The sequence below is a fragment of the Mchenga conophoros genome, linkage group LG1 (assembly GCF_057382185.1).
Source record: "Mchenga conophoros isolate Kocher_MC1m ecotype Shallow Benthic linkage group LG1, M_conophoros_male_GT1.1, whole genome shotgun sequence".
In the NCBI taxonomy this organism is placed as follows: domain Eukaryota; kingdom Metazoa; phylum Chordata; class Actinopteri; order Cichliformes; family Cichlidae; genus Mchenga; species Mchenga conophoros.
This window is the reverse complement of record NC_140526.1, coordinates 11913358-11985446: the sequence shown is the minus strand read 5'-3', so window position 1 is coordinate 11985446 and position 72089 is coordinate 11913358. Positions and strand designations below refer to the sequence as shown.

Here is a 72089-nt window from a genome sequence, read left to right as displayed (position 1 = left end):
TAGCATCTAGTATAAAGACAGCATAAACAGTATACTGTCAGTGTAGTGGAAATTAGCCAGGACAACTCATGAAACATCTGCTTACGTCGTGTTGAATTCAGTTGAGAAAATCCAGAAAGAGCGGTAAACCTCAGAGCACCTCAGTGCCCTAATATTATTTTATTAATATATTAATTTAGCAAAGGGTTCAGTTAGCTTTGCACAAAACACACATATCTATACTTCTACTAACTACAGATGCAGTGGTCCAACTAGTCAAATCTGTTTATTGGCATAAAAAAATCTGAAAACTCGAGCTTGATTGAGAAAAAAAAATATCATCTTGTAAGATTAGACAGTCAGAATGGCAGCATTAAGAACAGGTGAGTCTGAAAAATATTTTTGACGCACATAATATTTGCACATCCAGTCTGTAACTCTTAGATAAGACAAAGACTGAACTATTTCCAAATAGTTCACAATGACAAGAGGTAGGTTTGGAGGAGTAAAAGTAAGGTTTTGGAATCTTAATCAGACCTCATTTCATTCTGTCCCTTAATGCAAAGGATAAAAGATCAACACTGTTCAACACCTTTTTCCTACTTTTTATCAACAAAGATAAACCACGTTTGCCACAGCAGCAGTGCAATTCTATTACACAGGTAATGTCTGAATACCTGGAGGGCAGAGATGATTCAGTATGTTGGACAACAAATCAAACAGATCAAACAGATACGACACAAGAAAAATGACAGCAGTTCTCTCTCCTTCTGTTGAAGCTTTTCCCCCATAATATCCTACTTCAGAGCACTCTGTTTAATTAAGCTTGCATGAACAGGTGACAAACACCTAGTGAGGATAGTGAGGATTATTTTCTCTTTGAGTGAGGTAGATTTACACAAGAATAATATTTGTCTTCTCAAGTCTTTTGCAGCAGTGAGACAAAACATACTTGTCAAATACGCAAACAGGTGTGCAAAAAGAAAAGTAAGACGAGGAAAAGGGAGAGAAGGAGGGGCAACAAGGAAAATGTGGAGACAGCAGAGATGACCCACATTGGTGCGAGTTGTTATGAATTCACAATGATGCTGCTGGGCTTGTTAGCACACGGCTGGGGAGCCAGGGGTGATGGGAGATGCACAGTCGGCTACCTCGGCTAACCCCTCTGCAATTCTATTACACTTGTTTATAGCTCTTGGCAAACCGAACACAAAAGATACTTTAGCTTCTCAGAGAAGGGCAGGGTTAAAGGGGGATGACTACTTAGCATTTCACAAGGAGACACAGAGGGCATCCTGAGCAAAGTGAACACGCGGGGGAAGTGAAGAAAGACTAGAAAGGAAGATACAGATAGAACTGGGCTGACTTTTATACTGATGCATGATAATAGGACAAAACAGTGAAACAAAAATTATGGGATTAAATGTTACTTTGGCTTATGTTTTCTTCTAAGCTTTCTGTAAATTTGGGCCTTTATTACGTATGCTGTGAATGTTTTGGTAAACATGTCATTGGTTTCCATGAACACAATGTTTTTGAATGACAAATGGTCATCCAGTTTCTGTGGACGTATGAGAGATACCAGCTGTCACAACTAATGTAAGTGTTTCTGGGCAGCAAACTGGGGATGAGAGTAGCACCTGCAAATTAGCAACTCTTTTCATACACATATGAACACACACAAAAAAGTGGTTTTTGTCTGTTTTTGTCAACAGTTTTTCCCTATTAGTTAAACTGTGGAGGTTTCTTTACATTGCAAATGAAAGAAAATGACAAAACATACTTTGCTAGATTAAACAGCAATTTCAATGAATGAATGTAAATTGCATAACTTTATATTCAAGGTATTTTGTATGACCTGTAGTTTTGCATTCCTCTCCTTTAGATATCCCATTCATCTTTTGGATCACAGACAAAAGACAGACAATGGTTTGACAAGACATAAACACATGTGACAATGTAAAGTTTTAACACCATCAGAAGTGCAAGATGAAGAAATTTGCTACTGTTTTGCTAAATTGCTCAATTGTACATTTCTTAGAAGCTCATTCAAAACTCACTTTACAATTAGTAAAAGTAAGTAAAATAAATCAAAGACAATCTGCCAACACAAGAAAAGATGAACCAAGAAACCTACCGGTTATCTGCCTTAACCCTTTAATACACTATTACTAATGGTTTCAACTGTGTATGGGAAGAATTTAGTTGACTAAACTGTAACTTTTCCATGATTAAAAAACATCAAAACACCTAAACAAACAGGACCAGTCTGCACATCTCACATATAGATAGATGCAACATGGATTTTCAGTACAGCAGTAAATACATTCACAAGAGATACCTCAACCCATAGCTGGACTGGCCATCGGGCATACCGGGCATTTGCCCGGTGGGCCGATGGTGATTTTTCGTTTTTATGGGCCGATGTTTTGTTTTGTTTTTTGTTTTTTTTCTTCCCCGTAACGATATAAACACTGAAAGGTGGTGGATTGGCCAGATGCTGGGAGGTGTGTAAAAATAACTCAATTGTTTGGTGGTGGCTATTGCAGAGCTTCCACAGATTCAGTAACATTAGCAAGTGGTGGAGGCCAGCAGATGCAACACGCTGGCAGGTGGATGATGGAAAGGCAGGAGGAGCAGAGACCCGAGGCGGTGAACTGAACTTCAGGTAAGAAGTTATGACCTGCAGTCTATCTGGGTCAGATATAAACCAAGTTTAGGTGTAGTTTATTTTCGTTATGCTGACTTATTACAGTCAGTTACAATAACTCGTACTGCGTACTAGCTAGCATGACGGAGTTTCTATACTGCTGGGCGGGTGCTATGATGTTATTGATGTTGAACTTGTTTTATCTTATTTTATTCGTAAGGTTAGTTATTAGAGTTTCCGTTTTAAAAAACGGAATCGTCTCGTATTCAGAGAAAATATTGCGCGTTTCGTGTTGAGGTGAAAAGGAACGCAGTTTGTCCCGGACTTCAGCTACAATGAAAAAGACACAAAGCTGGAGCTGCACAGCTGCCTCTTCTTCTCTCATTCTCTCCCTCTCCTGTTTCTACTTCAATCATGAAACTGATCAATGATCAGCTGATCGGCTTTTCTCTCGTTTGTTTATCGCTCACTTTGCGCCAGAAAGAAGAAACCAGTGGATGTCGCGCTAAACAACAGCAGCACGTTTAAGCTTGATCAGCTGTTGTTAGAATTTATTTAATATTAATTTCTAGTATCAGCTGATGTTTGCTGGAGCCACAGCTGTAAAGCTGCTGGTCATGATGTCGGTTTGGATATGTGGTGAGAGGGAAACATGAAGATGAAACCAGGAGATGTCCTTACTGAATCATCAGAGCTGTGATGGAGAAACAGGTTTACCTTTTAGGTGACATGAATGAGTTGAAGGGAAGTTATGAACTGTTTCTGAGAGACAAATAACACCAGGATCCTTTTCTAAGTAGCCAACAGCTGGTAACTGTGCAGGTGCGGGTCTAGCAAAGTTTTGCCAGGGGCCCAGGTAGGGCATTAACAGGGAAAAGGGGGGCACAAAGAAATACTTTTCTTTCTTATTCTCATTTAAAATGTCTTACTTTTAACAAATAATTATCTGAATCTTACAACAAACATTTTCATCTGATGTAAAATGTATAGAAATCCATTACTGCACATACTAATTTTTTTAGGGTCCCATCAAATTTTCTTCAGAAGTAACTAAGTACCGTATATGATGCCAGTATATTCCCACATTTTCTAGATAATGTACCAGTACTGTGTGTAAAATGCCATCAAAAAGTCAATTAAGTTTTATTCTTTCTCACCTGTCTTTCTATCTCCTTTCACTTTTTAAAGGTTGCCATGTTAGAAAAAATATTTTGCCCTACCATGCTGTTTATTGATGTGGCAAATGAATGGTTTATGAAAATATATCTAAATCTGTCATCAGTAATGATCATGTCTCACCTCTAGCCTTCTCTGTCTTAATTTCAGGTTTTCACCATGTGTTGTAGATAGTTCAGGAGGTTAACTCGACCAAGCAGTCTACTTTTCGGTACTGTTTAGAATACCAGAATAGGGAGGATGTTGTAGGTTTAAGTTTATTAGATTGATACATATATACCAACAAGACAGCGTACATCACTGTGACAACAGCGTTTGTTTTCATTCAAAGGCTTTATGGTTTTTCCTATAATACCTGGTGGGCCGGTCTCTAGTCAAAATGCCTGGGCCGATTTTTTGTCCCAGTCCAGCCCTGCCTCAACCAATGACAGTTACTGAAGGAAGAATACTGCAATCATGTTTTTCAGCGCATATGGCTTTCTATCCCTAAGGCAGTGAAAGCATATATAATGGAAGCCACATTATGTCTCAACGTGCTGGGCTCATTTCTATTTCCACTGCATCCTCACAGGAGGAGATAACCACAGTGACCCATAATAAGCAGGGAAGAACCATGACAGTCCCCATCCTCAATCGTGCTGTGTTCAAGTCACAGTTAACTGATGGGCTCGTCATGTGTGCTCATGCTCTTGTGGTGGAGTTAATGGGAGCTGAGCACTTTTTGTTGCCATTTCACATTAAAAGCTTCAAGTACAGTTTGAGGTACTTTTGGAATTCATTTGATTTAAAGCTCACAGGCAGATGTGGTACATTTCACTCAGCTACAGTTGCAGTCATTTACCACGTACATTTCTGTTCAAAATGTCACATAAAAACTTAAGATAAGCTTATGAAATCTAATACACTACTAAAGCCCACATCACAAAAAAAAAGCAATATGTAGCTGAGTTGTCATAATAGTTTATCTATAATATATATCAATACTTAATTTTCCACTTTATTTTCTGAAATTAACAGTAGCAACATTGTCATATATTTCAAGAAATAAGGAACACACATTAATTTCAAGAAACCCCATCCCGCCACACCACGCCCCCGCCCGCCCCATGGCAATGTTTACCACTTTGTAACACCCTTTCTTCTTTTAGCAACAGTCAGTAAATGTCTGAAAGCCAAGACCAGTTGTTGTTGTTTGGGAGGGAAATCCTGTCCCATTCTAGCCTGATGTACAATTATAGCTGCTTTACAGCCCCCAGGGCTCTTCTTTCTCCTAGTTTTGTTTCATGATGTGCCAAATTCTTTCAGTTGGTGAAAGTTCTGGACTGCAGGCAGGCCATTTCAGCACCTGGAGGCTTCTACTCCGAAGCCATGGCGTTTTACTAGATGCAGTATGCGGTTTAGTACTGTGTTGCTGAAATAAGGAAGGCCTTCTCTGGCAAATGTTGCTGGATCACAATTCAGTTCAATTCAATTCAATTTATACAGTGGCAAATCAAAACAACATCAGAAGAAGGCTTTTTTGCAGTGTGGTGAACCTCTGTTATAAGATAAGATAAGATAACCTTTATTAGTCCCACACGTGGGAAATTTGTTTTGTCACAGCAGGAAGTGGACAGTGCAAAAGTTATGAGGCAAAAATTAGAATACAATAAGAATAAATACAGTACACAACTGTACAGAATAGAATAAAATAAAATACTATATACAGTAGAATAAAATAAAATAAATATACAATAAGATAAAAATAGAATACAAATACAAATACTATATACAACTGAGTAAAAATACAACGATGACAGAAAGGATTATTGCACTTAGTATTATTGCATATGTATGGATGTGTGTGCTTGATCAGTTAAAGTCTTTATTATGGAGTCTGACAGCAGTGGGGAGGAAAGACCTGCGAAATCTCTCCGTCCCACACCGTGGGTGCCGCAGTCTCCCACTGAAGGAGCTGCTCAGTGCTGTCACAGTCTGCTGCATGGGGTGGGAGATGTTGTCCATCAGGGATGACAGCTTAGCCGCCGTTCTCCTGTCACTCACCACCTCCACTGGGTCCAGAGGGCATCCTAGAACAGAGCTGGCCCTTCGGATCACCCTGTTCAGTCTCTTCCTGTCCCCAGCAGAGATGCTGCCGCCCCAGCAGACCACGCCATAAAAGATAGCAGAAGCCACAACAGAGTCATAGAATTTCTTCAGGAGTGGGCCCTCCACTCCAAACGACCTGAGTCTCCGCAGCAGGTACAGCCTGCTCTGCCCTTTCCTGTAGAGGGCGTCTGAGTTATGAGTCCAGTCCAGTCTATTGTTCAGATGAACACCAAGGTACCTGTAGCTGTCCACAGCCTCAATGTCCATACCTTGGATGTTCAGTGGTTGCAGTGGAGAATGCTTGTGCCTGCGGAAGTCTACCACCAGTTCCTTGGTTTTACTGGCGTTGATCTGGAGGTAGTTCAGCTGGCACCAGTCCACAAAGTCTTGGGTCAGACCTCTGTACTCCTTGTCGTCCCCATCAGTGATGAGGCCGACTATTGCAGAGTCATCAGAGAACTTCTGCAGGAAGCACTGGGTGGAATTGTGGGAGAAGTCTGCAGTGTAGATGGTGAAGAGGAACGGAGCCAGAACCGTTCCCTGTGGGGCCCCCGTACTGCAGACGACCCTGTCCGACACACAGCCCTGAGTCCTCACATACTGTGGTCGGTCGGTGAGGTAGTCCAGGATCCAGGTAGTGAGGTGATGGTCCACTCCAGAGTTCACCAGCTTGTCCTTTAGAACCGAGGGAAGAATGGTGTTGAAGGCACTGGAGAAATCAAAGAACATGATTCTCACAGTGCTTCCAGCGGTCTCCAGGTGAGCGAGAGAACGATGTAGGAGGTGAATGACGGCATCATCCGCTCCAATGCCAGGCTGGTAGGCAAACTGAAGTGGGTCCAGTGATGAGCTTATTAGGCGCCGAAGCTGAGCCAGGACCAACCGCTCCAGGGTCTTCATCAGGTGGGATGTCAGAGCCACCGGCCTGTAGCTGTTGAGGTCCTTGGGGCGTGAAGTCTTTGGCACTGGTACAACACAGGAGGTTTTCCAGAGCTGTGGGACTCTTCCCAACCTCAGGCTCAGGTTGAAGAGGTGCTCCATCACCCCACACAGTTGGTCCGCGCAGGACCTGACGACCCTCGAGCTGATGCCATCTGGACCCGCTGCCTTCTTGCCATTAATCCTCCTCAGTTCCCTCCTAACCTGGGTGGTTGAGAGAGACAGGCTGGAGCCTTGTGTTGAGTGTGTATTGGATGCTGTTGTTGGGGGTGGGGGGGAGTGAGCAGGGTGAATAGAGGAGGTGTGAAGTGTCTGAGGTGGAACAGCAGCAGTGGGGGTGGGTGAGTCTGCAGCCGATGTTGCAGACTGCCTCATGGCTGAGTCAAATCTGTTGAAGAAATGATTCAGTTCATTTGCCCACCTCACATCCCTCCCAGGCAGAGAGTTCTGCTGTTTGTGGCCCGAGATGGTTCTGAGGCCTCTCCAGACTTCACCAACGTTGTTTTGTTGAAGCTGGTTCTCCATCTTCTGCCTGTAGCTCTCCTTCCCATTCCTTATCAGTCCCCTCAGCTCTCTCTGCACCCTTTTCAACTCCTCTTTGTCTCTGGATTTGAAGGCCCTCCTCTTCTGCTTGAGGACAGTTTTAATTTCTGGGGTAATCCAAGGTTTGTTGTTGGAGAAACACCGTACAGTCCTGGTAGGTACAGTGTTATCCACACAGAAGTTTATATAGTCAGTAATGCATGTAGTATCTTACTTATCTTTACTTTTTAGATATTCCACCATTTAAAAAAAAAACAAAAAAAACCCCAGTAATGTTACTGACCTGTTGCCAATTAACGTGCTTAGTTGAAAATGTTCCTCCAGGTGTTTGTTTTTAGTACTACTTACATTTTAATCTTTTTGTAGCTCCAATCCCAATTTGAGACATGTTGTTGCCATCAAAATCAAAATGATCCAATTTTTTTCACTAAATAGTAAAATGTTTCACTTTAAACTTTTGATTTGTTTTCTGTTTTATTGTGAATAAAATATGGGTCTGTAATTTGCAAGCCATTGTATTCTGTTTTTATTTCCAACACAACACAACCATAGCATGCAAAAAAAAAATTTTCATTTGCTTTTAGCATGAAATTTATCATTGCTGTTAATGGCCCCACCCCAGCCAAGCCACACTGTAAATAGTGCATGGCTATAATTAAATACAATTAACAGACATAGCACAATTGAAAATTTCAACTCCAAACGTGGCTTGAATATGAAACAGGGCTATGGTTTATAATGAGACAACAGGTTTTCTCTTGCCAGGGCCCCTAGTGTAGCTGCATGCAACATCCACACTTTAAATAAGAAAAATCAATCAAACACTTAAGCTTCATTTCACTGTTTGAGAGCATTGCTCCATCACAGGGTTCTTTTGTCTACATGCACAGTTCTGTAGATGGGGGAAGAAAAACAACAAAAAAAGACACACACACACAGACACACAACACATACACCCAGAGATAGAACACACACAGGATGCCAGATGAAATATCAAAAGGTCAGTAGACAGGCAAGAGGATATGGTGGTGCCACTGTAAGACAGGCTGGGTCCTAGCTCTCTGTCCCCGAGTGTTTGTCTGTTTGAAATCAAGGACAACACTGGAAATTGTAAACAAGCCTTAATGTCTATGTTTATCCATGCATATTTTAAATGCCAGATGCGCCTTCCAATTCCTTAGATTCTCAAATCCGTCTCAGTCACCATAAAGCTAAAAATCCAAATACGGAACTATGATTTGCAGAGATTACATAGAAAAATACTTAAACCTCTTAGAGAGTGTGCAAATTATCAGTTGAAATGCTATAACTATACATACATTTAACAAAATTATGACACAAACTAAGTGCCAGGTGGCGCTTAATCCATGAGTATATGGTGAATGTGCACTGAAACGTCCATTAATCCCCAGAGTTCGTGCATCGTGGTTTCATCTGATTTATTAACACAGTGGATGTACCCTGTAACAATAATCACTTCAGGTCATCAGTCAAAAAACAAGAAACGTTCAACTTTTTTAATGTCTGTCGACCATTTTAGTCTTTAATCAAGGCAAATAAAATGCAACATGCCACAACTGCACAACAGCGCCACACAATGGTCAGGAGAGGGAAAAGCATAATGGATAAGGATTAATTAAAAGAACAATACCTTAGATTGTAGCTTATCACTTGGCAGATGAGGGAGGAGGCAGTGTTTTCTCATATGTCTCCAAGTGATTAAAAATCTCAAAAATATTACAACAAATCTATCAGAGTAGAGTAAAACACCAGCTCGGGATTTATTTGATGAATGATCAGAATGGGGGATCTCTACCAAAAGAAATTGATTGTTACTGCGGAGGTCCAACACACAAAGTAACAAACATAGTTGCTAAAAAGAGAATCGAATTCTGCTAGTTTATTTAAGCATCAAACCAGAAGGACCACTTTATTATGAATGGGCAGCTGCATAATTACATACTGTATTCTGAAATTCAATGGAATAGGAGAGGGACAATGTCAGCCACTGCTACTGTAAAAAAATGAAAGCATTAAGAGTTGTGGTCCACTAAAAAGCAAGTTTTGTTTACGCACATAAGACTTATGTCTTTGCAGAAGGCATGGCTCCGTATCAGCAGTAAATAGCTGATAATTAAGGAAAAGAAAATTATTGCTAGGGAATGGAGGGTGTGCAATCAGAAGCATAGAGGGAGAACAAATACCATACAGATCAACAAGGTGATAAACAAAGTTACTTTTAAGATTTTTTCAGTATATGTATCTTTATTAAACTTAATAATATGTAAGTATATTTTCAAGTTTTTGATGGCTTGATAGTTTTTTTGGCCACAACTGTTTGCACATCTGTTACCTTTTGGGGCAGTTTTCTCTGCAGATGTTTTTCATTATGCAATGCAAATCTTTTTTTCCCAGAGAGTGCTAGTGTTTTATCCAAGATGGGGTAGCCTATATGTACTTGCAGTATTATTGTGTAGAACTGTAAATATGAGACCAATTACAAGCCAGGACAAAGTTTCAAACAAATATGGAAAACTGAGGAAACAGCTAGCCTACCTCTATCCAAATGACAGTAAGTTCTTGAAGTCTCTGCCAATTTCCTGGCAACCTCAAGGTGATGACAAGACTGCCAAGACTGAACCTGGCCAACAAAAAGAAACAATGCATTTGTTTTTTGTGGAAATCAAAGAAAGGAAAGACAACATATAATTTCTGTGGCACTGGTAGGTTGAATTCATTATTTTAGAATATAGCCAACCTCTCTGTTTCCTCCGGTTATATATTTTACTCCAAGATACTATAGTATTCCTCCTACCTAGACATCCAACTGTAATGAAGATATCAAATCCCCTCCACAGCCTGAAAAAAGCATCTTGAGTCTTTTAAATGAGAAATATTTTGACTTTACTGGTTTGGAACTTGTTTGGAAATACACAATGCAATGCAAATAAAATTTCTCCTGGCTTCATTCTTATGGTTGGAAACTATTACTATAGTTTCTCACAGATACTACCCACTCTGCTGTTTATATATGTATTTGGTGTGTACGTTTGTGGGTCTTTGCCTGCACGTATTCGTGTGTATCTCTGTGTATATGCATCTTTGTGTTTGTCAGCCTGTGCCCAACTAGAAAAAAATTACGTTCCATAAAACGTCTCTATAAACGGCATGGCACAATAAATCCAAGGCAGAAATATTAAGTGGAACCAATATTTTGCTGGACTCACTCCAGATTTCTAGTAAAACTCACAACTTGTGATGATCTTAGCATTAAAAATATATATTTTACAGGGGGGAATAATCCAACTCCATTCCAGCCAAGGCATCATTGTCATGGAGCTATCTGCGTTGTGCACCTGTGCCTTTCTACTGAGAGGTCATTAGTTTACATTCTCTCTTTTAGGCACAGCTCTATTAAATACACCATGCATACCCAAGCAAAAAAGGATTTTTGCAATGTCACGAAGAAAGAAAATGACTGGGGGGAAAAAGTGCTGCAAACTGTTGCTGTGTTCTAAGAAGGAAGCCTCCCATATGTGCAGAGAAACGAAGCAGTGAAGCTACAAAGGAAACATGCTCAAGGACACCTGTTCGTTGCAGGGAGCAGTTTGTGAGAAGCATCTTGTCTGTGCAACACTGCACCAGTCATGTGTGAATGAAAAAAGAAAAGGAACAGGATCCACTCCCTTATCGCCTCATGGAACCACAATGTACTTTTGAACGTGATGACATATTAAAAATTTGATGAAGTCCTAGGATGACACAGCGTGACTGTGTACTTAGGAAAGTATAATGCAGACTTTGAAGCATTTCTTTATGACATTATTTTTAAGCCAAACTACATCACTTATTGATCAAAGAAAACAACAAAAGATAATTAATACTGTAATTAGGATTACAGCATCAGCATAATGTCTGTGATGCTGGTACTAGAAACCACAGAAGACTTCAAAACAAATTCCTCTGCATGAAAGACCCAAGTACCCTGAATCAACTCGGCATTTCCCATGACAGTTATACCAAAGAATGTGAAGCCATACGAGTATACTGAACATAGCAGCCTATATATACCAGTATAGACTGAAGAAGTCACTTGGATGAGCGACAAAATGTTTCTCCCACTGAAAACGCTGCGTCCAGATGAACAGAATCAACTTTTGGGGCATACTACTGTAGGTGGAAGTGATAGGGTTGAGTTGCTTGTTTACTGTAAGGCAGGTGTGTGAAAACAGTATCGACACTATGATTATGATGACTAAACTAACGTTATATGTTAGAGGTTACATTAGCTAGCTATAAAAACAAAATAAAAAGATTGAGGGCAACATCATTGCATACAGCTAATGTGGCTTAAAAATGCTCTGTAGACACTGCAGCTATTATCACTTTTTTAAATCAGCGTCACACAGTCACAGCTGATGATTTTAATTATTTTTTTAAATATAGTTGCTCTGGTTGTATTTCCGTTCAGACCTTATGTCTGAACTCTAAAAACAATTACCAGACCTCTGTGACCACAGAGCTATATATCAGCATCTGCACAGAGCCTCTGTCTGTTCGCCACAGCTATCTGCCAAAAACTGCATTTTCAGGAAGCTGACATTTTCAATTGGCTTTTAAAATATTAGTTTCATTTTAGGTTGATTCTGGTTGTGTTATGTGTGGCTATGCATTGTGTAGAAATATAAATTTTGATAAAGAGGACAAGGGAGGGGGAAAAAAGTCAGCTTGGTCCTCCCTTCCTATTTTTGTCTCTCAGCGAGATGAGGTCATCAAACACCAACCTGCTTTGTATATTAATGATGCAACAGCCAGGGTTCTTTGGACACCCTGTCCCTGGAGACTGCTTGTCTGGCAGCAGAGGAAGACTTCATCTTGATTTAAGAGAGATAACACCCTCGACAGAACTGTGACAAAGGCTAGATAGGCAGTGTGAGAGGAGATAGTGAGGGAGTGTCGACACCAGTAGAGAGGAGAAGACAGGACAGGAGGGAGGCAGAGGAGGGACTGTGTGATACACTGTGCCTTTAAAGCACCAAGCCCCTCCTCCACAGAGCCAAGCAGAAGAGCCGAGTGGTGCTGGCAGGAGCCTGAGCCCAACGATAAACTCTGGCATCAGCTTCCCTTCATCCGGCAGTGAGCGAGGACACAGTGAGGGCGTAGGGGCAGAGGGACAGGGATGGAGAAAGAGTGACAGAAAGAGAGGGAAGTGTGAGAGAGAGGCAGAGAGAGACAAACCAGGCCGATAGACAAAGAGGGAGAGGCTGTCATAAGAATCACACAGCTCCTTTTTCACAGTAGCAGCTCAGTTGATCTGTCTGCTGCCTCCCGATGCAGGCGAATGCTGAAGGGGATGACGGGTGGTGTGTTACGGCAGCATAGCTATCTGAGTGATGGTAGCGGCCGCAGCAGCATCACAATCCGAAGCAGGGGCTCTTCTTGCCACTCTGGCTCTTAGTCATCTTCGGCGTCCGCTCTCCCTTCTCAGAGTGCTATCAGGGCCATTCATCGTTCCCATCTCATGCCTCCTGCCTCCTCCTCCTCCACAGCTTCATCCTCCACTTCTACTCCTCCTCTGATGAGCCACAGCCTCAGAGTGAAATAACCCTGCTAATAGAAGCTTCTCCCTCTGTCAAGACAGTAAGTACGGGAGGAGGGGGGAGAACTCTGTGTGTGTGTGTGTAAGGGAGAGAGGGAGTGTGTCTGCGTGTGTAAGACAGAGAGGAAAAAGAGGGAGTGAGAACGGCAAGAAGGAGAGAAGATGTTGGTGTGTGCGACACAGGGACTTCTAAAGAACCAGCAGGTTGTGTGTAGCTTCAGTGATTCTGCTGTGCCTGGACAGTAAGCTCTGGGCATAGCAACAGCAAAGTGATGCACAGAAAAGGTGAGTAGGTGTGCGTCCCAGTGGATGTGTGTGAGCGTGTGTGAGCGTGTGTGAGCATGTGGAGGTGAGGCAAGTGCTGCTGAAGTACGAGATGCATTCTAACAGAAGCAAGAAATAATCAACGCAGTTAATCCCTGACCATATCTGAGTCTTATTCACCCGACTGATGCTGCTTTTCATGCTGCTATGATTTAGAGCAAGCTTTAAAAAAGAAAAGAAGACGAGACATGAACGAATAAGTGATTGCTTTCCTTCCTGTATGACCAGGTGCCATGTGTGATTGGCCAGCATACCCTGTGGCAGTGGCATCGCCCTGGATTTGGCGAGAAGCTCTCCCCCCTGCTTGTTCTCTGGGGCTCCTTTGGGAAGCTTTCATGGGATTTATCTTGTCCTGCTGGATGGCACGGAGCTCTCTGCCTCTCTGAAAAGAGTCCACAGAGAAAACATACATTACACGGATAAGAAGTAAAATAATTATCCAATCACAGCACAAGCAGGCAGACCGGGTTCCCTTAGCAACAACTGAAGGAGACGAGAGAATCCTTTTCTCTTTCTGCTCCTTTGGTTTTTGGGCACACCCCTGTGGACAGCTGTGGGTCAGTCTTTTGAGAAAGGACTTCAAAAACATTTTTACATAAGACAAGCTATCACCGAAATTCCAGAGGAAGGTGCTCATTTGCCTTCAAGTCAGCTTGTTACTGTGTCTCATTGGCACAATGAGTTTTTTGTTATGCCTCCACAAATTCGCATCGCAAGTCACACTGCACTGGCTTAGAAATCACTTCATTTTGATCCCACGCCACCTGGAATGAGCCCTGCATTTTGGGGGAGATTTGACACTGTGTGAAAAGACCCACTTTTACATTTCTCCCTGTCATGGACAAGAAATGAAGGACAACATGATTAGGTCATCAACTGCAAAGAAAATGGATGAGAAGCAGAGTTTATTTTGATGTGAGTTTCTACTGAGAGTCTTTTTTTTCCTCAGAGGAGGTTACACCACACTTGACAGAGGAATAATCTCTTTTTTAAACAGGAGCTGTCCTTTCTGTCTTTTAAACAGTAGCCCTCACTAATGGACTATTTTTAGAAGGCAAATCTTGGCCCGCTACCAATAAAATAGAACACGATCATTTTGAGAATCGAGCCACTGCTGGGAGTTTTCTTTTTCTATTTCAAAAAGGTTATCGTGAACCCTTTTCCTGTTTTCACTTTTGTATGTTAGCCTGCCATTATGCCACTGTGTTTTACATGTAAAAAAGAGTGTTCAGGACAAATGGAAGAAAGAAAAAGTCTTTTCACTGTATAGACAGGCATTTTAAATAGCATCTCCTTGAGAACAATTTCAAATATATACACTGACACATGAGATGAGTTGGCTCAACATGATTATGTAAGAGTTTCATACCAGCTTTAGCCCATGAATTTTCCCTCTTCTTTTTCGATGGATTTACAGCATTTGACTTTTCCCATGCTCCTTTTCTCTTCATTTTTGGAAGTGTCTTCAAGAAGGCATGGATGCCAGAGTGTGACCCTGTGCCGAGAGTGCTGGCGAGGCAAGGTGTTTTGGCTGCCGAGGTGCTTTTAAGATGTTGAGGTCTCCCTGCGTGGCCGGGGCCCCTGTTCGGATCAGTAGCACTGAGGCTCCTTGTAGCCAAAGACATGGACCCCGACTCGGCTCCCCCACGCCCTCAGCCTGTTGGCCACTGGCTCCACGTCACCCTGTAAAGGATGTCCCTCAGCAGAGCTCCGGCCCGGGACACCTCTGAGACCCCCAGCCCGAGAGAACGCATCCGCAGCCACATGAAGATGGTGATTGATCAGCTGGAAGGAATTCTCAAAGAGCTCAAGGATGTGGCCAAGGAACTCCGGGAGGTGAGCATCAAAATAAGTTTATAAATATCACGCTTTTTCATTTAGAGAGGACTATAGTAAGGAAGACAAGCAGGCAGGGAGATAATGGGTGCCAGGTGGGCGTGCTTCTCTTGTAAGCTGCATTAAATTAAGTGTAAAATTCTTTTTCTAGCATAGAGATATTGATTAAGATTTGACAGTGATGAGATCTAACTTTTCTGTGTGTTTGTAACAAAAGAATGTTGTTTATTACAACCACACCAAGGCTTTTCTGCTCTTACAATAAGCCCACAAGAACACAGTTGCTTATGGGCAATTACAAATGTCCTTCATGTGTTCACTGGCGTCTTGTGGGAGGTACAGTAGATGTGAAAAGCTGCTGAAAAGCAGCAAAGCCAGGCTGAAAGGAAATACAGACACAGGCTTAGATAAGATACATGACTTAGCGCTGCAATAGTTACATAACCATTTTGTTAAGAATCAGCTGGATTCTTACTGTATTTTTGAAACTGCCATGGTAACACTGTAATATGTGCATTTTAGTGTGTGTGCGTGTGTATACGCCACAAGGTCTGAACAAGGATCTTCAAAGAGACACTGTGAGTGTTGTTATATGCACGTACAACCACGTAGACTTAAAAAAAATCTGCGTGATGTTTGATAATCAGTAGTACATCTGTTTATGTGGGAAATCTCTGTAGGATCCTGCAGTGTCCTCAAAGATGTGAGCTCTTCTTGGAAAGCTCTTCTGCAGAAAGAGATGAAGGCAGATATAGACAGAGACAAATGAAACCTCAGTAAACAGTTTTGTCCGACCCATTCCATATCCTCCAAGCTCATGACATGATTAGCCTCCCACCTGCTTCTGGGATCGACACGTGTGTCTAAATGTGTTAAAAAGGCAAAATGGTGGATGTTGGTGCATATAATCACCCGAAGAAGGAGGGGGTGTGGGTGGCTATCATAACTGAGTTCATCACCCCACAGGAACCTTTCCCCCCCACATTCTCCCTGACTCCCAGCTCTGTCCTACTCACTACGCTCTACTTTATGTACTTGCACAGTTGGAGGTGCAAGGGCACCGCTTGCAGTGCACCTTCTCTCTGGTGAACAACAGAAGTCGGCCCATGAGCAGAAGTGATTGATGGTTATGGGACAACTGCAAGTGGAATAATGCTGGCTGGAGCTATTTATAAACAAAAACACAGGCTGTGCCTCTGCCAGCTCCAGTGCATATTACCATTCTTATCCCAGACCCCATTAGAGAAGGCTCTGCAAAGTGGCTCAAATGTCATTTTTTATTGGAAGAGCACATTCCCACATATTAAAATGGTTAAGGAATCATATTAACTGAAGTAGCAACTGTGATACTGGTATAAATATCCTACAATTAACTGACCTTTGGGGTGGGAGTCTGTATCAAAGGGAAATGGAGAAATAGAATCAGTGTTGTGCTATCAGATGCATGGAAGCCTAATGTTCCACAAAATCTCTCATTCTTGGCCACATGAAAGGAACACTATAATAGACAACAACTGTCATATAAATAAATGATGAATTGCAGTGTGAATGTAGTGAAATAAATAACTCAGTGGAGGAGCGGTAATGACTGATTATCACCCACAAGGTCTTTGGGGAGCTGAAGAAAGAGCTCTGAGGAGTTAAAGCTGACATTCTAAAGGAAAAAGCTGCCCAGATATTGGGAACCTACGAGTGTGTTACTAAACTTACTTCACGGTACCGCTTTCAAAGCTCAAGATCACATATGTACCATGTCACTGTGCCAGCTGGTCAAAAGCTGAAACCAAGAAGCGATTAAAACATCTAATTTTAACACATTATTAGTCACGTTGCCAAAAAGAAAAAAGAAAAAAAAGAAAAAAAAGAAATCTACCTACATTTAATTTTCTTTTCCTCCATATTGCCTGCAGTGTTCATTTAGATCATTTAGTCAATGACGTTAAATGTCACATGAATTAAAACACTTACTTTTGGGAGGTTTTCTAATTATACTGTCTGGATTTTAGAGCATTATGTACCTACAGTTAAATAATGTATCCTCTGCGTTTTTAGTCGATTACGGTAAAGTAAAAAAGGAGAACACTTTCAATACTCTATATAAAATAAGATTTAAAAAGCACCGAGGAAAATCCAAGAAAAATTCTAAGGGGAATCTCTTCGAGAACAATATAGGTTTTCTTTTAAAAATAAGTATCACTGCAGAATTGTAGCCTTCCACCAAGAGACGTCATCACCATCTAGGTTCTCAACTCAATATAACACTAGATAATTGGCACGAATAAACATCCATTAAATTGCTGTTTAAACACTAAACCCAGTCAATGTGCTGTTATACACGAGGAAAATAAGGCACAGTTTAAAAATGACTCAGTGCTTTTCTCCACCTTCACTCAGTCTTCCCACGAGTGACTACCATTTCTCATAAAGCGAGAAAAAGACTTAACATGGGGTCACTTTTGGGTCTTACTGGTTTTGACTTTCAGACCTCACCATCTCCATCAATAAGGATTCTTTCAACAGAGGATGTGCTCAACATCTTAAATGACAGCAAATATAGGTTCGCAATTGTTGATACAGTTTGAGCACCCATACAGCCTAAACAAACTCACCAAGTTTAATGTAAATCCGTATTATGCAAATTTACAGTATAGTAAGTGCATGCCATTCAGTTTTTTTTTATTTGTTATGAAAACAAAATATTTCTGGAAACAAATTTCACAAAGATGGAGCTATTTCAGGAAACTTTCAGGAAAGACTCAATGATTGCTAAATTAAAAAGCAATCTCAAGCAAATTTTCATATAAAGGCATGCGTCTGCAAAATCTTCACACAATATACAGAATTCTTCTCCACGCTAGTCATTTGGCTCAAACATTAACACTACAATCACCTTTAAGTCATACAAATTAAATAACATGGCAGCCAGTGAAAAAGCACCAGCTGCACACAGAACAATACATATAGTTCCTCAGATCTTGTGTTAAACATTTTAGCAAACCATGCCATATGGTTATATACTCACATAAATATAACCGATTATGATAATACTACTAAAACTACCAATAAGCACATTCCAATATAACCGTGAACTTATCCAGTATAAATTCTGAATAATCCTAGTGTACATAAAAATGTGATTATGGTACAAATCTTGAAATTGGAAGTGTGTAAAACATCAAGGTTTTCCTTTCCATGCTGCAGCAATGTCTCAGGCAGCAAATCTTCCTCACATGTTGAAGAAAAATGTAACACGGAGCACGAGTAGTTTTTCAAGATTGCTCCCTTCAAAAGCCTATTACTGTCAACTGCAGCCTGTCTTACTTGTGAATCCCATTAAGGCTCCATGACAGGTAAAATGAAAAGGACCTAAAGGAAGGACATTGGAAGGTAATATACTGATAAACTACTCCATTTGTAGTAATAATACTGGCAGGAGTGGCGAGACTAGAGGAAATAATTCATTTGGATATCATGTCAACCTTGGACTTTTTGCGAAAATGGCAGCAAACAGAATGCAAAGTAACCTCTGAAAGTTATTGAGTTCTAACTTTTGCTCAAATAAAAATTTTAAAAGAAAAAAAAAGGCAAATATAGAAATGCAAATGTTAGAGTGCACCCGTGAGGGTTATTGGAAAAATTGGGAAATTGGAGATTAAAATTAAAAGAATTTAATGAAGTGCTACAGAAATAAAAATGAGGCAGAGGAAAAGTGTATTGTATTTGTTTTAAATGCACTTATGTTGGTACATGTATTTTGACTTTTGTTGCCATGACGTCTGCCATGAGTCACTCTTGGGAATTCGATTTTTGGATAAATAAAGGACTAATAAAAAAGCACCAGTGGCATCAACTAACGTAAAAGGTTTTGGCAAATTATATTGAAGCTCAAGATATTTAAACACAGGAAGCTAATCAGGAAGAGAGCAGAGAATATAAGCTAGAAAAACAGGCAATTATCAGAAGGATAACACATCCAGAGAACTGGCCTCGATCAGTCAGCCTTTTCAGAATCAGAATCAGAAGACTTTATTTATCCCCAAGGGACAATTAACAAACAACAGAGCAGCATAGCGTTGAAGATAAGGACTATAAGAACAGGCAATAAGAGTGATGGTAGCTTTTGGTAGCTTTATGCATATGTTCATGTAATGCTTAAGAGCGACTAACTACCCTGAAGGAGGAGGACAGAGGCAGCAACAAAAGGCAAGCGTCAGGTGAAATCTGTGTACTCCAAATGTCAGCTTTTTTTCCCCCCCAGTGATGATGTATTAAGTAACAGTTCCATTAATGGGACTGGTCAATAAGCCGTTTCAGAATCTTATAATAAGGATTTCAGTGTGTCATTAAAGGCTCCAAGTGACCAAAAACAAACAAAAACAACAACAAAAAGCAGTCATCACCGTTTTTCCTTGTGATTAGCACCAGCATCTTTTACTTTTTAATTTTTGCTGGTTTTTTAACAAGAGAACTTGTGCTCAACAAGCTAAGTTCGCCTCTAAATGGCAGATGCATGCGGCACAAATGGGTGGTCTATTTAATTTCTATTCATCACCCAATACCATCTGCATGATCCCTCTGGCCTGGCTGTCAAATCAAGACATCTGTGCTAAAATGGAGTCTGTCAAAGAAAACTGCCATGTAAATTATCTGATCGGGAAGGCTACTATATTGTTTTCATGTGCGAGGCATACGTAAATGCCATGTTATTAAAGCCTGGTGTGGATAGTGAGGTAACCAAGCACCTGGCCTCAGCCTCAGAGCCATCTGCCAAGCCAACAAGCCAGTTGTGTCTCCTGATCAAGTCTGAAACCAGTTATGACACATGTCGAAGTGGGGGTGGGGGCACAGTGCCCCTCTGCTGAAGCTACCATGCTCAGCGCTGAATGAAATCTGTTCCAAACCCAGAGGCAGCCCAAGGGAGACTCAAACCAAAATCAAAGGGCCTTTTTTTCTCTTTTTTTAGAAGAAGAAGAAGCCATATCCTCTTCTCACTCTGTTCCCTCCCCTGCTGCTGCTGCTGCTGAGCAGAGCAGGGAGCAGAAAACTGCTTAGCAAGAACACTTCAACATTTAACCATAAGAGTGGCTCTTGCAATCACTAGCACTTTAACTCAGTGAGTAGAACAATATAGAGGACAGTGGTAAACACACTCTCATACCATAACATTGTTGAGCCTATTACTAGAGAATATTTGCAAAATTTAAGGGCATAGCAATGGCATTAGGAAATCCCTGTGTGGAAAATGGGCCACTGCAGAGTGATGTGATAAAATAGATGAGTTCCATTTATTTCCAAATTTTAGATCTGACCCCAATTGACACGTGTCTAATGAAATATCTTTACAACAAATTAAAAAATATAGCCGTAATGATAAATGAAATCTTGGGAAAATTCAGGATAATAACTAAAATGTTTTTCTAAGACATCCATGCCATCGTGCTGGACTTACTACAGAGCAAAAACCAAAAAAACAGTCTATTTCTATTAATACTCATGATAGCTAATCAACTTGGCACGTGGATGGGATTCATTTTGTTTGTCCAAACAGACGCCTACAATAAGAAATTACAATGTAATAAGTCACAAAGCTGTGTTCTGATGTATCATTTTCCACAAAACAACCATTTTGACTTGGCTTACTGCATTGTGGATTTTACTACCCAGTTAACCACAGCCCAGTGATCTCCACTGAGGATGGCCCAGCCTGTTCTCCACTACAGAATCCATTTACTTTAGATTGAGGCAGGGTTGGGCCAAGTCTCTGACATGTGAACATGCCGACCAGCTGCTCCTTGCAGGTCAACGATACTCAGTTGCCAACAGTAAAAGCTTAAAAACACACAGAGAGAAAAGTGCCCTTCAACCTGACATACCTGGGCCAAAGTGTTTCATCTTATTAAAAGCCATTTGGAAGAAATGACAAGTACCCGCCTGCTGTGTCTGTCAATTTGTTCTTCCTTGACTGACCTCTTTTGTGTGTGCAAATTAAATTCCTAAATTAAACTTGGTGACGTGCCTCCAGCAGAGTTCTCCTTGCTCAGGAAAACAAGAAAAAGCAGGTACCTTTTTTTCGGGCTGAATTCAGAACACCCTGCCATCTCCACATCTGTGTTGCTGCCTTGAGCTGAGCTCCCCATGAGTTTGTCCATTCCTGGAAGGAAGCAAGGGTTCAATTATTCTCAGGACTGAAGAAATTGCTCTTTTGGATTCAGTGAAAAACCAGATCATCTGCTGACTGTGTTACAACCCGGCTCGAAATGACCGTAACAAGAGCGGGGTGTCCCGCGACTTCCCACGCCCAAACAGACACAGCATCGGACTTTTAACAATAATTTATTCACAGCAGTGGCACTCAGTACACGGTAGTGGAAGTGTATGATTTCAGGGTGAGCTAAGGCCAACACAACAAACAAAACCCAACCTAGGCTTCGGTTCCCCTTTGACCTGTTCAAGGAAAAGAAAACAAAGAAGTGACACAGTCTGACCTCCCTGGTCAAAGTACACAGGAGAAAAGAAGGTTTCCCAAAATAATCGGCAGCTCACCCCTACTTGATCCGCACTTCACACACATGCCCGACTTTAACTAAGTGGCTGCGGCTACGGCTGCGGCTGCGGCTGCGGCTGCGGCTGCGGCTGCTCCGTCTGGACCTGAGGCAAGTGCACGGGAAGTTTTCCACACCCCCCACACCGCAGCTCTTCAGTCGTCCTTTTATAGTTACGTCCACGGCAGGAACCAGTTACATCAGGCCATTCCTTAGGTCCACCAATCACAGCCGAGCCCCTGCACAGGTGAATTTGCATACACACATTAAGAAACAAACCAACAACACGCGCACGTAACAATTGGCTGATTTTAAATGAATTCGGATATGTCCACAGTTGTTAGCAAGTGACAAAAAGATCACTGCTTTAATAAAAGGACATTACCTTTTGTTTTTAGTTTAATTGCACGATCACAATATTTAAAAGTAAGCGGTTTTGAGAACTGCAACGGGATCAAAGAAGGAAAGGACTAGTGGTAAACAATGTGTTAAGACTTAAACGGCATCTAACCTTGAGAGCTGTGGAAAGAATAAAAACTGCACCACGCAAAGCATTCCCCAGAGACTCTTTTACCTAGCTCTGCTGTGGAGCTCCAGCATTCTTTCGGATGCAGGCCCAGCATATTGACTAGCCCACCGTGCCTATGAGACCAAATGGATTAGTTGGCCCTTTGAGCTCTGCCTCCCTCCATGAACCCTGCACTCAGCACAGACTGTAATGAGGGCTTTAGGTTTGACCTCTGCTGAGATAAACACTCCAAAAATTGTGCTTGTTGTGTTCAGTGATTTTTATCAGCTAACACACCTACTGTGGGCTAGTTACAGTGAAAATTTTTACCATGCATGTTTGTACTTTATGATTCAGCCACAAACCCTTTTGCTTGTCCCAAGGCAAGGATAGAGCCGAACAGGATGAAAAAAGGGTGTTACAGGCAAAGCAAAGAAATACTGAGGGGAAAAAAGAGAGAGAAAGGGAGAGATGAAGGGCGGATGGAGATAACGGTTTCTCCTGCTGCACAGAATTGCGATAGACTGGGTGGAACAGCTTAGATCAATTGTTGCAATTGTGCTCGTTCGTGGGCGTGTTTAGGATTGTTTTGGCCTATCTCTGTGCTGTGAATAAAACCAGTAGACTGTAGTTAATGGTGTGAAAAATGGCATCCATCGAAGTGCACAAGCAGCCTCCAAGAATAGCTACATCATTTCATTGTGTCAAAGCATACTGTATGCAGAGGGACAGCTTTCTCTCCATTAGGCCATCAGATTGCGTTTCACTAAGGTGTGGATATGTGATTTTATAACTGTTGAGATACACATAATATAAAATAAACCGATTACTATTATGATCAGATTTTGAAGAGGCGCTATATTTTTCTCTATTTCCACTGCCTGTAAAAACGCTCAGGGCAGCATGGACCAACCCACTCACCAGCGGTGCAGCTTAATCCAGCTACAATCTTTGGAACTGTGTTATACTGAGGGATCATCAGGAGGCTTTTTTTGTCATTCCTTTTATTTTTAGCCATAGTCTGTGATGCATCGTAAATCAACCCAGTTTCGAATGAGATTGTTCAGTTTTCACTAGCAGAAATAGCTCAAGTTAGATGGCACACTACTAAGCAACTGGACCATTTCTAAAGCCTTTCAAGGGCTCAAGTCTTTACACATCCGTCCTGACACATAACACCAAACAGGTTCTCTCAGATAACACACAACAGGTGTTTTAGTGCTGTTGATATTCAGCATTTCTGATATTTCCACCATAGGAAAATTATTGTGCATCTGGTATTTTGTTATGCATGTTAGAAAATCCTGCCAGAAACTGTGTGACAAGTTACAACAGTATGACTCACTTCTAATTCTGGCTTGGCATGTGTAATGTTGCACACTGTCTTAGTATAATTAAAAATGTGTTGTTTACAATATAGAGCCAGAATGCAGCTGTGACAATGCAATTGGGTGTTTTATTTTTAATCAGTATCAGCTATTAGTTTGTAAAGCTATCTAACTTGATTTTTTCATGTGTACAAATATCAGAGGGACAGCTCAGGTTGAGCAATTTGGAAACCAAGTTCTGGAGACAAGACTGAGGTGGTTTGGTCATGTACAGAAGAGGGAGAGACGCCAGGGAGAAGGAAAAGAGGAAGACCACAGAAAAGAGTCATGGATTTAGAGAGAGAGGTACCTGCAATGGTTGGTATGATAGAGGAGGATGCTAGGGTTACATGGCTGCTGTGGCAACAAGGTAAGTCAAGAAGAAGATCCCTACTTGACTTACTAATTAGTCCAAAAGTAGCATTTTGTACAGTGGAAAGTTTACTGAGCAAAGTTTTTAATTGTAAAGTGCTCGAGCAACAGCCCACTTAACTGTATCACTCAGAATGAATCATAATAAAAAGGATTCTAAAATTTGGCAGTAATCTGTCACAATTAAACAAATAAGGTCTTGCACAAAAAATAATTATATAAAGGAACATTTATCATATTCAGGGACAAGCCAGTGTTGTCTTTACTTCTTTCGCTCTTTTATATAGTTGATGAATTTACACTTTGTGAGTTTAAGAAGGATGAAAGTCCTCTGGTAAGGTAAAGCCAGGTTTTATTCTCCATTATCCCATAAACACCTTTATGTGATAACTTGTACAGTTTTTAGTATCACAAAACACAAATGGTCAATTATTCTGTAAGAAAGTTATTGAGTTATACATTAATTTTGAATCTGGCCGTTTTATTACCATTCAAACATAAGTTTCTGACAATATGTACTCAAGTGTATTTTTTTCCACTATCTTTTTGTTTTTTATATTGCATATTTTTAATTTCATTACTATTACACAAAATAACTTTGGATATGTGATGAATATAGGTACAGAACCTGTAGAGAATTTTCTGGGGATAAATGACGGCAGAAAAATTACTGCTTCAGTACTATGATAACAGAGTGTATAAAAGAGGCATGTCTCCTATCGAAGGCTCAATTTGGCTCTTGAAAAGCATTTTGCCAAGGCAACATGAGAACACTATGGGAGTAAAAAGTCACTGAGGACACCATGTGCTTTTCCTCAACAAAACTACCAGACCCATTTCTAGCAACTGAGTATTTAGAATAGAAACAATTCCTCACTAAACTATACAATTTAAAAATGCTACGTTACTGTGCAATGCAGGCCTTATGTTCTTTTGAACATACACAAAGATCTGTTTCTTTTACTGATACAAATCACAGCAGATGTGGTGTACTATATACAGTAAAACAGATTACAAATACTATTAAAAAACTAGTTTAAATTCTTAATTCAGTGTCTGCTCAACAGGGAAATTAAATTACATCTTGAAAAATGTTCTCAGAGAAACACCCTTATCCTTTTTAATGTTTAAACACCTCAGCTACTTTATTTCCCCCAACGGCTAACTAGAAATGCAAATGTTCTTGAGGGATAAGCTTATGCCTAGTGTCATCCTGTTTGGTTCTTTCATGAAGTTCCTACCTAAAATGGTTGGTTTTAGTCGATGTTTGTCTCACTTTGGAAATGCTTTGTTTAAATTTGAAGTAGAAGAGCTTGTTAGGGGCTTTTCACAGTCTGAGAGTAGGTTTTTCTTTAGATCAGGATTTTAGTGGCCAGTTAAGTTTGTCTGGTAAGGTTGAAATTTAATTTAAGACTCGTAACATTTACTTCAAGTAGATTTTTTTTTATATTGTTTCCACTGTTTTGGAAATTCAGCATAAAACTGACACAACTGTGTGTGGTGGCAAATAGGATTAGCTGAATTTGCACTCGGTTCTGTGATTGCAAGATCACAGGCTCTGGGAATAATAGGAAATACAAAGGTAACACACCTTGCAATGTGTGCATCGGAACTCTACAAATACCATAACATTAAATTCTCTTACTGGGATTATTTTGAATCCCCTAATTAATGCCAACTAGCCCAGGATCCATTTAACATCTAAATGTCATTAATTACTTCACGTTGTAAAGAGTTGATCTGTCTGAATATTTAAGCAGGTGGCCTACAATGTCTGATGCTATGCTAATCTCCATTGTGGACCTATGCAGAACCTTCTTATCAAATAAATCTCAATTTTTTTGTTTTCATTTAGTATGCAAGTCAAGTTTTATATTTCACAATGAGAAAGAATGCAGATGTCTACTGACCTTAAGTGATGTGCAGTTTTTGGGATGATATCATTACCTTCCAGCTACACAGTGCTCCAAGTACTACAGAGCCAACCATATTAATCATCACAAAAACAGTGAATCCTGCAAAGTTGCCTCATAGACATCTTTACTAAATCTATGAATCACAAAATCTAAGCATTCATATAGAAAACAAGCCAAGCAAAACAGAATGACACACAGATCTTCATCAAGGCGTAGCACCTGTCCACTCAGGGAGCCTTTTTGCATGCTGAGAGCTGAATGAATTAACAAGTACTTAAGAGAGTCCGTGTGTATGACTCTACATTCCTACATTAATGCGTTTTTTTTCCCTCTCTACTTCTTTGTGTACTACATCTTTAACGGTTTTGGCGAGGTGGCTAGTTGTTGGCTTGCATACCGGGTAGCTGGTATTAGGTTTTGTTGCGGATGGTATCCAAAGGGAAGCCATCTATCCAACATAGATTGAGGCTTGTGCCAGTAAGTGTTGGTGGAGCAGGTGCTGAGGCTGCAGGTGAATAAGTTGGCCATGAGAATGAGTTAGACTTCCAGAATAAATTCAGCTCTTCTGTGATAGAAGAAACACTTTGTTCTCTGAAAAGCAAGATGTAATGGCAGGTCATTACATCTCGGCTGTCTCATAATGTTGGTAATGTTAACACATACTACAGTCATTCTAAAGAACAGCACCTTCAAATCTCTTTAAATTCAATGCCTTCAAAAGCAGCTCTGTGTTTTTGGAGCCGTCCTCTGACTCTGTTTCTCTCATTGCTTTGCACTGGCAGCTCACACTGACAGAAGCACGGCATGGATGGCTGCCACCACTGTCATTGTCAATAGCATGACAACACACTATCTAATGCAGGGCAGGCAAAAATGAAACACGCACAGCAGAGAGGACAGGCTAATTATTCAGACACACAGCTAAGACCAGAAGGGGACATAACTTGTCAACAAACTGTTTGGGTGATTAATTTTTTTTGTCATCTGCGCAGTCACCTGTGTAGTTGGCGGTTTATGGTGATAAGATGACGAAGAATACGGACTTTTATGCAATGCAGCAAGGTGTAAGAGGGTAAAAATATAATGAGTCTTAAGTCTGCTGTTATTTTTAAGGATATTGTCTGGCGAGGGGACTGTAGGTTTGTGTGGGCTGTGAGGACCATAAGTTACAAGGTTCTGATTAGAGAGATAAACACTGGAAAAATACTCATTATGATTATGCAAAAATAGATTAAAAATAACAATTATGTGTCTGCTCTATTTTCATAATTGTGCTATGCCAATGATATATTTTCATACATTTTTCATGTGAAAAAACCCCATATATATTAATTCCTAGAAAGAGGTTAAAGTAACAGGAAGATTAAAAGAAATATAATTTTTCCGTGCTTTATATCCAGAACCCAATTTTAATAAAATCGTGCAAATACTGAACCTCAGCCTTTTTACATGGCATCAAGCAAACTCACATTTGTAATTATCCACAGACCCAATGTCTGCATTATGTCAAATGTTTGACTATAAATAAAAACGTATACACTAAAGGACAACAAAACCCCTTTTTGAGAAAGGTGGGCACAGTAATCATTTGTTGTAAGCATTTTTATTCTTTTATGTCATGGACTCTTTTTTGATACAATAATGCTCATTAATGCATTTTTATAGAAAATATCTTCTGTCTCTTGCCCTGAGCAGGATTCAAATGATCCGGCGCTTCATTTCAGTGTGAAATAAGTGACAGCTGTGTTGTAGTGTCACATAAAGAAACTGTTTATGGCCACTTGTGTCTCCAGTGATCACTTTTTTTTATTCAAATCTCTGGGAAGCCCTTTCTGTTGTAAAATTACTCTATTATATACAAAAACTTTCAGCCTCATTAGCTAGATTTGTAATTGCATGACCATCCAGCTATCTAAATTATTACTTAAACCATTAATGCATTTTAACATCTCTGAAATAAGGATTTGGAGAATATTAGGCATATAATCACTCAATGAGGTATCTTAATTTAAATAACTTACAAAGAAAGGAATAAATGCTAACGTTAATGAGAAGATGCTGATTAGTAGTACATAGAATACAAAGAATGTCCCCAAACTAAATGTTACTAAATGTTTTAAATGACAAAATGAATTCAATAAGATCTTGTGCTCTCGGGTAGTCAGGTAATTTAAAAATATTTTCCCAGATATTATATATTAAACTGAAAAAATTGTTGCTGAGTGCATGGGCTGATGTAACCCATGCACTTATGCATGCTCCAATAGAAAAACAGTGAACCCTTAATAACAACAGCTGCATTTTAAGGTCTTCTGGATGACTAAGTGTACTGATTTTAAGATAAAAAAAAAAAACAGAAAAGCCACTAAGATTTTATTGATGTGATGTTCATCTTGATACCTGTCATTAAAGCTTGACTGGCTGACTGACTGATTAGCAGGATTGTACTGACCTCGTGTAATTAGTACTTTCATTTATTCTTTCAGCTTACACTGAAAATACATCACACAATATAATCAAACCCTCCACCCTGCTACGGTAGTCCATGGTTAACTGTGGTCATTTCATTAGAGAATTCATTATGCATGACAAATTCATATTCATAAACACCAACTCAGGTGTAAAGCCATACATAACACATACAATACATTCACTTTGACACAGTAAAATCTATATTTGCATGCTGTGTGTGGTAAGGAATGTAAAAAAAAGAAGAGCCTGACAAGTAGACCCTCTCTGCTACCCTCAGTTCAACTATGAGTCACAGTTTTGAGGCTTCTAGTCAGACATACAAATACAGATGGAAATCAGATGGTTGGTAGAGATACTAAGAATGACCTTTTGGCTGGAAGAAGATATGGACGGGTTTTGTTAAGTGTTAAGTTACTAAACCACACTTGCTGCTATGGTGACATATGATGACAATGAAGAAATGTTATATCCTATATTTAATCCATTCTGCGGTCTTTCTTGAAAATAAAAATGGTAGATTTATAGTTTAGTCATTAAAACAGTATGATTATCAATGTGTGGACCAGTGTAAAAAAATCCTTACAATCCATGTGATCAAGGACTAAACCTGACGCTCTATTCGCGTCCATCGCGTTCGGTGTGAACACACCGTAAGGGTCAATCATGACTGGAATGACTGTCATACATTTTTTTGTACTACCACATAAATCGTAAAGCTCATTCTGCTGCTTGAGGTTTATTACCAATTCTGTGTGCATTTGTGAATTCCCAAAAGGCAAACTACGTGACTAATTGTCCTAATGTTTAGAGGCCGTCCTTGTTTGGCTTTAGAGCCATTGATATGGATTGTAAGGAGGTGGTGAGGAATGATCAAGCAGAGTTGAGCTGCACTGATGACCTCAGGAGCGGCTGCTAAGGTCATAGCTGAAATTATAACTTCTAGAATCAGCTGTTCATTTTTGCAAAGAGGGCAGCTTGATGGAGTGGTTTGCCCAAAGTCAGGACTTTCAGAGTCAGGTGAGGGTGAAGACACAGGTCACCCGTTGGTGGTTTTGATTGGGGAGGCATCTGTCAGCACAAAACAAAGAAGACGAGGATACAGAACAGCACAGCATCCGACGTCCAAAACAGACTGTATAGGGGTCTGTCTGTGGAGAGAAAATATTTACAGACTAAAAATCAAGAGATGAAGTAGAGAAGGCGGCAGTGTGAAATCGAAGAGGAGAGAGGTGGAGCCACAGACAGACGGGGGGAAAAGAAAAGAGAGACAGACACAGTGAAGGCTTATCTCTTGGCCTGCAGACAACAGTTCTTTTTCAGAGCCGCAGCTCTGAAAAAGGGTGGGGGTGTCTCTTTGGGGTGCATGAGCCAGAGGGTCAGCAGTTCATCCCATAATTCTATGATTGCAAGTCAGTTGCAGATGCTCAAAAAATAATAAGAATAAAAATAAACAGCTATCCATTTAACACGTCATTCCAGCTTCTGACAACTAGAGGTTGTTAATCAAAGCATATTTGCCAGGGTTCACAAAGGAGAAAGAAAAAAATCTCTTTACCCATCTGTGCGCTTGTTTGTTTGTAGACATTACTTATATTTTAACTGATACTGGAATTCACAAGTCCTTTGCCCCCAAGAAGCATCGGATCCATCTGTCTTGCGTCACTAATGCTTTGCACAGTCATTTGTAACAACCATAAATAGCAGTGGTCTACATTTAGTCAATGACATCTGCTATGACCTAAATGGAGGAAATATTAAATGGGCTGCCAGTGGCTAAATTTATGATAGCGCACACACACTTTAAAGGGATCTGTGTTTTCTGTACGTTTAAATTACGAAGGACAATGCAAACACTAAAAAAAGCGTTTAAAGTCACAATGACTTTTACTGGAGATTATTTTTTCCTTTTAATATGTGATATTTATAAAATATTAGTGCACATAGTACATACAGCACTTAACATACAAATTTGTTCTGATGTATGTGCCCTCTCATTCTGTTTAAGATAAAGCCCCAACTTTGCTGAGCTGTCACTATGATGCTCTAAAATGTATTAAAGAAAGATAACTTGGTGCTAATTCTTAACTCTTTAATAACTTGTTACAAAGTGTTTTTTACTTTATTGTCAGTGAAGTTCAGGGAAAGGCATCTAACCATCAGGCCTCATATGTAAATAAAAGAGTAAGAGACATGTTAAAGATTGTAATTTTAAAACCTTTTCTTAATGCTCTGCTTTGAAACAAGCTGGAGACAGGATGACCTTTGAACATAACATAGCTGTGAATCTAAATCTCACACAAAGCTCTTTAACTCCACTAATTGATGCCTGGAGCAAAAAGATTTGTTTTTTTTTTTAATTGCTACTTTGACGTAACCACATGAAGGCTTTGTGGCACTCCTGTACAAGTACACCTCTGAGAAATGTGCACTCTGTCAACATCCCTATCCTCCTTTGACCAGATGCAGCCCATCCAGACACCTGGAGGGGGGCGACACCATTACCTCTCCTCAGCCTAATTGCAGGGACATAGCATTGGCAGTTGGGCAAGGATTCTGAAGCCAACTTCTGCAGGAGAAGTAGCAGGGGCTTGATGGGCTGAAATTCATTCTGACAGTCACTGCCTGATTGACAGATTGCTAAAGGTTGACTGCGGCCTCAATGCGCCACAGGTAGATGGGCCTTTGCCCCGCCACCATGGGGCTCCAGGGAGATTGGCTTTGGGATTGGGAAGCAGGGAACAGCTCAGGAAACATTTAGTGTTGGATTTGAATCTGGCTATAACTGTTGGTGGTCAGGCAATTAGATATACACAGTGCAAAACACAGCCTCATGCTGTTCTCAGCCCACTCCTGCCTGCCTGCCTAAGCCTATACATATGTATGAGTTTGTGCTCACAAAGTGGAAAGGAGTACCAAACCAGCCATAAACTATGGCTTTTCTCATTTCTGAAGCTGTCTTAATAGATAAGATAATCATGGTGGATGGATGATAGATAATGTAGAGGTGGTTACTATTACTGACACGGGTTAACAGTTTTTAATACATGTTTTTTGGCTTAATACTATTCATCGTACATTTCTTTCATACATATCATCTGACCTGTCATGCTGTTTGCTGCAAAAATTGCAATCTGAGTAATTACTTAAAATTGATTGCATCAGATTTTATGCACTTGGACACAAAAAAAGGGATAAAGATCAATAAATGCTACTTTCACTTCACAAATATACATCTTTTTCTTTTTTTAAAAATCAGTGAGCCTAGTAGAGGCGGAGGATACACTATTGATCTCTAACTCTCGGACACGAGTGGATATCCTTGAGGAATAAACTTTGTTTCACAGCTAAACTAAGCTACATAGCCTATCAAAACACATCATCTGTATGTGGGGCTTCAAAATGCGTTCTACCACATCCCTGAACAAAATTACAATTAAATAAATAATATATGCAGGCATTGTGAACAGTTTATTTAAATAAGATATACAAAGGTTGAAAATTATTAGATTTTTTTTTTTACTAACCTCTGATCCAAAAAGATCAATGTACTGGATTTTATTTTGCACTCTCAATATGCATGTAACTCACTTTGATAGACAAAGGGAAAAGCAGCAGATAATTTCAGTTTGATAATCTTAAAAAAGAAAAAGAGGAAAGACAAAAACAAACAAATGGAGGCTGCCTCGGGTATCATCTCATTGAGGGGCATCGAACCACTAAAAGCGAAAACAAGCTTCAAGGAAAGGACAGAAAAAGGAGCGCTGGCACTGCTAACAACATTGTCACACAGCCCACCCACCCACTTCTTACCCTCCTTTCACACCAGATTGTCAAAATAACTGTCAGAAGTGTTTCATTGCTCAGAACTGCTGGAGAAAATGTTGGCCTTTGTGAGTGGTGGTGTGTGCTCACAATATTGAGGGCAATAAAGAAAGAAATAATCTGACATAGCAGTTCAATTTAGCAACATCATTACTTTGATGAAAGGTGCACCACACCGCATCTAAGCAACTTCTTATAGTGACACTTCGTTTTAAAGCAGAAGAGAATTTTTCTCATGACAAACCTGCTATAAACTTTTGCGGCAGCCAGTGGCTGTATTTTCCATCTATTTTATACTTTATTGGATTTCCTGCCTTCATCTGCTATTGCTGTATTTAGTGTTGATGATTTCCATTGTGAGAGGAAAAATAGGCCATCGAATTCTCTTAATTCACCACATACACTCTGGCCCCTGTCATTTAATTGATAGATGGAAGCTCTTTCTTTTTTCACTTTCTCCCACTCCCCACATAGCTCTCCATTTATCGCCACTTTCATTACTCGGAGCAGAACGGTAAGTTTCTGAGATCAGTGCTGGATATCTGGAGGCTAATGAGTTGGGTGGACTGCAGTGATTGCATGAGGATATGCCTTTGCTATCTGGCAGTAGTGACATGTTCAGGGTGACAATAGAAAGATGAGTGACTAAAAGCTATGGCTGCTCTGACATTACATAGAATACTCTGATTTCTTTTTTCTCGCATTTATTCCATTTGTCCTATTTGCGTACTGTTAGGACTTTATCAATAGATACTCCTCACTGACATTCTTATTGGTACTAGTCTAGACATCTCACACTAAGCTTAAACTATTTGGGGTGGGGTTTTTCATGTCAGCCTGCTCTTGATTCAATAAGCCTAACAAGCCATTGCGTTTGTGTAAAACAGAGTAGCATTTTGGTAACTATTTAAGCGCTATTGGGCAGGTGTTGTGAAAAAAGGATTTTTACTGGCCTTTTACTCTCAAAGATTTTTGTAAAAGGAGTAGTTGTTAAGACGTGAAGAATATTATTGTTGACTTTTTCTGAATTGTCCCCATGATTCATCATCTCTTCGATGCCTGTGATGTGTCAGAGAGAGGAAAATGATACCTGCAGAAAATGTCATCAATTAGAACCTTTCCGCTGGAAAACAAATGTCTTCTTGAATATGTAACATTCTAACCCTAACAGATACCCGTTACTGTTGTCTAGGTGTTTATCAGCAATTTAGTGCAGACAAGTCTGGTACTGGAACCAATTTAAAATTGGTTATATACAATACCTATCACTAAGTGCTGACTTATTAATGGTTGCAGTTGTAAACACAAGTTTACCAATCACAATCGTCTGCATACTGGAGGTCTTGAGATACATTTTCAAGTTACTTACTAATCAGTGTATCTCAATAATGACATGCAGCTTGAGAGAGTACGTATTTATTAATGAGCCATCTCTGAGCAAAATCCCAGCAATACAACAGTAGGATATGCTGGTGTAAGTGTGGGCCTGAAGCACCCTGCCAACAGCACTGAGGCATGTCATTAGAAGCACCCAATCCAGTCTAGATACAGGACTGTTGCTCAAGTACTGGAATTATGACCACAGGCAAAAAACACAAACACTGGTCCTCCAGCAGGTGTGGGAACAATGCAGGTCTGGTCAGCTCTGTTCTCTTAAAGATGGTGAGGCCAGTTCCTTAAATTTTTCTGGTTAAATTTAGACCATTGTCCTCTGCTGCAGACAGAATACTAATAAGGCCAGTGCAAAGCCAAAGAGAGCTGCAAGAGACTCCGCTCCTGTATTCCTCCCTCTTTTTTACTGCATTAAAGCTTTCAGGCTTTCAGAACATCGTACAACTAAAGTAACCCGAACCATAAGTTTAACTGTAGCCCTGAGATATATTGACTCCTTCTCACACAATTATGAGCAGCTTTTGAAACACCTTAGGCATTTTAGCGACACATTAAAGTCACTTAATGGGATGCCGATTTTCACCACTGGACTATCCAAATAAAGTGTAGCCCATTAAATGAATATTTCATATGCATTTTGATGGGATCTATCAGACACTCTGCAAACATTACCTATTATTCATTGCTCCACTAGCATACTCTGATTTCCTTTCATTTTGCATTAGATGCAGTGAACACTTCTGAAGCCCAGCCATTTGTTTGACTATGTAAATAATTGAGCAGATACAGTATAGTCACATACATCATTGAAGAGTTGCAGATGGAAAAAAATCAGCATTTTGTTTTTCCCGATCAATCATATTTCTGGATTCAGAATTTTTTGTAATCTAACATTTACAGACACTGCTGATGTAGACAAACTTTTGACATAATAAAACTGTTGTGTTGTGATTAATGGTAACCCTTTGTGCATATTAAAAGACTTGTCAATCAAACATAGCATGTTTTAATCTTTGATTTTTAATAACATAAAAGTAACACATGGATAATTCATTCTACTCTAAGTGCTTGGATGGGAACCCTCGCTAGTTATTCGTGCAGCCTGAAGCCCACAGGACTGTTCATTTCTGACCAAGGCCTCAGTTCAACACCAATAACAAGACTACTCCAACAACTACAGGAAAAGCTAGAGTAACATTAGTGCCTGACCGAACACACCAACCCCCCATCTTGTTCTCTCTTCCTTCCTTTTTTTTTTTTTTTTTGCTCTGGTAATGAGAGCAGATGCCAAATGAAACCACTAAGCTAAGCAGAGCAGTGCTGAAATAAGAAATAGCTGTAACCAGGACACACTGGGTGAATATTTAGAGCAATGTACATATTTTAGCATGCCCTTTCATGTGATTCCAGGTTAAAGTGGATCATGACTGTGCCTTCACTGATTTAACTCCAGGTTTGAGGGCAAGTGCAAGTATAAGTACAGTAGGACAGTGCCAAGTAAGCACTGTTGACACTATGTGTTATTCTTTTCAAAGATGGGACGTGGGTTATGAAAGGGCATGGTTTCTGCCTTCTGCAGTCTCTCTCATGCTCTGCTTTTCTTATTATCATGCTCTTTCAGTCCTTGAACTCCCTTGAGTCAACAGAGACACTCCATCTGGGGTCTGAAGTCAGGGAGCTGGTACAGTAGGATAGTGCCTACGTGTCAGCATGCTTGCTTCGGCCTTGGCTAGTGAAAGAAGGGTAAGGAAGGGTAGAATAAGGGCGAGACAAGAGAGCTGCAGACAGTGAAGGAGGGAAAATTCAGGGTGCTTCATCATCTTCAGCGACAACTGCACACAGAGGGAAGCAAAGTACATGTCCACTTACAATCTGCAACCTTATCCAGCAGCAGGCTGCCAGCTAGCGGTCACCTCGCAGACGTCTGGCCAAACCCATCTATTAACCCAGAACAGCTGGCCACTTCCCAGCTTGCAAGACTGTGCCTTTAATTGTGCTTGTGGTCTAAGGAGAGAAGACTGGGTGGTCTGCAACGATTATATTCTTATTCCAATAATATACTGCCCAAGAGACTCAATCTGACAATCATCCACAGACCACACGTGGAATACCTCTCATTCCAAAAAAACAAAGAAAATATGAGACGAAAGTGTGTACTGTGAAATTTGATGTGTGCTTTACTGTTAACAACCTTAACTGCCTAACCTCCCACCCCATCCCTAATACCGCCGTCTCAACTGCTGAATCCTGCCGATGCTGCAAAATGAGCAGGCATCTACATAATACAATAAAACTAATTTCCTCATCTCCTGCTGTTCTTGAGTCCTGGGAAGATGAAAATATTCATTGCTGTTGTCCTGAACACAGCATAATCATCTAGGATTTACGCTTCTAGCTTGTATCAAATTAATTGTGCATGGAGTGAGGAGGGTCGAGAGAATATCTCATAGAAATGGATTTCACCACGTCATCACACAAATGTATAAAGTAGAACTATAGTCTTTGTTTTCTTGTCTTTGATCACAGCAGAGTGCACATGGTCGCTGCCTTTACTAAAACACGGAAAAGCAAAGCAAAGATATGATGCGGCATTGTATATGAGCTCGTTTCCAGGCTTGTCACCACAGAATAAATAGGGGTGGTATGTACAGTATTTACATTGAAACAGATAAAAAGGAAACACATGACGAGACCACTGCCTTAGGATTATCTAGTGGCTTTGAAGTCTTCTGCTGATGCAGTGGTTACTTTTGCCTGAACACTTAAACCCCTAGATGAAACTTAGCAGGAATTATTAATGGAGGGCTACTTGCCTTAAATGACAGAAACAGACTGAAAAATGTGCATGTTGGTTTGATGTTACAAACAAATTTGTATGATTCAGAATCTTTATTCGCAATTGCCAATTGTTTGTTTTTCTGGGATGAAGAAATCAAAGTCTGAAAAAATATAGTTTAAGAAATATTGCTTTTCCTGCCAGTTTGCTAATTTATTTTGGAGCATAGACAGTAGGTATTACTCCTCATAAGGCATTTCTACAGTGACTGCACTTATTTATGGCCAACTTCATGTCTGCACCTTAGTTAAAGCCAGTCTCTGCAGGGCTTTTAAAATCCAAATTCCAAAAGAAGTTGGGATGCTGTTAAAATGAAAATAAAAACAGAATGATTTTTAAATGTCATAAACCCATATTTATTTACAATACAAAAAGAAAACGTGAAAGGTTCAACAAGAACTCTTTGCATGAAAAAAATCTTATTTTGAATTTGATATAAGAAAAGCATTTTGGAGTCATCATCTAAAAAAAATCAAAATCCAGAGAAATCTCTGCACATAAAGGCCAAAAAACAATAAAACAGGCATGATTCTGTCATGGGAATCATTGCATAAGTTCGGGAACACTTGAAACACCAGATATCCCTGTTTGTGAAAACAGTTCACCTGCATCCACAAATGCAGGTGAAAGCTCTATCATGAAAAGAACCCATACGCCAGCATCATCCAGAAACACTGCCATCCTCTCTGTGGGAAAGCTCAATTAAATTGAACTGAAGCAAAGTGGAAAACTGCTCTTTGGTCAGATGAGTTAAACTCAGAAATTCTTTTTGGAAAACATGGAAAAGGTGGTGAAGGACCCTCTCACTCAGACAGAATCTCTCATGGTACAGGGGTGCATTAGTGTCTATAAAATTGGCAGCCTTCATATGAGAAAAAGCACCATCAATGCTGAAAGATGTATACAGCTATTAGAGCAATATATGCTCCCATCCAGGTGGCATCTTTTTCATGGAAGGTTTCAGTGAAATAATGCTAAATCACACAACCCATGGCTTTTGCATTAGAAGAGTCCAGGAGCTGAATTGACCTCCCTGCAGTCCAGACCTTTTACCAATTTAATCAATTTGGAGCAACAAAAAGAAAATAAAAGAAAATACAAAGAAGACTGTTGAGCAGTTAGAATCCTACATCAGAATGGGACAACTTTCCTTCTTAAAAAGTCCAACAACTGTTCTCTTTAGTTCCTAGACAATTACAGACTGTTGTTAAAACAAGGAGGGATGCTACACAGTGGTAAGCATGCCAATGTCCCAAGTTTTCTGAGATGTTTTGCTGTCATCAAATTTAAAATGGCCTTATTTTTTTCTTAAAATTGCACATTTTCTTATTGTCAACATTTGATTTGTTTTCTATATTCTACCGTAAATAAAATATGGGTTTATAAGATTTGCAAATCATTGCATTCAGTTTTTATTTAAATTTCTGCTCCCAAACTTTTTGAGAACTGTGGCTGTGCAATAGTGAACCTGATACTGAACAGTGACTTCACACAGATTATAAGGAAAATATCTCACTACTATAAAATGATAGCAGCTTTTTGACTAGAATTGCATGGCGCGAACAGTTTTCTATGTGCCATCATAATCTGCAGATCTGGTCATTTCTCAGCCATATAATAAAGTGTGCGGTTCCACTTAAGGTGCTTCTTCTATCTAGTATATGAAAAATGTGCAACTGAAAATGTCAATTTTACCACCACTTATTAATTTGCATTGATTATATCCGACAAGTGATGTTCACTGCAGATTTTAGGATTTGCAGCCTAAGGGAGCAGAAGCTTTACATTGGTGTCAACCACTCAAGTCCTCCAAACTGACTAACGAAATTACTGCCCTTCAGAACAACAACTATTTCCTGATCTGACACCTGTATTAACAAGATGACATTATTTGTCATCGCTGTTGTCAATCTCCATTTGGAAAACAAATACATATTACGATCTACCAGGATGATAGTTACATTTTGGCTAGGTTTAGTTTGATTTAAAATGAATACTTCATTAAGGTTAGACCTACGTTATCATTTTTATTACAGAGTAATGAGAGAATTGTGGTTTTTACTGATTTTAAAGGGAAAAAAAGAGGCACTCTCTTGTATTAAGGTTTAAAACGCTCATGAGAACCGTTAATGCATTATAAACTTTATTTATTAAGATAATCTACTATATCATGCTCAGATTAGGACATATTATTACATTCATTTCGGAAAAGAAATGCTCAAACAAAGAAAAGGCAGTGTCAGTGGAGTGGCCCAAAGTGAAGAAGGAACAAGTCATAATGAAGGGATAGATAGTGTGGAAATAAAAGATTGGAAAGAGAAGATTGTGCCACATTCATAAGCCCAGAAAAAGGGAGGGGTTGACAGTAAACCCTGTAAATCCATTTGGTTTTTCAGACATGGATGGAGAACAGAACTGACAATAGCTTGAGGGGCTAGTGCTCCATGGAGTGAATACCAGAGCGGAGGAGAGCAAAAATAAATAAAGAATGTGTCACCTAGTGGGAGGAGGCACCAAGGCAAGATCTGTCAGAACTCTGCTGCTGTCTGCAGATTAGATCTGGGGCTATTTAAAGAGGGAGAGCACGCCAGAGCCCCCAACACCAATGTCCACACTGCACCTCCCACCAGTATAACATTACTGGCAGCCATCACCTTTTGAGAAAAAATACGATTCATAAGCGATGACTACAAAGGGCCAAGGGATGGGGACATTTTTTTCCTGTCGTGACTGACCTGATCACATCACGTGTTCTCTGAGTCCGTGCAGATAAATCCAAGGTCACGTAAGAGGGGAATTTGCATGATGATGTCATAGATGCAGTCAGGGCTGCCATATGCATTTTTTTTGGGTTATATCTGGTCTATTAAAAAACAACATCTCAATAACCCTGAGGTCAGATTGACATGCTGCCATTCAAATAATCACCATTTCCCATCAGGATCAAAGTAACATGAGCCAGTCTGGCAGTCAGTCTGACGTGGCGTGCACTGTACATATATATCCGTTGTGCCTTTATGACAGTGTTTTTTTATTTTATAGGGGAAAAAAGAGCTAGTGATTGATGCATGTGTTTGTGTGGGTGTATGAGTATCTGCCAGAAGATATGAGTTTAGCTATGAGTATGAGAATGCGTGTGTATATACTGTAGTCTTGTTTTTGTTTTGTTTTTGTTTGTTTGTTTGTTTGGTTTTTTTTGGGGGGGGGGGGGGGTGTTGTGTGTGTGTGTGTTCTGTGAGTGCATGCTGTTTGTGTGTTTTCTGTCCTCCCACAGTAGATTGATTAGATAGAATGCTGCTGGCGAGGCCCTGCTGTGTGTTTGGTCACATCACTCTGACTCTGTGATGTTTCTCTCCTCAAATAAAGCAACATTAGCCCAGTCATGTTTGCCTCCCAAACATGAGCCAAGGATGATGAAGCTATGTGCACTACCAAACTGCAAGGCCTCATTTACCCTGTGATACCTTCTCCCTTTCCTGCTCCCTCTCATTCTTGCACTGCTGTCTCTTCCTCCAGGCTGCAGCAGACTGACTCTGTGCTACAGACTGAGTCATTCTCAGCCAGCCAGTTATCTCTCCATCCAGCCCTCAGATTTCACCACTCCTTTTGTTGTCATCAATCAAAGCTCGGCTGCAAGAAAGAGAGCGAGAAACCCATGAAAGGTGTCAAAACAGTGGCCAACTACGGACTTGCACTTGTAGGTTGGCGCCGCATTTATGCATGAACACAAAATCCATGGATTATTAATGAAGCCCCTTTTCAAATGTTTCCAGGAACCTTGTAGAACGGTGTGTGTGAAAAGCGAGGAGAATGTATCAGAAGGTGCTTTGGCGAACACCGATTGTTGTATCATGCAGAGTTGCAAACAGTAGATTTGGAGGATGGGATTTGCTGGCAAGCAAAGCATATAGGAGAGGGGGTCATGGACAAGTGCAGGTGAAGACAACGAAGCGACAAAATCTCAGTCAGAACGATCCTCAAAAATGTTTTCCACAGATGGCTCAACAAGGCCCTCATACCATACCTCTACCAACTAATTACATGCTGCGCCTGACTTCGCACTCTCTCTTCCCTTGCCAAAGCCAAGTTTATTGAAAAGATGAATATGCTTTACGTAGAACAATACATCTCCATTCTTCACTCTTTCCAATTTGTGTCAACACAGTACAATGGGCCCAGTGTTTATGGACTAGAAATTCAACGCATGAAACGGAGATGAAGTGAGAGGAGAAAAGAATGGGAAATTGCCTCTCCTGTCGTTCACCTTCACTGTACATTGGTTATTTGTCTGCTGTAATTGCCCCTTTTAATGTCCCTGGAGAATGCAGGTAAAGGGAACCCCGCTGCACTGTGTGTTTGTGTTGGTTTTATTAATACCACAGCAAAACCAGGGGCAGTATGAACGACTGATATAGCTACTGTGACATCACAAGTTGCTTTAAGCTTTAAGCTTTAAGATGAGGTCACCATCTTGGTTGCAAAAAACTGCATGTGATAAGGTGAGGTGGGTTTGACTGTGAAACAATTGTGGTTGGCCAGTTGGTAGCCAATGGACAAGTTGAACAATACCGCTGTTAAGTCTCCATTTTCAAACATTATTAAAGATTTACAAAATCATATTTATTTTTTTATTCAATGAGGCTCAAAATGAGTGACTAAGACCAAGAACTCAGCAGGAGAGTTTACAGAGGTCAATACAGACAGCATTTTCCCCCTCAGACTTCAGAAGATATTTGGGTTGGGTAGCCGTGGATTTCTTGCCCCTAAACTGTCTACTATGCCGTATTTGAGCTTGACAGGCCAAAAAGGGCACGAGGGCAGACTTCTGGCTTAGTATAAAACAAATGAGTCATGCATATATTAATTTTAAATGTATTCTTTAAATTATTTATTTATTTAAATATGCAATAAAATACTGTCCTAGTTAAATATTTTCTTTCCTCTCACTTTTGTGAGATGTGTTTACCAGGCTCCTTTTGCCCAAAGGGGTTGTGTGACCGAGGTAACGCTTCTCCAAACACCATCGTGTTTCCCTGCCAACTCGGCAACATATAATTATCAAGAGACACACACACAGAAAGAGATAGACACATTAAATCACAAATCAAGAGAATTGTTAAGCAGAAAATAGGCTGTGATATTTCTCCAAGGGGGACATATATGTATTCTTGCCTCATTTCAGGCACGTAATCAATATGTTTTTGGGCTTATGGGTAGTATTTCAATATGTAATTAAAGGAACTGATCCATGCACATTGACTAATTGTTCTCTTGACGAGATGCTTGATGAAATCTATCCAAAACTGAGAGAGAGAGAAAGAAAGAAAGAGGCTTTTACTTAATGGGGAACAATGACAAAACATCTGGATTTTGATGACTAATTCATAGGCTGTATTTTACATTGGAAGTTGTTTAAAGTTCAGTATTGCTCTCAGATGATAAAACCTTGGATTAGGAAAAAAATAAAGGGGAGGATATGTGAAATGTGCAGATAAAAACATGATAAAGAGTGCATGGAGGCAGAGAGAACATCTATTAGTCAGGATGAATTTTGCAGTTTTTATTTGCTTAAGTTTAATTATATTTAACATTTCAGCATTCCAATCAAAGTAGTACATTGCTGTGAGTGTCCTTAAAGCATTCAAAACGTAGTCACTGTGGACCATATCAAAATACTGCAAATGTCTAACAAGCTTGCAAGTGCACGTCTGTTTCGCTCTCAGTATTCTGTGCTCGTTTGGGGATGCACGTTCAATAACATAATACCAATAATCAGAATGCAACCTACAACGCTTACAGAAACACTAATTGCTTTATTGATAATTCTGATACTTCAATGATGGTTGACAGCTGACTTCCAAAATCATCGCAAATTCTGCTAAAGAAAATCCAGAATACACAAACATTATATCATACACGGTACCTTCAGTTTAGGCGTTTCTGTCGTTTTCACAGTTTGTCTCGCGACTTAGAGCCAAGCTAAATATAGGAGAAGAGTTCAGATAATGACAAAGAAGGTCACTGCTGGACTTGCTATCTCTGCGAAGTCTGGCAAGAAGCCGGCTGCTTGTTCATTTCCATTGTTAGCGACAGCAGACTGTTAAGAAGATGTTATCCACACATTAAGGGGGAGATGTGTTGACATCTGTCACCCTGATGATTGATTGCCTGAAGGAATATCTACAGTTTGCTAGATTTTAGTTGCTGTTTTACAAGATGCATTCTTTGGGTGGGTGGACAGGAGAGTTCCTATAAATAGGAAACCCGGTGGTGGCAAGGGAGTGATGGAGGCAGGTATATGTGGCAGCCAGATGGTGCCTTGTGGGAAATGTCTCCCAGTGATTTTGTTTGCAAATAGGTCTCTGTAAAGTCACCAGCTCTTTTCCTCCAACTTGCCTGCTGTTATAGGCAGAGCTTTAGGAACTGCCATATCTGATAAAGGTGCTGCCAACTCAAAGATGTCCTGCCGCTTGCCAAAGAGAGAGTGAAAGTGACGCACTGTGACAGGTTTTGTCACTCTCTGAGGCGACCGCCCTACAGATTGTCACAGATAGAAATGGCAGAACCCTGGAAGCAATGACAAATTGTTTTGAGAGAAAGAGGTAGGAGAGCAAGCCACGCCAATATCTGTGGCCTACTTCATAACCACGGTGGGGAAGGAGGGGCGCTATCATCGTTCAGTCAAAGCATGTGTAAGTGCATGGTCTTAGCTTGTTTGATTTCCAGCATAATGATGCTGCTGTTACACACCTGCAAGAGAAACACTGGGCTCTACCTTTGATGGTAAAAGTATTAAATGGATGTTCACAAGAACAATTCTATTATAAAAAAAAATTATAGTCAAAACTCTCTCTAGGTCATCAAGAGAGCAATCATTGATTTGTTCCACTGGACATTGCGAACACAGTAACAGAAGCCAGGGTGATTTCACAGAGATATGGGCACATTTTCTGGTTCATAAGTGGTAGCACCTCAACAAGTAAAACTCATTTGGGTGTAAGAGCTCAAACAAACATTTTACGAGTACACAAATTTAATCTGCAGTGTCTTTCTTAATAGAGCAGGCACATGTTGTTATATCTTGAAGCCTTCAGTGCAGAGGGTTCTCTGCTTCAATCTGTGATTCAGGGGAAACTAGCACAATTATTAAAGAGACATTTCTTTTGAAAGATCACGTATTTACTGTGGAAATGTATTTATACTAAATGAGATGTGTCTTTTTTAGATGTGTGTTTTTGGAACTATTTTAAAGTTGAGGATTATGTCAATAACACCTTTAGATAATATATATCACTGTAAATAGGATAGCATAGCGGTTATTGTGGGAAGGTAAGATACCACGCTTATTTTAAACACCTCACTCCTCCAGACAGTGAGTCACAGTTAAAGGGCTGCGGATGAAAATGCTTTGTTGATAAGAGGTCAGAAGAGACTTTCTTTCCCCAGGTAAACAGTGTAGCCCCCAAAAAAGAGTTGATCTACAACAGGAGTTAAAAATGTGGTCATAAGATGATTTGATTTATTATGATAGAGATTAGCAGGTTAGCGTTTGTCATTCTGGCAAAGATTGTCATTGTCCATATTGTATGAGTTTGCTTTCAAACAGCTGCAAAGTTTTCAGGAGCTACAAATTATTCATCCTTGGCTGGCATAGCAGTTGCACCTGAACATGGTCACACTCTTTTAGTAGGACAATGTACTATCTGACTAAGCATGTATCATTTCAAGGAAACTCCAGGTAAGCTTGAAGGAGGATGAATGAAAATGCTTCTCCACAGAAATGTGTTTCTGCCCACTAATGCACACCGCATCATCCTCTGTGGTATGGTTCTGAGTAATAATGCTGCCACAAACACTGGATAGCCAATCTTCACTAAAGGCCAAAGAAGATGGAGCAGAAGTGAAACAGCAATTGAATATTCCTGAGGTCCATCATTGCTTCCATAAAGGCTCAGAGAGAAGGTTAAAATAAAAATAAATTGCATTAGTTTTTTGGGGTTTTTTTCTCCTCTGTGCCTCAGTGTTTTCACAAAGGCCTGTAGATCTAGCTATATTTGTTGGGTAATGATATATGTGTTCACACTATAAAAGAAAATGGGAGCACACCTCCATTAAGATAAGCGCTGCAGGCCAAGGAAACCTAGAAATGCCACTGGCATATTGATTGCATGCCCTGTATTAATAATAGGGTTAGCTGCTGCTCTCTCAGCCCCGAACAGTTCAGCCATTGTCAGACAACATTTAGCTGCAATGGAAACTAAGCTTATGTTAAAACAAAATGAAATGTAGAACAAGTGAACTGAAAGTCACAGTGAACTGAAACATGCAGCAAGTAGTCTGTTGATTTATCGTACTTTAGCCCAATGTTTGTTCAAGACTTCATCATGGCAGATGCATTATGTAAAAATATATAGATAGTAGGGGTGCAACGATACACAAAATTCACGGTTCGGTTCGATACTTTGGTGTCACGGTTCGATATTTTTTCGATACAAAAAAAATGTTCATGCCTTTTTAATTTGTCATTTATTAAAATTATAAATATATATTTTAACTCAAAAGTACAGCTTTTAAATTTAACCCTAACCCTTGTGCGTGTTTTTTATTTTGACAGCGAATGCACACCTGCGGACCACTTATGTGCAGCCCTGGTTATTTAGCTCATCATAGTGCAGCCAAAGATATTCGTTTGTCCATGAAACCATAAAGCTGCACTTTCTTTTTGCCTTATAGTCTGATTTGTCATAACTTCTCCTGCTGCTTTTACACATGCACTCACATAAGCTCAGCGAGTCTCTGCACGATCAACCTCTCACATGTTTAAGCTTGCTGCGGGAGATTTCACTTGTCATGTTTGCATAGTAAGCTAACAATTAATAAGACGATGTCAGAGGAATTGGTGCACAAATTATCATCACTCACAGATCGGTGCTGTCGCTCTCTATACACAGTTCGCACGATTGCAAATTGAAAGCAAAAAAAACAAGCGCAAATTCAAACGCGATTTCAATATGTCACATATTGACAGTGGCTCACCGATGCCAATGACATAATTACCCAGCTACATTTCTGAAAGAATGCAAAAGCATTGACATATATTTTTCCATCCTACGGGCAGGGCAGAGATAGATTTTGGTAGCCCGACTGAAAAAAATCGCTAGCCCCGGGACGTCGGGCTAGCGATATTGCGAGCCCTGTATCTGATTGAGGAATCACTCATCTTTGGAAAAGAGAGTTTATTACAGAGAAATGTCTCTTTCCAAAATAAAAGCTATACTATCCGCTTCTTCTGGGCTATATTCTCAGCAGCATAAGGAGAATCATGTGCTAACAGCTGTCTAAATGACTCGGCTAAAGTTAGTAGCATGCTTGCTTGTTTTTGTATGCTTCCACTTGTCTTTGCACTAGGATGATGTCGGCGTAAATGTGCAGTCATATTCGTTGTGTTCCCACTAGTGCTGTCAGCGTTAATCTCGTTGAAATGACCTTAACGCCACAACACGGCAAATCTCCGTTAACGAGCTACCACCGATCGCCCCGTGCATGGGGCTAGACGGCCAACACGTTAACGAGCTAACTGCGCTAACACACTAGTTCCCACCCATGTAATTGAGCATTGCATGGCACATCCAACATACTGTTTTACTTTAGTCCATGACTCGCTTACCTTCAGGGTCATACGTCACATGAAAACCAAAATAATTCCAAACGCCAGATCTGAATGAGGGTGGGGGAGGTCCATGTTGCAAGGAGAGCTTAACTTCTCTCTCGCTAGCTTGCCCTGCGCTCTTCCTTCTGACGATGCTGTCTGTGTTGAGCGCTCAGTGGATCTGCGCTCGACAGTGCAGCCTAGGCGGAGTAGTCGAACTCAGATTCACTGAGCGCTCAACACAGACAGCATCGTCAGAAGGAAAGTTGATAAAATAAATTACAAATGTTGTATTGTTCGATACATATGCGTACCGAACCGAAAGCACTGTATCGAACGGTTCAATATCGATACGAATACCGTTGCACCCCTGATAGATAGTGTTACTGGTTATTTATTTATGAATGTTTGACATTTATAATCAATCGGACAGAAAAACATTACCATTTTTACTTTATTGACACTGATTATCAGCAATGGGCTTGTTTTAAACTTCCATGCAAACATACAATAGAAAATGTTCTGTGGCCATACAATGACAAGCTGTTAAAAATCACTTAAATCACAAACAAAGATTATTAACAAACACTGACCCTAACAAATCACTTATTTATCTAGTATGAGGCAACTAATTTTGCACCAATAACGTAGCAACAAAGAGGTGGAGGAACATAATCTCCTGCGCTCAGTGCATGTTAGTAGACCTTTCTACTTGGTAAGGCGTCCTTTTTATGTTGTTTTGATGTTGCTGCTTGATTTTATTTACTGTTTTAGACAGGATTGAAAAAAGGAAGAGAACATCTATGCACTGTCAGACACCACTGTTTCTCAGCTTCTTTTACTTTCTCAGTACTTAGTGTGTAATATATATTGTAGGGGTTCAAATGTTGCTTGTAATGAATTTGGAATAGTTCAGAAAGCATTTCATGATATGAAAATGGTATTTCTGTGCAGTTTTCAGTAGGTTTGTCCAAAGTATTAATACATTCTTCAAAATATGTACTATCACAATGAACTGTCAATGCACATACTGCAGACTAGACTCCACCAAATGCTTCCGCTAGTTGCACTCCGTATGACAGGAAGAGCAAACAGTGGATCGAAATCATTACTATATGGTGGTAAAGCAGGGCTGTAAGCAACTGGTTAAAAAGCCCGGCTTTTCCCAGACTTTTCTCAGAGTTACATCATTACAAGCAGAAAATACTTTTATAATTTTATGAGGTTCCTGAAGAGTTACAGGCTTAAGTTACCTTCATTTTTGTTATGTTAAAGTTTTAAGCAGTTATTTTATACTTTCTGGGGAAAACACTACCCCATCTACGTTTGTGCTTAAATTTGACTTGTGCTGTATTGCTACTATTGCGCTATAATGCTGCTGCTCCCAGCACCTTATTTCAAGAGATTGACACTTAAAATTAGGTAGTATGTTAATGGCCGTAGCTTATTGGAAAAGAAGGATGGAAATGTCCTCAATTTGCATACATTTATAAATGCTGCTGCCTGCAAGTTGTAATCACCTGTACTTGAAATATTGTGATATGATAAAGGCTTTATAGACCACCCATTGTCTTGGCAGAAGATGAGACATTTTGCAATAAAGTTCAGTTGCTGGCATACATGATACACGGGTGATTAACAGCAAGCTGTGTGGGTGGAGTCATTGAGATTTACACATCCACATATCAGATCTTTCAAAAGCTGACCACACATACAGCTGCCTGTTCTACTTCTCCACTAACTGAGCTGATAGATTTGACCACAGATTCTTTTAAGGAAAGAGAAAAAAAACATGTTGTCTCCTGTTTAAAAAAACCCTTTGTCTTCAAGTTAGTTTTTTAGCAACTTGGTGTGCTGGGTTTGCAATTCCATTTACACTCCTAGAGTTGGGGGAAAAAAAGTAACTCCTGCTTCATTACTGATGTGTTGTTAGGCAATATTTTCAGCCACAACCCAGGAAAGACGACTGCATTGTAAGGACTTTTAATTACAGAAAGAGAGCAGGTGATCAATGGCAATGTGTGAATCTGCATGTCAGTGGTAATGTGAGAGGTGCAAATGGTGTTTTATTGTAGAACATATTTTTAAAGGTATGAATATGTCCTCACAGATGGATAGAAAAGCAGGAGTAAAGCAGACAGAAGAATAAAAAAATAAGTTAAAAGTAAAAATAAAACTGCATGAAGATTATGATTTTTTTCCCTGTCAGTCTTTCACCTTCTGTTTGGCTTTTCAATCTGTCTGCCCCTTCATGCATCTGTTTCCTGTTTCTTTTCATAAAATCATTTTGATTCTGAGGTGTTTTACAAGTGATTATTAGAATTTACAAATTTAGAAGATGGAGACTAACATGCAGATATACATCTTTGTTTGCCTGACTATTTTGGCCAATGCTGATCAAAACCATTTCAAACGATGTAAAGCTTGGACTACCACTGTTGCTGCTTATATATGTCGGTGCTCTCCACTAAAATACAGCACAAATAAATAACTCAAACCCCAAGATGCACCCAACTTCAATTATTTCAACATATTAATTCAGTCAGTAATGAGATGGGTATATATTTAATATTCCATCAACATTAACTGTTTGCTCGACTATGCACATCGCCTGATGCAAATGAGCTTTGACAGCCCAGAAAATGTGTTTATATTCTGCTGTGATATGTTAATGTAGTAACATGTTTACACCAATTTACTGCCATAGTAGGAATTACATGAGAAATTGTTACTGTAACAAATCAGATCAACTGTAAGTACGCTAAATCTAAATTTATTTAAAACATTGAAATTATGATTAGTCATTGGCATAAAATGGGATAAGCATGCAGCTATAGAATGGACTGTGTATTTCCCCATCTCCCCCTCGTCGGGATACACTTATTATCTGCTTATTGGCTGGCATGGAGACAGACTTGCAGTTTGTGGTATTCTACCCTCTGCCCAAGAGATTCCCCCCATTTTCCAGTGCAGGTCAAATACATTTACCCTTCAACCCAACCCACAAAAACACATATAAACTACTATCGCTTTACACCTTCACTGGCCTTTGACAGAAAGACACCATGTTGCTAATAAAAACTCTGAGTCATTAAAATGGGTCAGTGTGGCCTGACTGCACTCACATGATCCATTTTTCCTTGCATGTGACCAGCATGACCTGACGGTACACAGGCCTAATCCACCTGCTATCTCAAGGAAGCAGACAGACTGAGGAGCCCCGTAGCGTGGCCCTACCATCTTTTTCTGGTCATTACCGGCACTAGGCCTCTCAACACGGATAGAAGCAATGAAGGAGAACCTCAATAAATGATCAGTGTGCTCTGCCAGCACCAACACATGCTGCATCTGCTACCTCCCTATTGCTGGAAGACAATCTTCCCATTTTCCTCCCTCACTGATTGTACAACCCATAGCCGCTCGAAGTATGATATGATAAACCTTCCAAATTTGCCATAGAGTTCGAATACAAGACAGTCCAGTCTAACAGTCTAATGACCTAAATTTGGCCAAGAAAGTGGTTGATTGCCCAGGCCTACAGGGACTTCAGAAGCCCACCTCTTCTAAAGCCCCACAGGGATAAATGAGGCCCATTATGTGCTGAAGTTTGTAATGATGCTTTTGATTAGTGAGTTGTCAGGAGGTACTGGCCGTACGCTCATCACAGCGTTGTTTAGCACTTTAAGGCCTCCATAAAGATGAGTGTTTTTTGAGAAAAGATGAAAAAGCAGCAGGCATGTGCCTAATGAAGTCTCAAGCTTATAGCCCCTCTCATGACAGGATAATTACACCAAATGCTTCCAGCGAACACTTCAAAGGACATTTATCCCTGTGCCAACACTAAGCAATACATCTGAGCAATCAAGATGGCCTGACCCTAATCAGGTCCCCCTAGCTTGTCTGCAATGTCTTCTGCCCAGTGACTCATTGGTCTGCAGAGTGAACTGTATTCAAATCCCGACCATGCTCAATATACTTGGCTAGTACAAAGTACTATGGAATTTTGTACAACGGAAATGCATGAGAAGCTAACCGATCTCAAGTAGGTCTTCTTTAATTTTTGTAACATGTCCCACAGAACGGTCCAAGATCAGTGGCACAATGATTCAGTTACACACTGGGTGATAATAGGTTTTCTGGGGTAAGATGTCAATACAGATTTTAGGGGGAAAATTCTGATGTGATAAATAAGCTGAAATTAGGTCTGTCAAGATACTTAATGTATTATATATCATACCGTAAATCAGCGACACCATTGACTCTGCTGTGATTAGAGGGATGCACCAAACTGCACTGATTTGGATCAGATAACTATCTGCTCCAGATTCAAAACCATAAATAAGATACTGTAACAATGTGATGAACTGTTCAAATCACTGTTGTTCTTTAGCACACCTAGCAGGAGAGCTGAGGAAACATGGGGGAAGCTAACGGCAAAGCAGCACAACGGAAGTATTTCACACCTGTTATATCAACAGATTTTCTTTGTATGTTTGAAAACATTTTTATTCAACTGTAAATAAAATAAAAACTGGGGGATCTGACAAGACAAAAAAACAAAACTGAGACTAGACAATGCTTTGGATCTTGTCTCTCATCCACTTTTTATGTTACACAAGATTTTTCAAGACCTTGCTTGCGTGTGCATATTATCTGACATGAAGAGTAACGGATATTCATTTGTCATCTGAATCACGTTTGCAAACCCTCTGTTAAGCAGCCCCGTCTCCTTTCATGCATATGATTAGGGGGGAATGATGCAGCATCTATTCCTCTGCATTAACCTAAGTTCACACAGTCTGGAAAAATATATTCTGAAGGGCAGCTGAAAAAATGTTAAGCTTTATTAAAGTGATTCATAAATTAGTTTGTAGTTTGCTCCGTTTTGAAACAGAGACACTGTGGTTAAGTTGTTATCAATGGTACTGCATTACTCTGCCCCGATGCGCAACCCTAATCACACTCCAAGCAAACAATGTCATGTGTAAATTTCTCCCCGAAGCTTTTACTCAATGAAGTCTAAACTCTCAAGCCAAGCAACATTCTGTGCAGATATGAAATACTTGCATGTTCTTCACATACAGCAGGGTAATGTTCAGTACATTATAAATTTTAAAATGCTCCCAGAATTCCATTTTATCCAGTAGTGAATAAAGATGTCTGGAAGAGACTGCACAAGTTTACAAGTCACTGGACAATTTTGCTAGTGAATCTGGTAAATATGTCCTTTCAGAGTAAGTCGGGGATGATAAATTAGGTTCTGGGGGATAAGATAAACCATATCACAAAAATATGAGTGGCTTGGATGCCTCCCTCTTCTCGGCTTGAGGAGAATTCAATTGAGGGGAAATAAGGAGAGGATACAGAGTAAGAAGGAGCTGCAAAACTGCTGGAGTTAACTGCATTAAAACAATATTTGTGAAGCCTTTACTTACAAAGCCAGCATGCAAGGCCATTTTGATAATTGCTGAGACTTCCTAACTGGCATTAACCGCTTTCAGTGCTGAAAGTGCTGCACAGTGGAGGGCTGGAAATCTATTGTGACATGTTGAGAAAGAAATAACACTTAGATTTGTTTGAATAGCACCTCTGAACATTTGAGATTTTCCCATGAAAAAAAAGCAAAGCTATGCTAGACGCTGGATGCTGCATAATTAACGAACAAGCACTGCAAACTTCTCTCAGTCTGCTCTGAAAATGACTCCTGGAAGAACGGGTGGCACAGGAACAGATGGAGAGAGGCCACTTGAACACAGCGTAATGAAGTGATCCACAGAAAATTCACTCATACTGCGTGCATTTCAAATGAACCCAGTGAGGGTGTTATGTCTCATTTATTTTGGTAACTCACACCTGATTTATTTTTTACATATGTACAAACTGCATTGCTACTGATAGCATATTTCAGAGCTGTTTTCTACTTTCTGGTAAACACTAAAATATGTAATGCATATGGAAAACCAGATACCCTTTCTACTGGCATCATTAGAAACATGTTAAAGATGCACTTTTATGTAAGACTTGCAAAGAATTGTAATTCCCATCTGTTTACTAGACAGCTAACAAAAATCTTTCCACACAGAAAACCATCAATGTGCATCAAAACAAGCAATTCCAGTTAAACATCTGCTTAAAGACCAACTGAGTGATTAGAACATGTGGTAAATATACCCTCCTCATCAGAGGCAATTTCACACCTAAATTTTCACATTTGCTGATTTTGACCTCTGTCTGAAATTTTCAACAACATATTAAACATCAGATCTGGGAAAAAATGTTACAGTACTAATGTTCTGGTACAATTTTAATTAGCCGTAAGAGAGAAAAGACACTCACTTTGGGAGAAAGAAATCAGGTGCCCAGCTACAATAAATAAATCAAGAGACCAGGTGGTGCTGAATATTACAGAAAAATCACCACTCCTGAGGGGGGGCTTCATTAATAGTTTTTACACAAATCTGTGCTAGATAATCCTTGCCTGTCTTTTCCGTCACTCTGCCTTTCTGTTACAGACAAGGCTGGAGGGTGCCCTCTTTCAGTCTGACCCTCAATTACCCAGACCATCATTTCAGACAGGTGTTGAGGTACAGTAATAAAACCTCACCTGATGCTACTGAGGCAGCCTCTCTTTTAAAGCACCTCAAAGAGCTTTGAAATGACTCAACTCTCTGTTGATCAGGTGATATGCTCTCAATTGACTTGTGACTGCTGGCTGATAGTGTGCAATGAAACAGAAAAAAAAATTACAATGCCATTTATTACTCAGTTTGTGTGTGCGATTCTTCCTGGGCAACCGTTAATCTAAAATAAACAAATCATGTTCTGCTTACCATTCCCACACAGAAAATCATAGTTATTGTTATAGTCATCATACTTTTTAATAGCTTCTATAAGACAGCATTTACAGTAAAGCAAGTAAGTGAAGTTGTCAGCAGAGGCATGGAGAGAAAATTATAGACTGAAGTTAAAGTCTAATCCCCAGCACTTTATATCCATGCTTATACTACACATTACTGCTTAACTGTGTTGCAAATGGAGTCTTTTCAGTCACAAGGATATGCCATCACCGCATCATAAACTTTGTAGTATGAATGTGCCGTGAAGTCTGTTGGGGATACACAGCCTGACTCCAGAGGTTTATCACAACTTTAAGCTTCCAGAATTTTTACATTTTTGGAGGAAATAAAAACAAAAGAGAACTCAATATAAGCACCTTATGAGCTAACAACTATTTACCTTGTAGGCCTATGTTTCAGACAATAAAAACCATACGCACGGGGGGGGGGGTTATAGCTTGTTTGTGTACATGATCTCTGGAATGCTTTCATTTATTTATTTATTTTTCCAGTATATGATTAATAACCCACGTGCAGTGATGTCCACATGAGATAAAGTTCCGTGTTACACGTTTCATAATTACTTCGTAATGCATTCTCATAATGCATCTGCTATTTCCAACACATTGTGCACAGTGTTAATAACTTGTTCCTTATGTGTTCATTCATCCTTTGTGCTAAAATAATCTTCTCATCCAATTCCATCCATAGATCCTTCATCACACACTCTGGAGGAAAAAAAGCAGAGACTAGACTTCTTTGTTGTTGCATTGAGCATGTGCAGCATTGTGACAAAAAGAATCAGCAGATCCTTCAGGCTGAAACTGTTATCAAGCTAAATTAGCCCACTACATACTGCAGGGAGAGGTCACGCTAAACAGTTGAAGCATGCAGGAATGCCTTTTAAAATAGAAAATAAGCAGGTTCAGGGTCACTGCAGAGGTACAGCAAACACTATGTATTTGGCAACTAGAATCTCGATTTGTGCATTACCTGTTACCTTTCTCTGAACTTACCACGGTATGCTGTAAGTGCTCCATCTGTTTAAACGCAAATTAGAAGATATATAAAAATGAATTGTTGCTCATGGCAATAACTACTAACCAAACAATAATAAATTCGGGTTTAATAGCAGGGTTGAGAAATACATCTGATAGCTATTCTTTTAACACACTGATTAAATTAGGTTTTGCAATCAAGTAAACAAAGCTATTCAGACTCCTCTGGCCCTGAAAACATCTTACATTAACAGCTCCATGAGTAAAAGTCTGCAAATCACACAGCAAACAGGTGGAGTAATTCAAGGATTAGAGGATTCATACAGCCTAGTTCCCTCCGGGCAGCATGCCAGTGGAAAAGCACAGTCCAGGTACTCATGAGGTGCACGATGCCATAACTGGCAGATCTGCAGAGAAGCTCATTGACAGATGAGCCAATGCTGTGCGTGCAGAGGTATGCAGCCAGATTCAAAATGCAGGTGCTTTGACTTATCAGCACCAAGAAAAATTCAGGATTGAGATAAAACAGCAGCAAGGAGAATCTAACCATGCTTGAGCCAAATTTAGGATGGAAGATTGATTCAGTTTTATTCTTAAGCTTTTTATTGAGCACACGAGCAGCAAGTTTGAATTTACAGCTTTTAAAGTTGGACAAAGAATGAATTACAATAGCAATTCCACATACAGAGATAAGACTTGGAGTTTTTGATACAAGCATACTCATTTTGTAGTCATAAGAGTCAGAAAGAAGCAAGCACTGCAAATAATTATGGGGGGGCGAAAACAGATCATATTCAACAAATCTCAGGGTGAAACTACACTTTCTCTGCTGTTCGGCAGCAATTACAGGGCAAATCGAGGTGTACACATTCTAAAAAAAAAGTTTTCTGAGTTCAAAACACTGTGCTTAATTGCTGAATAGTTTGGGGAAATGTATCATTTACAAGCTACATGAATGCTGAGTGTTTTCATTTCACAATAGATTGTTGTTGAGAGCAGAACATGCTGATTAAAGGTGCTAAAATGTCAAGTATAGAGGGCTCGGATTTTAGGTGCTGTCAGCAAACCAGCATGATTTCCACTGAAGTGCTTTCTATTCATCAAACACTCAACACTGCTGCTGATGACAAAGGCATTGAGGTTAATTTTGAGGTAACAATAAATGAAATGCTTTTGTGGTACATTTCTGTGCAGCAGGTGAACATTTGAGTTTATTTTGTTTGACATGGGCATTACAATAGCACTACAATTAACATCAAAGTGCAGGCATCAAAAGCACTGGATTAGGGGTTCATACTGTAAAGCTATAGGTCTAAGAAGGTTTATCTCATTTTAAAATGAATCAGCTACTGGATTTAGGATACACAGCTTGGTCTGAGAGGATTCTTTGGTGCTACAGGCTCATTCCAAAGGATTGTTTAATTTTGTCTTAATATAACATGAAGCAAATTTTTTAACACCTGTCTGAGGAAAAGCTTGGTGGAAATAAAGACAATTTCCAAACTATGAACAAACAATTATAGATTTATGGATCAAAAGAGAGTAATGGCAAGCTGTAAAGGCAAACTGCGTAAATGTTGGCTTTTGTTAAACTTCCCAGTGGGGGGCAATTCAGGGGCATGCGAAACATCTAGAGATTTCATATAATTGGAGTCGGTCTATTCATGTACTGTGTCTGCAAAAAGTAAGACCATTATCCCCTCGTTGCATTTTTTCCTACAAGTGCAAAAATATTTCTTTTTCAATATGCATTCATGACATAAATATGCAAAAATGGCAAAAGTGCACATGCTATGTGTTCTAATTATGTTAGCATATAAAAGTCCAGCCAAAACAGAACAGGTGATACGTGCACTTTTTGCTATGTATATAAAGCTTAATATACATTATTACGCATCATTTTTTCAGAAATGTAACTTTTAGCTTTTATCCTAATTATTTTGCCTTCGTAAGCTTACCTTTGGACACAGAGGCCTTTGGAGGTAAATGATAACAAGGACATATTGGAGGTAAAATGCACTTTATGCTACTTACTATAGGACTAAACATAAAGTAAAGGTCAAGTTGAATTTTTGTAAGCGCTTGGTCGTAAACTAACAAGAAGTAGAATTAGATCTTGATTCCAAAACAGGAGTTAGGAAAGTAAATGCAATTCAATCTAAGAGAGACATAATTGCACCAGATATTGCTTAAACTAATCCATTAGCTTTAGAGAAGTTTATCATTAACTTGAGGTCATGAGGTAAAAGTCACTACAGTTGGCTATTGATTCATTCTCTGGAAATCTTGGCACAACATAAAAAATTTAGTAGCAATTCTTAAATATATGAACCATTGTTCAGAGATTTATGATTGGATCTTTGTGGCTGTTAAGGTTAAAAAATCTTTTACCTAAAACTGTTTATTCTCTTTCACAGGTGGTGGGTCAAATCGATAAACTAACGTCTGACTTTGACTTTGACCTGGAGCCAGATGACTGGACCGTGGCCACAGCCAGCAGCACGTCCAGCAGTGAGCGGGGCTTGGGAGAGGCCTTCCGATTGGACTTCCTCAATGCAGATGTCCTTTCTGACAGCTGGGAGTTCTGCAGTTATCTGGAGGCTGCTGGTGCAGCCGCTCGCAGATCTTGCGGGCAACCAGGAGATCCACAGCAGGAGATGGGTCGTGGGACCAACCTCACCCAAACACAAACCCCCACCCCACCCCCCACCACTGCGTCTGTCTACTCTCAGATGAATGGCGGGCTGCCCATCCCCAATGGGCCACGCATTATTACTCCAGATTCATCGAGCGAGGAGGCCAGCAGCTCCACGCACAGCCACAAGACTTCCCGTACCTCTGGCACAAGAGAAAGAGTCCGCTTCAGTGACAAAATTCTGTACCATGCATTGTGCTGTGACGATGATGAAGAGGAGGAGCAAGAGGAGTTACAAGAGGATAAGAGTGGCTATGCTACACCAGATAGCGATACTGAGCCCAGCCTCCTGGCCAGCTCAGTTGCCCCCAAACGTTCTTCCTCTGAGCACTCACTCCTCCATAACTGTCTGGACCCTTCTTATGTCTCCTCACCTGTGAAGGGGACGACAGGAGCTCACACACTACCCAGGAAAGGTCTCTTAAACCCCGGCTGCCGCAAAAAACTGTTACGAAATAGCAGCACACAAACTGTCTCTGACAAGAGCACCCAAACTGTACTGCCCTATATTCCAACCAAACAGAAAACAAAGGACCACTGAGAAAGCCCGAAGTTTATCGTAAAATCTCATGAAGGACTGTGCATTATTTAATATTAAATACATAGCTCATAGATTAATACACAAATAAATTAATTACTAAATAAATAAATGATATATGGGAAATCACTTGACTACATAAAGTCATTCTGAGGCTCAGGGAAAACACGATGAATTGAAGTCAAACAGATCAAAAGGGTGAAAAGTTAGAGGCAGATCAAAAGGTTCTAATTTTAAAACACATACTGAGTGGACTCAACATGTTGGATTATTTCAAATGATTTCAGAGATTAAAAAAACAATCATTTTTCCCACAACATTTAAGTGCTTAAAATCACAAGAATAAAAATATGAAAAGTTTATTTCCCACTCCTCACACCACACTATAACTTAAAAATTGCTATAATGTGGATACAGAAGGTTGCTCATTCTGTACTCTGAATCTGTATAAACACTGTCATTTTTCATGTTCCAGGGTTTTAAATGTTAATGGGATGGTTGATTCCAGCAGGGATATGTATCTGGATGCACATGTCAAGCCTCTTCTTCTCACTGATGTCAACAAATGATTCTGAGTGAAGAGCCGGAGAACAACACTATTTATCTGCCCTTGATTTTATAAACACCAAATCCGGCGCTCTTCTCGATCTGCTGGAGAAGCTGCAACACATAACATAAAACTGACAGAAAGGGGGGAAAAGAAAAGAAAAACAGATATATACATTGTCATTTCAAAAGGTGCAGTTTACAAAGGTGCCATTTTCAATTTTTCTCTTCCTACCGGTGACGTCATTAGGCTTAGGATTTGAGCTGAATAGCAGTCCACAAAAAAGTGCTAAAGGTTTTTGTCTCTTCATTCAGTTGCCCAGTGGGGAACTGAACTCAATAGAGCAGCATTTTATTCACAGGGCTGACGCCAATAAGCATTCCTGATCAATATGTTCGAGGGAGGTTGCAGTGAGAAGTCTCTCTGCTGAGCATGCATGCCACTCTCCTGGGATCTCTGAACAAAAACTCACAGTCAGATCTATTTACTTACACTAAGCGAAACAAAAATTAGAACTGTTGCCCTAAAGAACTGACATTTCAAAAACTGTGTGTCCAAGAGTGAGAGTTGATGGTGAAAAAACAGAGACCGTTAACGTTCAAAGATTTTCTTCTACAAAGCAATAATCTACCCTGGGGAACAGCTTTGTGAGTATGGTCCCTGACTTGGAGTTTCAAAAGAAAAAGTTAAATGTTGCAGTCTTTATAGGAAAACCCTCTTTGTCTCCCATGAAGCTGACCTTTTTGCCTCTGATGACCATAACCTTTCACGGTAGGAAGACTCTGCTTGCAGTATACTATTCTACCATACACTCTCTTATTCCACTTAATAAAAACAAACAAACATGAAATATTGCAAAAAATATGAAGTAAATAAGCTTTGTATTCAAAGGATTACCCTAAAGACTTTATAAAGAATTATTCCACATTCCCAAGTTGGTGTTGTTTATTAGCATAAACAAACAAAGCTATGCCACCACACAGGAAAGACATCAATTACAGGAAAACAAACTAAGCCCTTATTTTGATGCCTACACACCTGCCAGATATTACAATGCGTTTCCACTCTACAGGTTTTATAAGTCATATCTGCAATGAAATCACTTTTTCAAATATAGACCTGTTTGGCACAGGCATAGAATACATTATCATTGGGGACAGATTTTAGAGTTTTGGGCAAAACATTAGCAACGTCTCTTTTGCCAACAGGCTCATTATTCATCTCTAATAGGACAGAGCTTTGTCCTCGGTTCTCTGTAGGACAAGGGTGGGAGGCATCCAAAGGTTATGAAAACCTGAGCACACTGATGCCAAATCATCTGCCTACCAGGAAGTTCATTTCATGATGCCACCAGACACAAAAACAGATGTGTGTTTGTGAATGTGTGTGTGCATGTGCGTCTCTGTCTGTATCTTCATTGCCTTTATGTCTACACTCTCTCTGAGGAGATGCATGGTATTTTCTGAATTACACCTAACATACAATTTTATATTTCCCTGTCATAGCAATTAATGGGGATCAATACAAATAGACACAGCACATCCCTCTGGAAGTCATTTGGCCAGACTAGTCCATAAGACAAGATTAGACAAAATCTCCTTAACAAGGCTGAAGTGAGTCATGCCATCTGTATTATGACATTAGCAGTGGGCATGCATTAGTTCAAATCCCTAATCAATTTTCTAATGATAGCCAGCGGGACACTGTTGAATGACTGACAAATAATGTGGGGAACAAAAGACTTTAAAAGGTCATTATGGCAGAAATATACATGGGCCACAGTTTCCTTACCCACCCTTCATATATAATTACTAGGGGTGCAACGATACCGTTGCACCCCTATTGAACCGTTCGATACAGTGCTTTCGGTTCGGTACGCATATGTATCGAACAATACAAGATAATTTTATTTACTTTATCAGCTTTTCTTCTGACGATGCTGCCTGTGTTATCTGCGTTCGACTACTCCGCCGAGGCTGCACTGTCGAGTGCAGATCCACTGAGCACAGCACAAGCTAGCAAGACAGAAGCTAAGCTCGTTGCAACATGGCAACTGCCTCAACGCTACCCGACATTGAACCTCCCCCACCCTCATTCAGATCTGGCCTTTGGAACTATCTTGGTTTTCATGTGAAGCATGACCCTGATGGTAAGTGTGTCATGGACAAAAGTAAAACAGTATTTCGGATGTGCCACGCAATGCTCAATTGGTGGGAACTAGTGCATTAGCACAGTTAGCTTGTTAACGTGTTGACGCCGTCCAGCCCCACGCACGGGGCGATCCGCGGTAACTCGTTAACGGAGATTTGCCGCGTTATGGCGTTAATGTCATTTTAACGAGATTAACGCTGACAGCACTAGTGGGAACACAACGAATATGACTGCACATTTACGCTGACATCATCTTAGTGCAAAGACAAGTGAAAGCAGACAAAAACAAAAAGCACGCATGCTACAAACTTTACCCGAGTCATTTAGACAGCCGTTAGCACATGATTGTCCTTATGGGGACCTGATATGTTTAATATGCTGCTGAGAATATAGCCCAGAAGAAGCGGATAGTATAGCTTTTATTTTGGAAAGAGCCATTTCTCTGTAATAAATTCTCTTTTCCAAAGATGAGTGATTTCTCGATCAGATGGATTTTTTAAAATTATTATTATTTTGTTGTTTCAGCAACATTAAATTTAAAACTGTACTTTCAAGTTAAAAATCTATATTTATAATTTTAATAAATGACAAATTAAAAAGGCATGAACATTTTTTTGTATCGAAAAAACATCAAACCGTGACACCAAAGTATCGAACCGAACCGAACCATGGATTTTGTGTATCGTTGCACCCCTAATAATTACCACACTTTACTCTCACTGGCCTTTGTCTCCATCAGTGAGCACAGGAAAACAGATGACAGATCTGTGTTTTCTCTGCTGATTGGTAAGGGTCCGTGAAGCGGAGAGCTCAATGCAGTCTCACTGATTACTATGGATTGGCTAACAGCCGGGGCTACCTAAGGTTGATTTGTTTCATCTTTGTGCCATTGATATCCTGCCACAAGAGCAAACTATTTCTATTGTATCTCCCTCTTTTTTTTTCTTTACCTGCAATCTCCTTCCATTGCACACACCATTTTCTATTTGTGGCAATTAGTCACATCAAGCATCTTCTAGTGATTGACAAAGAGATGGGATGGTAATTTTGCATCTCAGTTTCTGGTCAAACTAGTAGAAAGTTTTTTTGTCAATGAGTAGAGGATTATGGTCTCCAACCAATATTTAAAACACTTGGATATCAAAGTCAGGCTAAGAACACAACACTCCTGACGAACAGTTTGCACATAGTTACATGGCTCAGTTTTCTACATATATAGGGGAATGCTGCTCTTATGCACACAGAAGTACCAGTAGCAATAGGCTGCAGGATCTATAGTGCCATGGTCAACCAAAAACCAATACCACCATCTGAAGGATGGCCAAACAAAGCCATGTTAACCATCAAGTACCATCTGATTGGAATCAGGGAATGATTAATGAATAGCCATTCAGGAGTAATAGATAAGATACACCTTCACAGGTGATGAAGGACAGGGCCTGTGGCCATGAGGGAGGATCTGGGTGATTCTTGGGACGAAACAGTGCCTTCAGATGACTTGGCACACTGTAATTAAAGTTAATGAGAGTCACTTTTGCATACACCATGCCATTATGATTTATCAGGATGATATATATGTAATAAAAAACAATGGAAGGTCAAAGGAGCCCAATTATTATTCTAGGTCAAAGAGACGATAACTATATGGCCTTGATCAAGTAAAGATACCCAATAAATTCTAGAGTTTGTACTAGACTATGGGTAGGAAACACTATATTAATGTGCACCCTAGAAACAAACTTGACAGGAAATCAAATTACATATTGCCGCTATCACTCTTAATTTTGGGTGGCAAATTGTCCTTTTATCATCTGCGATATGGAAAAAAGTAAAATTACTTGTCTAATGCAACAGTTATTTTTACAGGATGGAGTTACAACATTGCGTCAGTTAACTGAGGTTTGTGGGCATTTGTTTACAGTATGTACCGGTCCCTTTAGATCCCACCACGGCATTTCAATTTGGTTGAGGTCTGGACTTTTAATGGGCCACTGCAACACCTTGATTCTCTTTTTTTTTTTTTAACCATTCTGTTGTAGATTTTGTGCTGTGCTCATCTTCCTGTTGCACAATCCAATTTGACTAAGTTGTAGTTGTGGGACAGATGGCCTCATGTTTCATTCTAGAATACTTTGCTATACAGAGGAGTTCATGGTCAACCCACTGATTGCAAGGCACCCAAGGCCCTGTGGCTGAAAAACAAGCCCAAATGATCATCTCCCCTCCACCTACTGACAGTTGAAATGAGGTATGTTTGCTAATCTGTTGTGGTTTGGTTTTTGAAAGAGAGGTGCAGCCAAACATCTCTTGCACGTCCACAGGACATTGAGGACATTTTGTTCTCACCACCATGGGTATGTTAGCAAATCTGAATTGTTGGAACCAATAACCTGTGGAATTTCCATACAATTTGCTAACTATCCGCATGCTGGCCTTACCCAATTTCTCTATATAAGGAAATGCATACATGCATACCTCCTGGTAAAGCTGAGAAACTGGTGATGATGTTGTAAGAAAGAAGACTGCACATCTAAGGCAAGTAATAAGGAGACAGTCTGGCGGTAGAAAATTCAATAATATTGTCTGAGGTCCAAGGAGGAAGTCAGAAGAGGCACAAGTTTCCAAAGTATCTCCACAGGAATGGAAACAAAACAAAATGAATAAATAGAAACTTTCAGACTAAAAATAACAGGAGTTCTGAATATCATTTCCCCTTAGACACTCAATCTCAAGTTTTAAAAAATTGAATCAAAGATGATATGAAAAACACTAACAGACTAAAAGAAAAAGAAGAATATAGGTAAAGGACAAGGGTCATGTAGTCTGTTATCTCTGTTAGCTCCACATGAGAAACTACATGCAATTAAAAAAAAGAAAAGAAAAACGAAAAAAAAAAATCCAGATTCTCAAGCATCAATGCGATGAAGCCAAAAAATTATACCATAGATAACAACATCTAGCAATGACAGTCATTTTTACATGTAAGATACAATGAAATGAGATATGGAATAACAGAATATGTTTAAACTGACTGAGGCTGCAATGTAAATGCTGCACACTAGTCAAGCAAGATAAAGAGATGGTAAAGAGAGAGCTTATCGTTAAAGAGAAGTGTTTGATGTTCCACCAGATAAGCTTCAGGAAGTTGCTGGGGAGAGGGTCATTTGGGCTTCTGGGCTTATGCTGCTGCCCTCACAACCTGGTCCCGGATAAGCGGATAAAAATGGACAGAGGGAGGTTAAAGCCTACTCCTTTCCGTTTAGTATTTTGTTTTCCCTACGTGCATTTTTTATTGTAATTCTGAGCATTTCGCGTGTTATGATTCCTTGCAAAACTGTAAATGATGACCAAAAAGCAAAATTAAGCATAATTATGCAAAAATATTTAAAAACACATTTTTCTGTGAAACACTCGTGCAGACAATTTACGCATAGAGTTGTCCATACCCACCGTTAGTAATTCCTAAAGTTTTGTGGTTTGTTCAAATGCAACTTTGAAAACTGAAGTTATCGTTCAGTTTTCCAGAGAAAAGGCTTTTTCCCCACCTGAATAGTCCAGACAATTAAACTGCTTTTATAACAGACACACATATTTTAAATGTGTTTAGTCAGTTATTAAAGACTAAATCAAGTGCATTTAATTAACAGTATCTGGCAGCTACTTAACCTCCTAATTCCTATCCGGTTGTTCAGTCTGACGTCACTAGCCGTGTCTGGGTCTAAACTCCGCTGCAGGTCCATATATCAAACGATCACTATGGCATTACTGAGAGTTGAAAAACTGTCTAAAGTCTTTCATCTTTAATAAAATGATCAGCGTTCTGCTCTACCAGGTGTAACAATTGAGTTTAACATCCAGGCATCCATGAAAATGGAATTTATGACATTTAACAGAGTTAGAAGTAGCAGGAAGTTAGCTCGCTAGCTTCTATCTAAATACAATATAGCATGTCCTGACTGCAGGGTTTTGGAAACAAATTAAAACGTACAGCTCTGCTATCACTTCCAACATAAATGAAGACAGAAAACTAAACAGCAGTGACGTTTGTAGGGTTACTGAAGTTGGGCTAGCTGGTGTATAATGATGTGCTACGTGACCGCTAGCGACACAGCTATGTTAGCATAATATAAACAAGTTAACTTTTTTTCCACTCGATAAAAGTTAACATGAGTGTTCTCGGTGGTCAGGAACAAATGTAATCGCATGGCAGGATGCTGTAAAAGGACCAAACTTCAGCCAGGAGAACAACTGAGATAATCCATCCATAATACGAGGTTAGTCATTCATATACTGCTGCATGGGCTGGGCTGTAGTTACATCCTAAGGTTTTAAAAACTGAGCTTAAATAAATGATTAGCGGTAATAAAAGCCGAGGGAGGTCAACAGTGATCACTGACTGTTTTAGGAGCTTTTTGAGATCAAATAGAAGAAAATACATAACATTAAACATGTTAACAACACAAAAGCCATATTAAACGCAGACTACTTTAGACCCGGAAGTAGGATTCGTCGCGTCATCACTGAACAACCGGATTGAAGCTTAAAGGGTGTATTTAGTTTTCCTGTTACTGCACAGAGTCAAAAGCCAACGAAAAATGATCATTCCTACAACTGCTCCACCTGGGGAAAGAGAAATACCAAACAGATGGATATAATTTCATTATGTAATGCACTTGATAATAATTGATCAGCACACCCAGGCTAAAGACAGAAAGTTACCATTTTCATCACATTACCTGACTGATAATTGGAATATCTTCCAATGTGAATTTAAAATGTGGCATGACCGAGCAAGGCAGGAGTGCAGAATCATTGCGGAGGCAATTTTTTGAAAGCCAGTTGAAAGAAGAAAAAAAAAAGACAGAGAGAAATGATTGTGGCTGAAAAACTAAGAGCCCTCAAATTGAACCACCATAGAAATATAACCTTGTTGCATACTGCATTAAATTGCACACAAATGATGTGTGTAATGACATGCTCAGCTGAGCGAGGAATACATCAAGAGACAATTGAATTGGTCCAGAAAAATATATAATTACAGGAAACATTACTGACACACTGCGGGAATGGGAGATGCATGTTACAGGGAACCCCCATGAACACAAAACAGATATTACCAAGTTCTTACTAAACTACGGGAAGGAAAGAATAATTTAGAGAAATCCATTGTTAATTGAGTGTCAGTCTGAAATACTACCTAAGTGCAGGTCTGTGCATATAGATCTAATTCTGACAGCGCATGGAAGTCAAGTAAAAGCAGCAGCAGCCTTTTCTAGACAGCTCTGGTTTGGCAGTCTGTCAGCATTTCCATGAGATCTTACAGGTAAAGGCCAAGAAGGCAGGGAATTGCTGACAGTTTAGCACTGCAAGACCAACAAATAAGAGTCAAATGATGATAAGACAGGTGCAATGTATACGGCAAGTCCCCAAGTGCCCCTTATTTCACCTTACAAAGGGCTTTCCCAGTCTCTCATATTTAGTACTTTCTCCACAGTCCACACCCTATACTCTCTCTCCTTCTCTCTCACACTAACACACGCAATTACGTCCCTCTGTTCATTCTCTCCGCTATCCTCCACTCCTCTGGCTGTAATGAGCTCTCCGCTCTAGCCCAGGAGGCTCTAACTGAGGTCTTCATCAAAAACGCAGATATTTTAAAGGTGGCAAGGACAGGTAAGAGTCATTCTTTTGCTGTTCCATTGTGGAGCAGAAGGGAGGGGGAGAAAGCTACAGTTCAGCTGTGCTACACGACCATGTACCATAGACTGATTCCTGCATTCTGTTTGCAAAAATGAGAGTGGACCTTGTAAAAAGGCTCTGATTGCAATAATTACAACTGTACTTAATGAGAAGAATCTTTTAGCATTTTAACAGCTTCCCCTTTACTCAAACTATAAAGTGGGTCACCAGACAGAGAGAAGTGCCTGCATGTTGTGTTACGCTGCTGTGCATTTCCAATACATTATAGCAGTGATCACTCTGAAATGACTGCAATTAGTCAAATGTCAGGCTTGGTTTGTCAGTGAGCCACCATGAGTGCACAAAGTAGCTCAGAGGTATGTCAAAAGATTAATAGCTGAGGGATTTTATTAAATAAGGTGCTAGAAGGAAACTGAAGGAATAAACAAAATTAATTACAACTTCAGTGCTTTCGTGTAAGTTTAGTCCATAATTAAGCACACAGATTTTTTTTTTTGATTTTTTTTTAGGCTTAGCCAATTATTTTGTTGGCCTGCCATACTTTACAGTCATAACTCATTAAAGCTCATTACTACTCTTATAATACCATGCAATTATTGTTATATTTACTGGACAAAAAAACTAGTTACTGTTAGATTACAAAGGTGAATAAAACACACAAAACAGTAAAAATGTTTTTACCAACGTTTCTTGAGCTGTAAAATTGGATGGGTCTTAGCATTCATCGGGCTACTTCTATCAGCAAGTCACATCATCAGATTGCTGATTTAGCCAGTCCTAATGTTTTTGCTATAGCTCTGATAAGTTTCATTTTAATTGATAACCACTTGCAATCATTTGCATTAGCATGTTTTTTGGATGTCATATTCAGAATTCCAGTTCATCCTGCTACTTCTATCAGTAAGTTACATTATCAATAAACACCACTGAGCCGGTTCCAGTGGCAGCAATACATGCCATAACCTTGCCTCCCCCATGTTTAATGACGAGGTTTTATGTTATGAGGTTGTACTTCAGATCACAAACTGTTCCAAACTCTAACCCTTTCAGTTTCTTCATACTTTTCTATCCATATCATTTGGGTACAAGTTGATCTTGGTTTCATCTGTACAAAGATCCCCTCTTAGCAAAGTCTAATCTGCCCTTCCTGTTCTCGAGTCTAACCAGTGGTTTGCAACTTGTAAACCCTTTGCACTTACATAAATGAAGGCTTCTCTTGATTGCAGACTGTGACAATGAAACGCGTATCTTCTTGATAATTTTTTTTGTCTTGACTAGATTTTGAGAAGGATTTTTCTTGACCAAGGACAGAATTCTGCAATCCATTTTAGCTGTCTCCTGTGCTCTTTCGGGTATGTTGTTGTTAATAAGCTGACGAGTGCATTCCCTCTCTTAACTGATTTAACCAATCCTAATGTTTTTGCTATAGCTCTGATAGGTTTCATTTTAATTTTAGACCAGTGACAACCACTTGCGATCACTTGCATTAGCATCTTTTTTGGATGTCATTTTCAGAATTCCAGTCAACAGCTACCATGTGCAAGTTCAAAACTTAGAATGAACTCTGAATTATAATAGAATATGATTCACCTGGCCATAAAATTGCTTGTCAGTCAAATGTCCTATTATTTTTGAGCCTTGTAAAATGGCTCCAATTCCAAAGCAGTTAATGCAAATCTTTAGTTAAACCTGCTGAATTAAAGAGCAAAGTCTGCATTTCAATCAAACCTGATTGTATGATTGCTAATGTACAGAGTCAAAATCAATACAAAAATTTGTTATGTTGAAAATACATCTGGCCCTCTTTATAGATACTAATTTGAAATTATTAAATAATTTAAATTTTATACATTTAAAAAAAAAGTTAAATAAAGCGGAATAAGTGATGTAGCACAACTGGTGACCTGCCAAGCTGCATTATAAACAAAGATCTACTGCTTTTCTATTAAAATTGATCCTAAGGAAGCAATAGGCTTGTAATGCAACTTGGATAAAAATCAATCAGTCGGAAGTTTGAAGTTATGGCATCTTGGCCTTGTCCAGCTGGCCAATCAATGTTCTCTTTTGCTTGTGTCCTCAGTGCATCACCATGGACTATAAAGCCTAGAAGGCCAGCTGTAAAGTAGCTGTGTGGGCCCTTTTCTGGCCTGGTGTTTGGCAATCTGGCAAGAGTTTCTGGCATCCTTGCAGTCAAACCAGGACATTAAGAGCATGTAAAATGTAAATCTTGCAGCTGACAGACTTATCTCTGCTGTCTCCAGACTGAATTTACCACCTTGCACAGAGCTATAAAAAGCTAGCTGTATCAACATCTTATTCCCAAGGGAAATGTACGAATTATGAATACCTTTTTGCATACGCTAGTAGTGGGTGCTCTGTAAGTTTGAGCACTATCTATATTTTTCATACATTCATATCTAAATGACATTTCACCAGGGTATATAGTGGCAATAAATAAATAAATAAATAAGAGTAAAGAGAAAAAGTAAAAGCTAAGATACTGATTGGTTTTATGCACTGCTCAGCTGATATTAGTTCACGTATGTTCACTCGTTGCTATAGATGAACAAGATAAAGCCTTATTTGATGATCCCTTGGCTAGTATAGCCTAATTTGTGTTCCAGCTTCATCCAAGGTGGTTTAACATTAATTGAAGAATCTGATTTACAGAGTCTCCTGATCTGAAATGTGTTGTTATTATGCAATTCCTGCTGAGTATCGCAACTTTTGTAGCACAAATCCTGACATAATAAGCATCCTGAGACTACTGAAGGAACTACTACACTTCCTACTGCAATACATAGGGCATAAGTGGCCTGGCCAGATATGATATGCAAATGCTGGTGCTAACAAATAGTTTTACATTGACCCTAATTTACTCCAAAACCGGTTCAGAGGTCTTTTTTTCTGTTCCATGAGTCCTGTTATCTTGTCCATACCATTCACAGTTGAATACGTGCATTGCACTATAATAAATCACTTCAATACAGCTCCTTAGCTAATCAGTTTCAACTATAAGCTTAATTAACTAAATAGTCAGTTATGCAGTAATAACTGTCAAAGATTTCTACCCCCAATACTACAGCTCAGCAAGTGTGCATAAGAAAAGTCTTCCATGAAGACAAAAGTTCTAGTCTGAATGGTAATGTTGCCTCTGTACATGACTACACTGGATTTTAAACAGTCAATATGTGATGAAACAGCATTTAAAAGTCAATGTGGTGGCGTACAGTCTGTAGATGTCCAAATACTTATGGACCTTATTATACTGTTTCATTGATAGCTGAAAACTTCCAAATAGCAAACAGCTATCAAATGAGTTTTGCTCTTGTGTGGAGAGTTTAATCAACACCTGTACCAGATCAATGTTATGTTGTCTTAATATGCACAGGATGGAATAGAAGTGCTGTTTAACTGGTAATTCACTCCACACTGAATTATCGTCAAGCAAACATTAAACTGTATACTATATATAGCTATAACTTATGTTGTCATCATAATAGGCACAGGAAGACATACTCCTGAACAAGAAATTTAAGGCGCATCCAGCTACAGCTCATTTTCATACAAACAAAAACTGAACCAATAACAATGGAGAACTAGATCAAAATCGAACTCAGCTATGCCACCGAGTGCATAATATCTTTCCTCATACAAAGCAGATTACAGCCACTAAACTTTACATGCTAAATATGTAGCTATTCTGGGAAACAACACTGACCAAAATTTGTACTTTTTATGTTACATGACTTTTAAAAGCAACAACTTTCATTAATTACAGGATTTATATGACAGCCGATTGTGTTGATAATGTTGCACCACATCATGTTTGTCACAGCCATTGGCCTATTAGTATTGCAATTAAAAACACAATGCTCCAGGCACTGAATGAGAAACTGTCAAATAATGAATGTGGTAGCTGCTAACTTTTAATGAGGGGCAGACAAATTATTCACAGTATGATACACACACAACACTCATCTTGATTTTGTTTCTTACACACATACTGGCATACTTCAGTGTTAACGCGGTTAGCCAATACAGACCTTGAACATCTAGATACTCTACTCGTTATCAATTTATTTGATAGAAATCTTTAGGGGAAAATATATTCCCACTGCTCTGACTTATAGTAAAAGTTTTGAAAAAGAGCAGTGAAAGCTGAACTCTTTTTTTTTTTCTTTGCTAGCAGCTGTTTTAGACATTTCAAAACAAACAAATAAACAAAAAATAAAACATAAACTGCTTGAAAAACTCCAAAGAATTTTTTAAGTAGTTTTAAAAAGGTGTCAAGTATTGTACCTTCATACTTTTTTCACCTGTTCAGCTGATATTGATCTTCTTATTTCCACTACAGATTCCATTATAGATTATGGTAGGCTGGATAATTCTTTACCATACGGTAAGAACATTTCCCACAGTTTTGTTACAATTAGCATTATAGTGGGTAGAGTTACATTAATTTAGTGCAACACTTAACTGTCACACTAACCTTTAAGCCACAAATAAGGTGTAAATAACATGAACTCATCCAGACTGACAGGTAACTCACTAACTGGGCTCTTGGTGATCAGAGCATCTTAAGGAAACATATGTAGCTTATTTCTTTACAATTCTTTTAGTTGAATTTATAAATTGATAAAGTACACAGAGGTTACACCATACAATATGGTCTTGTGTACATATGTGTGTGTTTAACCTCCTAGGACCTGGCGTCCACATATGTGGACATCACATTCTGGGTTATTTAGACCACAATACTCAATTTTGCTCTACAAGGGCCTGATATCCACTTACAAGGACATTATAATGCTACTGTTCTATCGCAATTTCAAATGAATATCCTTATATGTTGCTCTCATTTCTCTTAGAAACAAAAAAATCAGGCAAAAAAAAAAAAATCTGGTAATTCTTTGTTTTTACATTCATCGGGCCCTAATGTGCCCAATAATCAAAGAGAAATTAAAAATGCATGCCGTGGAAGAGTTTGGGTCTTAGGAGGTTAAATAACCTTTTTAGGCTATATCATTCAAACAGTATAAATAACTGAGAACCCTAGTAGCCTCAAGTTCAAACACTATTTAGGTCTTAAAGCATTTTAAACAAGCATCTGTAGTGTTTCATAATTCACCCTAAAATAGGGGTGATGGTGCATCTAGTGCTGTGATTATGAAATGCTTGCTGTTGGTATGAAGCGTGAATACCACTCACTCATGTGACAGTACGTGGCCGTCATGTGACTAGACAGGTTCAGTTCAACTCAATTTTATTTATGTATGTAAATCAAAACAACAGTGGCCTCGAAGCACTTTATATTGTGAGGTAAGGACCTTAAAATAATGCAGAAGGACCCCATGTGTATTATTATATTATAACAGCACACTGTTTTGTTTTATTTTGTTGTTGTTTTTTTAAACAATTTGTATTATTTCAGTGCCCTAATCATTTATATGTCTAGTACACTGTATATTATGATATAATACATTATAAGCCATTATGGATTTTTTATTCAGTAGTCATAGATTTGAGGGGAACAGTTGTGCAGTCATAAATCCTATGCCTTAGAAACTTAATTTTTTTCCCTATGCCCTCCATTTTATAGAGGCAGCTGCTCATGCACTTATTCATTCATTCAGTCACCCAAAAAAAAGTACTGAATTGAGAAAAGGAGATCCCTTTCTCAGACCATTACCAGCTATTTCCCTGAGGTGCAAACCCCATCACATAGTGTTTTTACAGACTGTGAGAAAGAGACTTGGCAGAGTAGAAGAATACATTTCTGCTTAATTAATCCCATTCCTTACTTTAGGTATTAAAAGGCAATGGTCTGTTTAACAACTTTCGACGACACTAAACGGGTAATTAGTCACAGCCTAATCATTTTTCATACATTTTATGGGCATGTCCGGGATGGGGTGTGCTCCCTGAAGTGTCATACCACTAGCCACCTTCCCTATCCCACGCCCTCTTCACAGCTCCCTACCTCACTAGATAAAGTCATTTTGTTTCTTCTCAGCCAGTCTGTCATTAAGCAAGTCCTGCTCTCTGATGAGATGAACACACCAAGGTAGTCCTTTCCTGCAGATCCAAACACCTGCTTCTGATAGCACTGGAGATCAGCTTGCATTTCCTCAATAGAAGGCTGCTAGAGGGAAGTGGTATAATGTAGAAACAGTTTTCCTCAACATGAAAAGGAGAATAAAAAAAGGAGTGGGAGCCTGGGCACAATCAGCTATGGCACACAGACTACCAGCTTGTGCTAGCTGTTGCAGGCAGCCAATCCCAAAGCTGAAGACCATATTCGTGACATTCGAATGGTTGGGAAATTAAAATAATTTAAATGGCGAGAGCCACCCACTGCCCAGGTGGAAATATAACTTCAATAATGGTTCTGTTAAGATTTACAAAAAAATGTTTTCAGGAGCAGGACAAAATATTATTTTTCTTAAAGAACAGACTAATACTTTAATACCCCATTAAACAGCCCTGATAATAAGCTTTAGCAGCTAAATAATTAAAAGCCCACATCTTCACAGCCATCTCTAAAAATAGGAGATTTACAAATTATGTGCACACATTTAGAATACTGATAAAGGTTATAAAATATTCCATAG

At 39.5% G+C, this 72089-nt stretch overlaps 1 protein-coding gene across 3 annotated transcripts; it reads left to right on the top strand.

Moving 5' to 3' along the window:
• The first annotated feature begins 12429 nt into the window (after positions 1 to 12429).
• On the top strand, positions 12430 to 57206 carry insyn1 (inhibitory synaptic factor 1). 3 transcript variants are annotated; one of them, XM_085260945.1, is made up of 4 exons: positions 12430 to 13015; positions 13527 to 14213; positions 14759 to 15134; positions 56262 to 57206. In XM_085260945.1, the coding sequence occupies exons 3-4, from the start codon at positions 14991 to 14993 to the stop codon at positions 57078 to 57080; spliced, it is 963 nt and encodes a 320-aa protein (XP_085117071.1). In that variant the 5' UTR covers positions 12430 to 13015; positions 13527 to 14213; positions 14759 to 14990; the 3' UTR covers positions 57081 to 57206. The 3 variants fall into 3 exon arrangements, with proteins under 3 accessions (XP_085117071.1, XP_085116901.1, XP_085116987.1); XM_085260775.1 differs by having other exon boundaries at positions 13527 to 15134; XM_085260861.1 differs by lacking the exon at positions 12430 to 13015 and adding an exon at positions 13042 to 13259 and having other exon boundaries at positions 13527 to 15134.
• Positions 57207 to 72089: the final 14883 nt, after the last annotated feature.

Bases quoted from the DNA above. Each gene is read 5' to 3' on its own strand.
- insyn1 (XM_085260945.1), top strand. From the start codon at position 14,991: ATGTCCCTCAGCAGAGCTCCGGCCCGGGACACCTCTGAGACCCCCAGC. The intron at 15,135-56,261 runs GTGAGCATCAAA...TCTCTTTCACAG, and splicing joins TGGCCAAGGAACTCCGGGAG to GTGGTGGGTCAAATCGATAA.